Source organism: Acipenser ruthenus, chromosome 6 (genome assembly GCF_902713425.1).
Source record: "Acipenser ruthenus chromosome 6, fAciRut3.2 maternal haplotype, whole genome shotgun sequence".
In the NCBI taxonomy this organism is placed as follows: Eukaryota; Metazoa; Chordata; class Actinopteri; order Acipenseriformes; family Acipenseridae; genus Acipenser; species Acipenser ruthenus.
Window position 1 is genome coordinate 23,459,022 of NC_081194.1, and position 61,634 is coordinate 23,520,655.

At 39.6% G+C, this 61,634-nt stretch overlaps 3 protein-coding genes across 3 annotated transcripts in view; 1 reads left to right on the forward strand and 2 right to left on the reverse strand.

Annotated features, from left to right (window-relative positions):
• Positions 1-412: 412 nt before the first annotated feature.
• Positions 413-15,260, forward strand: LOC117410584 (plasminogen). The gene is made up of 19 exons (XM_034017244.3): positions 413-520; positions 1,438-1,573; positions 2,111-2,217; positions 3,785-3,899; positions 5,688-5,827; positions 6,043-6,163; positions 7,199-7,317; positions 7,652-7,814; positions 8,878-9,002; positions 9,387-9,540; positions 10,684-10,901; positions 11,142-11,290; positions 11,771-11,864; positions 12,102-12,216; positions 12,565-12,639; positions 13,561-13,701; positions 14,072-14,178; positions 14,543-14,688; positions 14,952-15,260. The coding sequence occupies exons 1-19, from the start codon at positions 472-474 to the stop codon at positions 15,114-15,116; spliced, it is 2,439 nt and encodes an 812-aa protein (XP_033873135.3). The 5' UTR covers positions 413-471; the 3' UTR covers positions 15,117-15,260.
• An 11,524-nt stretch (positions 15,261-26,784) lies between these two features.
• LOC117410870 (solute carrier family 22 member 2-like) lies at positions 26,785-36,386 on the reverse strand. Its single transcript, XM_034017775.3, has 11 exons — positions 35,921-36,386; positions 34,552-34,655; positions 33,754-33,908; positions 32,924-33,092; positions 32,480-32,594; positions 32,297-32,397; positions 31,298-31,512; positions 30,250-30,358; positions 29,342-29,454; positions 28,135-28,234; positions 26,785-27,881 (listed from the first exon to the last, which is right to left on the reverse strand). The coding sequence occupies exons 1-11, from the start codon at positions 36,332-36,334 to the stop codon at positions 27,800-27,802; spliced, it is 1,677 nt and encodes a 558-aa protein (XP_033873666.3). The 5' UTR covers positions 36,335-36,386; the 3' UTR covers positions 26,785-27,799.
• Positions 36,387-45,959: 9,573 nt separating this feature from the next.
• igf2r (insulin-like growth factor 2 receptor) overlaps positions 45,960-61,634 on the reverse strand; it is a 70,986-nt gene continuing 55,311 nt past the window's right edge. The window contains exons 40-48 of the mRNA XM_059025269.1: positions 54,579-54,813; positions 53,402-53,535; positions 52,948-53,065; positions 51,688-51,834; positions 51,191-51,375; positions 50,062-50,248; positions 48,724-48,870; positions 48,573-48,642; positions 45,960-48,010 (exon numbers count right to left, since the gene is read on the reverse strand). Of these exons, the coding sequence (XP_058881252.1) occupies positions 47,567-48,010; positions 48,573-48,642; positions 48,724-48,870; positions 50,062-50,248; positions 51,191-51,375; positions 51,688-51,834; positions 52,948-53,065; positions 53,402-53,535; positions 54,579-54,813 (1,667 nt within the window). The 3' untranslated portion in view covers positions 45,960-47,566. The remainder of the gene's footprint in view (positions 48,011-48,572; positions 48,643-48,723; positions 48,871-50,061; positions 50,249-51,190; positions 51,376-51,687; positions 51,835-52,947; positions 53,066-53,401; positions 53,536-54,578; positions 54,814-61,634) is intronic.

The following is a 61,634-nucleotide window of genomic DNA, read 5'->3' on the forward strand; positions in this document are numbered from 1 at the left end:
GTTTTTAAAAAAAAAATTTACTCAGTATTGCTAAAGCAGACTTTATGTGTGTAGTTAAAGCTGAACTCTCTTGTAAAAGATCTACAGTATTAAAAAAATACAATAAATAAACATGTTTGTTCCTGATGAAATTTGCATAGTTTTCAAAGCTTACTGTTAACCCTTTTCTTTTGTAATTTCAATCATGTGAGTAAAGTGAACAGAATGATATGTTAATGCTGAGAATAGTAAGTTTTTTATTTTTTACTTTGGTTATTTCCCTTTTAATGTTCTACGCATTTTTAACATAGAAGATAACAGTCAGCTTGACAGGAATCCCAGGTTTGATGAACAAATCGAGTTTGAACTTTTGTCTGCGTCCTTGCTAGGACAATGATTGACTATCAGTGGTGCCTTTTTGTTTGCCAACAAGGGCCAATAAAAGGTACAAACATCTAAGAGCTCCTAGATGTGCTGGATGTCAGTGCCAAAATGGTTACCTGCAAAGCAGCGTTTTTACTTTTCACTGTTTTCCATTCAGGTATGTACATTAAGATATTTTTTTGAAGAAAGCTGACGCATTGTGACCATTGTGAATACAATACATTGGGTTTTCATTCTAATAATTATATAGTGTAATCATTTATTTTGGTTATTGTTCTTATTATAACTTGGATACTGCCACAACTGATGGTATTTTATGTACCGGTATTTAACAATTTATGTAGGAAGCTGAATCTAATTAAGAAACTGCAACTACTGTAACATAGCAGAATTTAAATGGGGGGAAAAAACTACAATTGAAATGAAATTGTGTTTAATAATTCACAAACTATTTTTTTAAAACTGTACAATACACTTTCTTGAAAAGTTAAAGAAAATGGGGAGCTTTTCTACATTATGGTAACTGATCAAACTACAAAGTGACCCCAAAACAACTGTTTTTTGCTCATAATACGATTAAGATTTTTTTAAGGGAAAAGAAAAACAGATTGAAAGGAGAGTCTTAATAACATGGTTTCATTCATTAGTCATGCATCCACTGCTCTGTATTCTTTTTAGGAGGTTTGCTAGTTTTATTACTAATATCATGTGGTTAATACTGTCAGAGTTTCATAGGATTCCCTGAAATGGGATTACATTTGAATTGTGATTTCGCAATATCCTACCAGTACCAGTTAAAACAAACAACAACTGTGACAAATATAGGTGATTTGTTTTACTGTTTAAATTCTTGGACAAAGTTATCCAAATGCTTGTTATTTGATACTTTTAACAACAGATAGTAAAAATCAACATCATAATTAAAATGTAATCATTGGATAGATCTGCACTCAGCTTTTAATAGCAACATGTATGTTAGGTAGTTGCATCCTATTCAACATATTGTACTGTATACACTGTATAGGAAGAGATTCATTTTGTAATCATTACTTGTGTGTTTTCCTTTTTTTTTAGTGGCGGCCAGTATTTTGGAAGACTATATCAAAACTGAAGGAGCCTGTATATTGGCCGGTCGGAAAGAGTCTTACACAACAAAAACTAACCTAGAATGTGCAGAAAAATGCAATACTGAAACAAAGTTTACTTGCAGGTACAATTCATTTTTGTATTTATAGCATTGTATTTTTTGGATCAGTAATGTAAGTAGTCACATACTAACTTCAATAAGACCATGTCCACATTGAGTATCTACTCTAAAGTGTTAATCCATGCTCACTTGATTGTTTTTTCAATTCACACATTACCCACCAAGCTCAAAACACAGGGTGCATTAAGTAACTGAGCGGCTCAGAGCAAGAATTTTTCCGCTCACTCAGATCACTGATGAAATTTGCTCTGCAGCGCTCTGAGCTGCTCAGAGGGAGCAGAACTGAACATGCCGTTAAGTGGGTTCTTTCACTGAGATGCTCTGAGCAGCTCACTTATTTAACGCACCCACTGTGTCTTACTGTATGTGTATGGAGTCACAATTCCGGTGGCCCAGAAATTTAAATGTTATAGTTGTGGATGATAAATGGGCTTCATCAGAAATTTTGAAATTAAAAATAAAGTCTGTAGACTACGTAGAACAGCAATGCATCCATGTTGTACATCTTTTCTAACATTTAGTTTTTCTACCCATTATTAGGTCTTTCGCATACACTAACAAAGATCAGGAATGTATAACATATCTAGACAACAGAAAAACAACACAGGTGTTGCGAAAGGGGGACACAACCTTCTATGAGAAGAAAAGTAAGTGATGTACAAAGAATATAATGATATTTAAAAAGTGGATACGTGTATAATGTTATCTCTTAAAATTTCCATGCCTGGATAAGCTTTTTGCAACAGTTAGATTTTCCCCCTGTTCTGGTTCCAGATATTAAATTCCTCATAATTGTGGAATTCACAGTAAATTACGTCAAAAATGTCTATAACGTTAATGATTTATACATAACTGCGGCGGTCAGTAAGTTAATAAAATAAAAACATCATCCCATTATGGATTTAAGCAAGTGCAAAGGTGAAAGGCAACTGTGCTATGAGGAATTAAAATAAATAGAATGGTTTAAAACATACAAGAAAATGACTGTTTGAGAAAATAACAGCTAGTATTCACTGAAAATGTGCCTTTCCTTTTTTACTTGCTTCAAAACGGGGGTCAACGTTTATCATCAATTTTCTGGTACAATTTGCCAAATTGTATTTCAACATAGAGTAGCGTCTGGGCCAGCTAAAATTACCTGTAACAATGATCAAGAGAACTCAGAATCAGGGGGTCAAAAAACATCTGCAGAGGGAGACAGCTGGATTTGGTTAAATTCAGGAAATGCTCCAGCTCTGCTGTACACCCTATGGATTGTCAGGGTACAGTACATTGTCAGGGTACATTACATTTCCTGTTTCTGACAGGAAACCTTAAAAAAAATAGCAAACACTTTTTATTTTAAAGAACTATATTTAATCAAGAAATATATACAGAACTAACGACACATATACATAAATGTGTTTTTAAGGTGACTGTTTACATTTATGTTTCCATATACTGTTTCCGTTTTTTCTCATAATCAGAAAGCTCAGTAAGAAACAAAAAAAAACTTGTGAATGAACAAACAAACTAATTAACACATTTGGAGCCTCAATATTCAAGTAATTTTCTGTTTGAAACAAACCAGAAAATAATTTGTTTAAATTAGCTGAAAACCTGTGTACTATTAGTTATAACTGTAGATAGAGCAGGTGATGCTACAGTACTTTTAAATGTGATTGTAGCTGATTAAGTGTGATCATGTGCTGCTGCTGCCTTCCAAGAGCCCCGTGTTGATGTAAATCTCAATGGGTTAAAGAAGTGAAGTGAAGTACATATATATCTTCATTTTCTACCGTACTCTAAATACGATACTTCACTTTTATGGGCTCTGTCAGTTGTTAACCTTTTTTGGTATTTACTTTTTCAGCTAAACTTAAAGTTGACTAGTAAACAAACACAAGATAGGAGAGGTTATACACACTGTAAAAGGTTTAGACAAACAAGAGGAGGTTGAATCAGCCCCCGCCAGGTTATTACTTGTTTGCTGTGCTTTGGACAGTCAATTTCAGTACATTCCCAATGCTGGAATAATCAAGAAGACAAAGGCCAAAGTTTTTTGCAAGCACTGGTAAATATGACGCTCATATGAAATCAACTAAATTCAGTGGTTTCAGGCCAATCTGCCAATGTTATACCTTTAATTTACAGTTGGTATGATACATATTTGTATTATTAATATTTAGTTACACTTCCCTGTTCCCTTTTTAAGATATTTGTACCTTTTTTCAGTTTACCTGATAGAGTGCAAAGAAGGCAATGGAATGGGCTATAGAGGATTCTTATCCCACACTGCTTCAGGAAAAACCTGCCAACTGTGGACCTCCAGTTCCCCACATAACCCCAAGTATGTGTTTATTTTTTAATAATGTGCCTGTATCAAATTTAAGACACTCATAGTGTGCTGTTCATTTCACATGTTGCACAAAAAAAGCCAGTGAAGGGGTGGGGACAATTTCACCTTCTTGGTGAAAAGATGCAGAATGTGCAAGAAAGTTTCCATAACTTAGTATACTGCCAGACATCGTGTTTTAAAAGGAAAATGCATGTTTGCTAATCCATGTGTTTCTTTCAAACCTGAACATTTAAGACCAATATCATGAATGGATGTGCATGACGGGGAAAATGTACAGTGCCTTGCATAAGTATTCACCCACCTTGGACTTTTCCACATTTTGTAGTGTTACAACCTGGAATTAAAATGGATTTAATTAGGATTTTTTGTCACTGATCTACACAAAATAGTCCATAATGTCGAAGTGGGGAAAAAAATCTACATATTTTTCAAAATGATTTACAAATAAAAAACTGGAAAGTCTTGATTGCATAAGTATTCACCCCCTTTGCTGTGACACCCCTAAATAAGCTCTGGTGCAACCAATTGCCTTCAGAAGTCACATAATTAGTTGAATGGAGTCCACCTGTGTGCAATTAAAGTGTCACATGATCTCAGATTAAATACACCTGTTTCTGGAAGGCCCCAGAGTTTGTTAGAGAGCATATCTAAACAAACAGCATCATGAAGACCAAGGAGCTATCAAAACAAGTCCGGGATAAAGTTCTGGAGAAGCACCAATCAGGGTTGGGTTATAAAAAAAATATCCCAAACTTTGAACATCCCCCGGAGCACTGTTAAATCCATTATTAAAAAATGGAAAGATTATGGCACCACCGCGACTCTGCCTAGAGAAGGCCGTCCACCAAAACTCAGTGACCAGGTAAAGCGGGCATTAGTCAGAGAAGCAACCAAGAGGCCAAGGGTAACTCTGAAGGAGCTGGAGAGATCCACAGCTGAGATGGGAGAAACCATCCATGGGACAACTATAACCCGGACGCTCCACAAAGCTGGGCTTTATGGAAGAGTGGCGAGAAGAAAGCCATTGCTGAAAAAACCCCATATCAAATCCCGTTTGGATTTTTCCAAAAGGCATGAGGCCTTAGTGCAAAACGCTATGTGTGGCGCAAAGCCAACACTGCTCATCACCCTGAGAACACCATCCCCACGGTGAAGCATGGTGGTGGCAGCATCACGTTATGGGGATGCTTTTCATCGGCAGGGACTGGGAAATTGGTCAGGATTGAGGGCAAGATGGATGGAGCCAAATACAGGGAAATTCTAGAGGAAAACCAGCCAGAGGTCTTCTGAATATCTCCTTCTTTAGGCCCTCGTCTGGCTTCCGGATCCTTTCCTCATGCCAGGTTTTCCGGTTCTGTATATAAAAGATTCCACCTCTGCTGGTATTGTGGTTATTTCCCTTTTTTTGTGCGAGTCCTACGCGTTCCCATGGACCAACCCCGAGTGTTGCAACCAGAGCCCTTTTATGTAACTTGGAACACCCCCCAATTAGTGGAACACCAATCAGCGATTGATATTTAAATTGCCTGCTGATTCTGGAGTTTTCCAGCACATTCTCCTATTGCTGCCCCCAACAAAGATGGCGACCGCTCTTTTGGGACTTCCGCCCAAAAGCCGGAACGTCTGCGTCACGCCCTCTCTGTTGAAAGCCTCGAGGTTGGCTCACAGCCCCCTGGTGGTTGGGAGGTCGAATTTTAGCATAAGATCGCTTTACCTCGTCACACCCTCTTTATGTATCAGTTACACAAACCCAATAATAACGGTTATAATTTTTTACAGCATCACACCAACAACACATCCAAATGCAAATTTAGAGTCAAATTTCTGCAGAAATCCAGACAATGATCCCGAAGGACCATGGTGCTACACCACCGATCCAGAGTTGAGATGGGATCACTGCCTGATACAAGATTGCAATGGTATTGTTTTTCACACTGTTTTTTTTTCAGTCTTTGTCTGCTTTGCTATATCTGCTAATACTCTTTATGGTTTGATATCCAATTTACATTTTCTCTGCTACAACAGTTTCAAATTAAAGTTGCTGCATTATTTTTTTATTTATTTTAAATATAATTGAAAAGCATCTTTAACATACAGTGCTTCCTTAAAATTGACCTTCGTCATACCTTTACAGAGGAATGCATGCACTGCAGTGGAGAGGATTACCGGGGGAAAGCTGCGAAAACAGAAAGCGGCTATGTTTGCCAGCGCTGGGATTCTCAAACTCCACACAGCCATGGATATCTACCAGATATGTAAGTGTGAAGGAATGCAAACTGCCCACAAATTAAACGTATGTGTTCTTGGGACTGTGAATACTGCGCTATTGGCTCATGTATAAACATCTGGGTTGACTGTGACCACAAACTGGTATTTTTGTGAGAAAAAAACTACAAAGAAATACAGATTCCGTCAGTTATACAGTATATCTGTGTAAATATATTTAAAAATTACAGTTAAAAATTTCTGTTTAATAAACACACATTTTCCAAGACCATTGAGAATGTATTGAAATTGCACTGTCCAAATCAAAGCCAGTGATAACCAGTCATGTACATTTTGGTAGAAAGTTGTCTTTCCAAGTGGCTTGTTTCACAGTTTTGTAAAAGTCCTGATGTTCATTTAGCAGACGCCTTTATCCAAGGCAACTTACAGAGACTAGGGTGTGTGAACTATGCATCAGCTGCAGAGTCACTTACAATTACGTCTCACCTGAAAGACGGAGCACAAGGAGGTTAAGTGACTTGCTCAGGGTCACACAAGGAGTCAGTGGCTGAGGTGGGATTTGAACCGGGGACCTCTTGGTTACACGCCCTTTTCGTTAACCACTGGACCACACAGCCTCCTGATGTTCAACTGCAACGCAGTGGCACTACAATGGCAATGCAATGGTTCTGTGCTAAGGGGCAATGGTAGCACAAGCACAGCTACAGTTGTGTGTGAGTCATTGGTAAAATTTGATCACACTGACAACATTTTCATATTTTGACATACCAATGGTATCGCAATGGTATAAAGCAACACATACTGTACTGGCAATCTAATTTATCTTTGTTCAACTGTATCAGGACTATATATTCCACACCCATTGTGTTGTTATTGCAGGGTCTGCCAATGGTATCCCAATATATGTTCTTAACTTTTCTGTAAGAGCAGATGTTAGTGTTTATTGCTTAATTAAAGAATAAGTAAATACATTGCCATGGTCTCCTGCTAAACAGTAAATACATTAAAAATGGTAAGTCATGCTGAGGCTTTGATAAAAGGGTACTTTTTTGTTTCATTGTTAGATTGCCAGATAAATACCTAGAGGAGAACTATTGCCGGAACCCTGACGGAGAGCCTCGGCCCTGGTGCTTCACTACCAACCCTTTAAAACGCTGGGAGTCATGTTCCATCCCCCGCTGTGGTAATGAAGCCCTTCTCACACATTCCACTTCTATACCATTAACAAGCTGAATGTTGTTGGTGAACTATTATAACACATGTATTAAAGGAGCATAATGGATATATTACAGTCTAAATGGTTATTCACAGTTGACCTAGTCTCCGGCTATGACAGAAGAGTGTCTTCTCGTGAGCACTTCAGGTGGGCAAGAGAACCATAAAGCTCCTGAGCAGCTCTGCCCCTCAAGCAGTTCTGCTGGTGATTCAGCTGGTGCTTGTACATCTAGACAGTCCCATTGAGAACTCAAAAATAAACCAAAATTAAAAAAAAAACATAACAACGATGTCTTTTCTAGTTACTGAGCCTCCTACCATCACTCCGGAGATGACATGTGCAAGTGGAGATGGCAGTTCTTATCGAGGAACCATATCCGTGACAGAGACTGGAAAAATATGTCAGGCTTGGGATTCTCACACCCCACAAAAACATTCCAGAACTTCAGAGAACTACCCCTGCAAGTAAGCAGACTTGTCAAATGAACACTTTTCATAGCCTCTGATGTTGCCCAGCGAAACCATACTGTAGAAAAGGGCCAGCTTATGATGTGTTGCAGCAATGCACGTGTAATGAAGTCATTAACCAATGGCAAAATGGACATCTATAAATATTTAGGTAGACATTATAAAAATCATCATTTTTGATGGAAGTTATTTAACAGTCGTACAATCGGGTAACACTCGGGGCAGCAGTGTGGAGTAGTGGTTAGGGCTCGGGACTCTTGACCGGAGGGTTGTGGGTTCAATCCCTGGTGGGGTCATTGCTGTTGTACCCTTGTGCAAGGTACTTTACCTAGATTCCTCCAGTAAAAACCCAACTGTATAAATTGGCAATTGTATGTAAAAATAATGTGATATCTTGTAACAATTGTACGTCGCCCTGGATAAGGGCGTCTGCTAAGAAATAAATAAAAATAATAATAATAATAATAATATTCATGATAAAACCTGATCCTTTTGATTATACATTTTGATTCATGAGACAGTTCACACTGTAAATCATTAACGTCGTCATCATTCAGAGTTCTAATGTGAACATGGGAATACCTTGAGTGTGCTTATGAATATCCTGTGTATATTTCTAAAAAAAAATACAAGCAAGCTGAATCAAGAACGATTAGTTCTGTAGATTCTGCACATACTGAATAAGAATCAATGGCTTTCATCATTGTTCATAGAGTTCCCATGCTTGAAATAGAAGGTTGTATCTAAATGAAAGATAACTAACTCTTTAAAATCAAATCTCTAACTTATTGGCATGAGCAATCTTTTTACTAGTCCCCTTTTCATTATGATACAATGTTGGTTCATTAAGGTCATATGGCTTAATTGCTGCTAGACTGTTGGATACAAGTTGACAGTTAGTTCTGGAAGTGTTTAGGAACACAGGAAACAGCCATTTCGAATTTTAAAGCCTTCTTTAAAAAAAAAAAAAAAAAAACCTTAGCAGTTTGATTTAAAGGTTCATTTGAAGATGAACCAAGGAGATACTGTAATACAACAATATGTTGTGCTCTACTTCCAGAGGACTTGAAAAAAACTATTGCCGAAACCCTGACAATGAGAGAATGCCTTGGTGTTATACAACTGACCCGTCAACTCGATGGGAATACTGCAAAGTGCCAAGTTGTGGTGCTCAGTCTCAGACAGGTACAGACTATTTGCTTATTAAATTTTTTAACCGTGTTCACGGAGTACTGTAGTCGAATAACCAACAAGCTCTGGAAGTGGTTGTGCAGCTGGTTTACAACCATCCTCATAAGTGGACTTAACACAGGACTCAGATCAAGCTGCTCATCTGGTTAGCAACGTGGCAATAATTTGGAACAGTGTGATTTGTTTAGTTATTCTGTCTTTGGATTTGAAAAAATGTAAGCTAGATTCTAATGAGATTCTGTAAAAAAAAACTAAACAAAATCCCTCAGGAATGTGAATGCGAAAACGTTAATCAAGGCTAGAGCTTGCAGCTCTTGTTGTATAATGTAAATATATCTCTAAAAATACATAATTCCATGCATGGATTTTTTTTTTCAGAACCGGTTGTTCCTCCTGTTTTGGATTGCTACGTAAATAATGGGAAGACATATCGTGGCATAACATCGCAGACCATCAGTGGGAAGAAGTGTCAGTCCTGGAGCAGCATGAAACCCCACAGTCATAATAAGACCCCACAAAACTTCCCAGATGCGTATGTTCTTTCACTTACCAAATACAAACCTGTTAAATGTGACTGAAATTCAAAATTATGGCCCACAAATACACATAGGTTTACAGCAACTAAACATATACTGTACAGTTGGACAAACCAGTTATCCAGGACTATGAATGAGGTAGTTATTCACCTCTATTTGTCAAGTCTGAAACAACACTTCAAACTATAGGCACATCTGCCTTGTATACTGCAGTTATTTTATAGTTATCTATCATCCAGACCTTCAAACAGTCTCAGGCACAAATAATCTAGTAGAGTGTTTTCTTAGCCTGGCAGATGCTACCAATCTACTGAGTTAATAGGTTGTGTGTAGGGTGCCTCTTATTGCATAAGAGATGTCATCTCTTGCAGTTTGGGCGAGAGGTTCTGGCTGCTCAAAATGTACAAAATGAGTCTCTTTTACAATATAATTAATTAGTATTAACTTATCACACAAATGAAGATTGTACTCAGGAATGGCTTTAAAACACAAGTATTTTAATTTTTGTAATACATAGTCCAGAATTGACCGCCACAGTAGCTGAATGCGTGTAGGCCTACAGGTGGTGTGTCGCGGTGCTGTGGTAATTTTCTTAAAGGTGCCAGGTATGGGTATTTTTTTGTTTTATTTAGATTTTTGAATATTAGAATTAGGTGTGGTGTTCTATGCATGGCATGCCATCTGTACACAGGATAAGATGTACTGGAATCCTGACAAATACTGTACTTCACTGTGATGGTTGATTTCTGATAGGCGATTTATAATACACTTGCAAATGATTTATGCTGTAGATCTAATAATAGTTAGCAGGTGGGTTTTAGGGTATTTTGGATGAACGGTTTGGTGTAAAAACAAAACTGTGACTGTTTCGTTCACCCACCACCCAGACAAACGTTTTGGCACAATCACAACACTGCAGTAGCCATTAGTCAAAATAAATGATCTTGTAGTGAAACCTCACTTGGGCACTTAATAAATGACAAGGTTAATTGTTTTTTTTGTTTATTAGGACTTTTTCTAAAAGAGTTGCCTTTGAATTTGTGTTTCAGGCTGCTTTAATCTAAGACACTGTTACAGAGAGATTCTAAAGCTGTATAAACATAACCAAAACTTAGGGAAAACAAAATTGTGGTTAACAGGGATCTGAGGAGAAACTACTGCAGGAACCCTGATGATGACAGGGCACCCTGGTGCTACACCACCGAACCCAGTGTGCGATGGGAATACTGCAGCATTGACAAGTGCCCAATTGTGCCATCTAATGACGCCACCACCAACGCCAAGCCTCCTGTGCAAAAACCTACTTCTACTGTTGAGCCTTCAAAACCAGAAGTACCTCCACAAACTGATCCTAAAGGTGATAGCTTAAGTGTCTTTTCTCAACATCACATGTTTCATATGATTTTTTTATGATTCAATAATAATTCCTGCTTACATTCATTCACATTGCTCCTGGTAGAGAATGGAAAACAAGAAATGTACAGTATGTTTTAACGCATTCAAATGTCTTCATGAGGCATATTCATTAACATTGGTACTATTTTCATTAACTAATGCATTAAACAATCTATTGTACTCCAATATTATTCTACTTTAGACTGCATAGTTGGCAATGGAGAAGATTACAGAGGGACAATTTCAATTACAATGCTTGGGGTAACATGCCAGGAATGGGCCTCCAATATACCACACCATCATGACAGCTTCACTCCTCAGACCCACCCTGATAAGGGACTTGACTCAAATGTAAGTGTCTGAATCACAGCTGAACTTATCTAGAAAAAACAAAGCATAATAACAAGTATTCAGGATGCATGATCCGCTATGACTGTAAATTCAAAATTAGACGAAAAAATGATCTATCAACAGCATGTACAGGATATTATAGACTTAAACCATGGCATTGGATAGCTGGCAAGTGGTATTTAGACCTAGATGTCATTAGGTAATCAAATAAGATGTTAGTATCATGCTGATAGATAAATAAATAATAATTATCATGGTAAAGTATAACAACTGATCGATCACTGAGGCCTATTATTGAATTTTATACCAAATCGAATGGTTTGATGGACAGAGGTGTGTATTTTCTCTACAATACAACAGCATGATGGTCTGGAATCAGCAGATACAGTTTGTACATATATATATATATATATATATATATATATATATATATATATATATATATATATATATATATATATATATATATATATCTTTTAGTATTGCAGGAATCCAGATGGTGATGTAAACGGACCATGGTGCTACACGACGGATCCAGGCAAAAAATGGGACACTTGTCAAATCCTCAAGTGTGGTAAGGATATTTTGTATTATTACCCGCCTTTTTAAACATTACAAATTAGTAGAGACTCTCCAAGACATTAAATACATTTTTAAGGACAAAAGGCAGGACCTCCCCTCTACATTTATTAATATAGGTCTGTCAGATATATTTAAATAGATTACCCAGACTCTCTACATACTGAATGAAAAACAGGATAAATGCATCTGCGTCCACTAAATATATGCCTTTTCTTTCCATCATGAACAGAAGTCCTGGAGTGTGGATACTCTGCTGTGAAACCCAAAAGATGCTTTGGTAGAATTGTTGGCGGCTGTGTTTCCAAGCCATACTCGTGGCCCTGGCAGATTAGCCTTCGCACAAGGTGACATTTTTTCTATTAATATATGTGTTAATATATATGTAAGTACATATGTTGCAACTGATCCTATCTGAACATTCTTCAAAAAGATCTAGGTCTAACTTGTTATAGCTAATTAGAAAGCATGTAGTGATCTAATCTTTCTGATTAGATAATAAACCTGAGCCCCCTAGGTACTTATTAAAGAATTGTGCCAATGAGGCCGGTTGTAACTTAGGACAGGCATGCACACATTTATTAAAGCATACAGTTTTTAGGTTTGTTTGTTTTGTTTTCTTTCAAGATGATGGGAACCGCTGGTATAAACTGTTGTAAAACATCTTCATTTATATACTCGTTCTTTTGTTCCAGTTTCAAAGCACATTTCTGTGGAGGTACTCTGATAGATCCACAGTGGGTTCTAACTGCTGCCCACTGCCTGGAAAAGTAAGTGAACACAAGGAAAACCACCCAAATTGGATTCTGTTTCAAATACAGCTACAAAGATAAACTTGTTAAAGGTTCAACTTGTGCTTCAAGACAGTGTTCTACCGTACTTGTGCTTCAGTTAAAGAATATGCAATTTCCTATATCCTATTTTGAAGGCCCTTTTAATGTCTGATAAAAGATCATTGTAAAACTTTCTATCCATCCACTGTATCTACTATTATTTTGTATCTCAAATGTACCTACAATATCATGTTTTATAACAGTGGTATTTGATTGTCTTGCTTTCAGAGTTAGACAGCTAAAACTGAGACCAAAAAGTTTATTAAAATGAACACGTCTTACTCCAAATGAGTGAGACAGCATGTCTGGAAGCTGTTATTTGTTGCTTGTTAGTAGTTTAGTAGTTTAATAGTTTTATTTCAGTTTACAAAAAAAACTTGATAAATATGTCCCATTATATTTGCAAGCCAGTATCAAAATCCAATATTTGTTAGATTTACAGAAGAAAAAAAAATGTCAATACCGGGTTGACAGCACTTTTTAATAACTAAGAAAGAAAGAAAATGTATGAACAAAAAACACATTTATTAGACCAATGAATGACAAGCGAGCAAACACTTTACACAATGAGGCTCCGAGTAGAGCAGTCATTATCCCACAAGCAAATGCCCTCTAAAAGCTAACAGGACTTTTTGAAACCTAAATATAACATGAAAAAAACACATTAAAAAACGTCTTCATACACAAAACCATCTGTTCAGTTTATAATGTCATGAATATTGTCCGCAGCGATCATTACCTGTAGATAATTGAACCTTCAGGGACACCTAACTGTCCCTGTGGTCAGTTATCCAGCAGAAATGCCTGCTGCTTCGGACATTAATACTTAAATCAAATTAAACAAACTGTCTTTCACAGATCGTCAAGGCCTGCTGCATACAAGGTCTTCTTAGGAATCTTTACTGAAAAAGCAGATGAGCCGTCAAAACAAGAGAGAGATGTTGAAAAACTGGTTTTGGGACCAAGTGGAACAGATATTGCATTAATTAAGTTAAAAAGGTACTTGAATTTAAGTGCACATGTATTTTGCTAAACTGTGTGGTGCTTTTGCAATGTATCAGATTCTAACCCAGAAGGTCAAAAGCATGAAAGCTAGAGCATTAGGCAGCTGTACCACCTCACCCCCTGTATTGTTGGGTCTCCAAAACATTTATTAGTTAGAGTGTTGTAATGTAAAAACTGGTAAACGTTCAATTAATCACTACATGAATTACAGTAACCGGCTGGTGGAACTGGATATGTAATTTACGTTTTGATTCATGATAGCTACCATAGTTACCATAACCATTCTTAATAAAGAGATCCAGATTGAAAGCCATACTTAAAAAACAGAAAAAAACATTAACCATGTGCCTGTTTTGTGTTTTAGTCCTGCATTACTTAATGATAAGGTGCAGCCAGTCTGCTTGCCAGAGAAAAATTATGTTGTGCCGAGTGGAACAGAATGCTACGTGACTGGTTGGGGTGAAACAAAAGGTATAGTATTCTATAATTATTTTTTATTCTAATTGGAGTTTACATGAGTGAGTTTTGTATTCAGAGAACTGACCAACCATGGACACAGACTGAACAGGGATCACTAAGGGTATACAAATACATATTAAAACACAAATAGAATTTAAGCAGGTTTGCTTCTTTATTTTATGAAGCACAGCGGCCATACTTATTTTGACATTTCTTTTATACCGTGTACATGCAGCAGCTCAGCAATAAAATAAATAAATCGTAAACATGATAAATTGGATTCAGTGGTACGTTATAGTCCTACCTGTACAGTAAATTCAATATATATGTATATAAAACATATACTCTGTATTTTAACTGTTTTATTTATATGCAGGTACCGGAGGAGATGGTGTCCTTAAGGAGACCGGGTTTCCAGTCCTCGACAACAAAGTGTGCAATCGTCCGGAGTATCTCAATGGCAGGGTGAAAACACACGAAATGTGTGCTGGAAACATTGAAGGAGGCACAGACAGCTGTCAGGTATGGAACTGATTCAATTATTCTGTTTTCTTCACTGGTTCATGTAATCAGATTTATTTATATTCCCAGAAAGACTGCCACCTTATAGCTTGTAAACATCTCCATTTAGTTTATAACTTATTTTCGAAAATCTACAAACTATGCCACACCTGCAAGTCTAATAATGGAATACTTGTAGTTACTATGTTCGTGACAATGGGTTAAACCGATAGTAAATCTGGCAGGTAGTGGATTGACCTGCAAATTCACCTTTCCTCCCTCAGGGTGATAGCGGTGGTCCCCTGGTTTGTTATAAGGATAGGAGTTTTGTTATTCAAGGAGTGACTTCGTGGGGGCTCGGCTGTGCCAATGCCATGAAACCTGGAGTCTACGTTCGAGTGTCCAACTTTGTTGACTGGATTGAAAGAACCATGAGAATCTATCAGTGAGCAAGCAACTTTGTACTCTGCGCCTATAATGACCTTTTTAATTTTTTCTTTATAATTAATACTTTTCTTAATGTTTTGTAAATACAGCACTTTGAAACGGTTACGAACAAAGGAATAAATAAAGAAAAGATCCTTACTCTTTCATTCTGTTTGTTTGTTTGTTTGTTTCTACAAAAATACTACAATATGGTGCTATTATTCAGTAACCTACTTTATAACAGGGATAGTCAATAGGCAGACCATGGTCCAAATCCGGACCGACAGTACTTTTTAGAACGTACCGCAAAGTCATATGCTAATCTATGTTTTGATTGGATACACATTGGAAATGCTGTGGATTTCTAAGACAACATGGGCAGGATTTTCAAAAGTTTGTAAATAATAACTCAACAAATTGTTATGTAGCACTGGATTTTGCATTTTCAAGAGGTAGTTATGCCTATCTCGTTATTAAATAATCATGCTAACGTGACTTCCAAAATTTTGTTGATTTACAAAATAATGTTGATATCTTAACAAAAGCTTAATTTTGTTCTAAAATGAGAAACTTGGAGGTCATTTTTGACCCTAGTTTAACCTTTGAGCCGCATGTTCGGAATATTACCAAGTTGTCCTTTTTCCATCTAAAGAACATTGCTCGGCTGTGCCCTGTCTTGTCGCTGTCTGCTGCAGAAAAGCTTCTACATGCGTGTGTATCCTCCAGGCTTGACTATTGTAATGCCTTACTTATTGGGGTGTCAAAGAATACCCTTCAAAAGCTCCAATATGTTCAGAATTCTGCAGCTAGTGTGCAGACGAGGTCTCGCTCTGGTAGCCACATAACTCCCATACTGAAATCATTACACTAGTTACCAGTCAAATACCGCATTGACTACAAAGTACTGCTGTTGACTTTTAAAGCCAATTGGGGTATCTCTCCCTCTTACATTTCTGAGTTAGTTACCACCTACACTCCTAGTCGTGCTTTGTGGTCCTCCAATGCCGGCCTTATGGTTGTCCCCCTGACTAAACTGCGTAAAGTGGGTGACAGGGCTTTTTCCTCCTATGCTCCTAGGTTGTGGAACACACTTCCTTCTGAGATCTATGATTCTGAGTCTCTGTCTGTTTTTAAATCCCGCCTCAAAACTCATTTATTTAAATTGGCATTCTTATGACTTTTATTGTCATTGCATTTTTAATTCTAACTGTTTTTATATATTGTGTGTTTGTTTTATTTTTTTTCTGTTTTTCACTTTTGTTAAGCGCTTTGCGATATTTATTTATGAAAGGCGCTATATAAAATAAAGATTATTATTATAATATTATTATTATAACAAGCCGTGCTTCTTGCGACTATTTCTTTTGTTTGCGTGGGAATTTAAAAGCAAATCTGTGTTAATTGTCAGTTAATTTGCACTTGGAAAAGGAGGGTTTTAATTAACGAAAGAGTAGATAACTCACCTTGAAACAGAAATTTAACAGACCGCGTCTGTGACGCCGACGATACAGAGACTACCTAGATAATTCAATATTTGTAGTTCTGGAAATATTTTAGACTTTTATATACTTGTTGTTATGAATGAGATTTGTTCACTTGTTTTAACAATTTGTAACCTTAAGCCCGGAACACACTGCCATGCATCACAGGAGGGATGCATGGATGCATAAAGTACAGCGGCAATGGGGTACCAGAGAAAATGCATGATTATAGTAATTCACCAAACAATTAACTCTAAACAAATTGTGTATTGGGTTGGGGAGTTCTATCGTAATTTTAAAAGCTTAATAAATGTATAATGAAGTGTTACATACATGGTATACATGTTTAATAACTAACAACTACAAACACAAATGACACTTCAAACATATTTATTTATAGCCTACAATCGTACATACTAACATACATATAAAAGTAGATGTCAATATAAGAAAATAAATTCCAAACAATATACATAGATGGCTTACACCCCCCCACCCCCCCCATGCATTTTTTTTTTTCAAATCTGTGTCATTCAATTTTTACACCAGATAATCGTAAATCAGCATTTTATATGTGAAGTGTTCTAAATAAATGTACATTCTCCATGACAAAATGCACAATTTGAAATGAAGTTTACAAAATAGTTATTCCCGTTATTTTTTTTCAGGGGAGAAAACCGTCAGAGAATTATGGTTCCATTCTTTTTTTTTTTCATCTCATTAACATGCATTTTGATTAATGAGTAACCCTTATCTAGTTGTTAAGACAGGAAGTGCTGTACGTGACCTGCGACAATTAAGCTTTTTAACGGGAAATGCGTTCATTAACAACCTCATCAACTCAATTTCAAAGCATTAACGAATTGATTTAATTAACACATTTCATTTGAAAATCACTTGCTACTAAAGCTCTTGTTACTATACCACAAATTCTATACAATAACACTGGTTTTGAAAATCCTGCCCCATCGTTCTTATGAGAGTGTGGTACAATAGGGTACAGTAGGTGTCACTGTGATAGTAAGTAGCAGATACTGTGCACAGTGAGCACTATGAATTAAACAAAATGTACAACAGTATTAGCAACTACTGTATAATGAAGCATCAGCTATTAACTGCGACCACTATTGGGAGCAGCAGATTTATGTGCAAAGCAAAAATGCCTTAGTATTAAAATAACCTTCTGGTAAGAAGAACCAGCAAACGACATTCCTTTGATCACTCTTCAGTAATTCACAAATTGGATTCATTCACAGGAACAAATGCTTTCACCATTTCATTAGATGCAGTATTTCAAGATTTTGTTAGATAATGAATGAGCACTGTTTTTTTTTGTAATCAACCTAACACTAAATATTATTAACATTTTTTTAAATGTATTTAATAAGACCGAAAATGGAAATATAAACAGGGCAAAAAGAACTTAACTTGTCATAGTTAAGTTCTTCACTAGGCAATAAACACCGGAAAACACCATTTTCCTGTTAAAAACTAAAACCTACTACAAAAATAATAATAAATACATTTCCCAGTGCTGCTGGGCAATGTCCCGCCTTCCTGATTTGCATCTATCATTGATTCGTTCTGAATACTTTAAACCCGCCCCAACTACTGAAGGACAGCACATTCCTACATTCTATTGGAGACTCCGCTTGCGAGACTTAAAATGAGATTACAATCAGGAATGGAGGTTTGTTAGCAGGATTTAAAGCAGTATTACAGTTAAAATACGGAGCACTTAAAACGGAATTGTGGTGAAATGTACAAAAATACCTACACACAAAGGAAAAGGAAAGAAGGTACAACTTAAGTGTGCAAGTACTGTCAAGTTACTACGACTATAGATATTGACAGAAAAAAAGAACGCTCAAGCATTTTGGAAAGTAACCGAAAACACTAATTTCATACAGTATATCAAAAACAAAAGCCCCGAAAAGTCAAAATTATGGCTTTGTTGCTAGGACGGCAGGCTTATAACTTCCTTATTTTTGTGATCCTGCCTTTCAAACCTTCATAACCTTCAGACACGCAGAGTAATTTAAATTTGAAAACCTCAACCCGTCAAAATGACCTCCGTGGCTAGTGTGTTAAGGTGGTATACATGAATAAAATATTGTAACGACCCCTGGTCTTGAGGCTCAAAGCAGGAGACGGAGACGGGATTCAGGTGCTAAAACTACTTTATTAATTAAACAGGGTCCTTGTTTTGGTCAGGACCACACCACAAAAACAATAAATCCTTCCTCCTGTCTCTAAAAACTTGCTTACTTTCTCGCTCGCTCTATTCCACACACACAGGCTGCAGCTCTTTGTCTTGGTTAATGGCCACCAAGCTTCCGCCGAAGCTTATTGTCGCCACCTACTGTTTGTTTTGATTACACTATGTAACACAATTTTTGTTCCTGGGTAGTAAGTGTTATTTCCTAATTGCTTATGCCTCAAAAGTATAGAAAATGGCTATTATTCCCCACAAACTTTGCTTTTGTGACCAGGACAGTGATATTTTGAAATTTACCTATTTCCAATGAGAAAATGGGCGAATTTGTGTCTTTTCGTTTACAAAGTCAGAAAAAAACAACATATGAATCCAAATTAACATGTATTTATACTAAAGTAATACAAAAAAGATTTAGAAGTGAGTAGTTTTTCGAGATTTACGATTATACTGTAAATCACTTTCACGAATCAGCCCCCAAATGTAGTCTCCCATCATGTTCTCGTTATGCTGTCCTTGGTAGCGGCGTTCAAAGTCCAGTATATCCTGGTGGAAGCGCTCGCCTTGCTCCTCCGAGTACGCTCCCATGTTCTCCTTGAATTTATCAAGATGAGCATCAAGGATATGGACTTTGAGGGACATCCTACAGCCCATTGTGCCGTAGTTCTTCACCAGAGTCTCAACCAGCTCCACATAGTTTTCGGCCTTGTGATTGCCCAGGAAGCCCCGAACCACTGCGACAAAGCTGTTCCAAGCCGCTTTCTCCTTACTAGTGAGCTTCTTGGGGAATTCATTGCACTCCAGGATCTTCTTTATCTGTGGTCCGACGAAGACACCGGCTTTGACCTTTGCCTCAGACAGCTTAGGGAAGAAGTCTTGAAGGTACTTGAAGGCTGCCGACTCCTTATCTAGAGCTCTGACAAACTGTTTCATAAGGCCCAATTTGATGTGCAGTGGTGGCATCAGTGGCTCCCACTTGATGTTGTTCCTCCCCACAGAGAACTCGGTCCGCTGTGGCCAGTCCCGCCTGTGGTAGTGCGCCTTGGTGTCCCTGCTGTCCCAAAGGCAAAGATAGCAGGGAAACTTGGTAAAACTGCCTTGGAGACCCATCAGGAATGCCACCATTTTGAAGTCTCCTATGACCTTGATGCCATCTCAGAAAAATGCAGATATGTATCCACTTAGGCAGCTGGAACTAAACTGAACTGGTGGGCTTAAGGTCCCTGTATTTATACTACTATTTATATTACTGGAAAGTTCTAGAAGTTACTCCAAGTTTACTCAGCACTGAATCTATCTGGAATGTTCTGGAAAATAGGTAAATGTCAAAATATCACTGTCCTGGTCACAAAAGCAAAGTTTTTGGGGAATAATAGCCATTTTCTATACTTTGGAGGCATAAGCAATTAGGAAATAACACTTACTACCCAGGAACCAAAAAAAATTTAAAAATTGTTACACGGTGTTATCGTTATTGTGAGCCCTTTGATTGCTGATTTTCTTTTTAATGACTGGTTAAATTGCCTTGTTTTCCTAATGAATTTCCCTATTACCTGACCATACCCCTATCTATTCTATAACCATCCCCTATACCAGCCATGAAAAAATGAGTCTGAATATTCAAAGCCCTCAACTATTCCCCTACCTCTAATCTCACTTCCCTATATCTAGCACATTCAACCATCAGGTGTTCCACAGTTTAACCTCACATCTCATACATAACCCATTCTTATGCGCTCCAATTCTATATAAAATGTTCATTTAAAGTTGAATGTCCTATAAACAGCCTTATTAGGTTAACTTCCTCCTGTCTATTCCCTCCATACCATCCTTCCCGCAGACTGACTTTACTTTGTGATTTATATAATTTACGCCCTTTTTTCCCTATTCCATATATTCTGTCATTCATTCACTATACCAGTATTCTTTTCTATTTTATGATACTCCCTTAACCCATAATGAACATCCATACCCACATTCACTTTCTTCACTGCCATCTTTGCTAACCCATCCACCCTCTCATTCCCCTCTATTCCTTTATGTGTTGGAATCCACACAAAAACCACATACAATCCTAAACACACACATTCTGACACTAGATACAGAACCTCCTGTACTAAATCCCTGCTATCCCCTTTTCCTTCATTCCTAATTGCCTGTAGCCCTGATAACGAATCTGAAAAAATTACAGCCCTCTCTACTTTAACCTCTGTATCCATTGTAATGCCAAAATAATCCCTATTAGTTCAGCCGTTATGAGAGACACATTATCTGTAATACGTACACATTTTCCTACCTCAAATTCTGGAATGTAATAAGCTGCTCCAACCCTACCATTATCTGTATTTTTAGACCCATCTGTAAAAATCTTTAATAAATACATATCAATCACTGTGCTATGGTGTAAAAACCGACTCCAACAACTTGTTATTATTATTATTTATTTCTTAGCAGACGCCCTTATCCTGGGCGACTTGCAATTGTTACAAGATAACACTTTATACACAGTATACATTATTTCACATTATACAGATGTCACATTATTTTTTTACATACAATTACCCATTTTACAGCTGGGTTTTTACTGGAGCAATCTAGGTAAAGTACCTTGCTCAAGGGTACAGCAGCAGTGTCCCCCACCTGGGATTCAACCCACGACCCTCCAGTCAAGAGTCCAGGGCCCTAACCACTACTCCACACTGCTGCCCCACACTGCTTATGGTAAAACTAACAGGATGCTTTATTGTGTGTCATATCTTTTCAGCATAGTATCTCACTGCCGTAAAGCCAGCATGCACACTCACTAACGGCAACACAAACAATCCACGCACACGGGGGGGGGGGCGAAGGGCAAGGGCCTCTAGATGACATGGTCCGCATCCAACAGCGGCTCACACACACTACCAAAACTAGTATGGTCCCACCCCGGAACAATACATATACCGTGAATGCACAGGACCAGATGAAATAAAAGTGGGTCGCTACAATATATTGAACTTACATTCATGAAGAGATATTATTAAAAAATTTTTTCGAGTACTCAAGTAATAAATTAGTGCTTGAGTGACTATGATTATTTCGAGTACTCTAACCCACCCCCGAAACACAAAGTTCAGGCATTTGTCAACACACAGCATATGTACTCTAAACCTTTGACAAAAAAAATAAAATAAATAAATAACATTGAATCACAGGAAGTGAAAAGCTGAAGCTGGAAGTTTTAGTTAAAAACAAAAGTTGTCATGTCTGTCGCACCTATTAGTTACTCTTTGTAGACCTAATTTGGACCTTTAATTTAAACTAGGACGATTTTTTAAGACTCTATTGCAAAGATTTTTCACCTGTTCAATAACAAACCTGTGTGGATGCCTGACTGTGATCAGATCAGCTTGTTTAATATAATTCAGTTACCTTCTCATTAAATTCGCCTATGTCCAACCTAACATTTTGAACTGAATTAAGGTTTGTACAATCAGACCACAGCTCAAAGACAGACGTACAATATGGATTAAATAATTCCAGCAAAAAACTCATAATCAAAGAATGAGGTAACAATTGCTTTTTTTTTTTTTTTTTTTTTTTAAATAAACAGAAAAGCATTATATTCTGTATAGAGATGTTAAAGACTTTAGTCAGGTGACTGTTGTTTAATTTCAATATTCTATCCTGTGAGGGTCACATGTTGTGGCAAACATGCACACTTGTGGGTCACAGAACAAACAGTCCTTGGGGAGAAACTGCTGAGTTTTTTTAAAGGGGCCCTTTTTTTTAGTTTAATAACTAGCTTATTAACATATAGTATCAACCAATGTTGTCTGTTTTGTCAGTTAACTGTATTTCCAATATTTCACTTAAACTGGGTAATAATGCAGCACTGGTAATGTAATGGATTCTGGAATTTAATGCACTTAGGCAGGATACACACTGAAACGAAACAAACACACTTAAGTGGGGTAGACTGCAGTCAGTAAATGTACAGTAACCTATTTATGAACTAGTAAAAAAAGGCCAGCCTAAACTGTTCAGCATATCAGATCCCTACTATCAAATTCAAGTTCATCATATAACTGAAATGGGGTTACAGAACTAGTAATGTTTAGCAAATGAGATCATGTTTTATTCTACTAGCTTTTAACTAATTCATAAACAAGTAAAAAACAAACAAACAAATTTTAATATATATATATATATATATATATATATATATATATATATATATATATATATATATATATATATATAGTGACAGACAGACACAGTCAGGCACTGGATGGGCACTATGTCAGGACAGGGATTTTTCAAAGTCTGACCCAACACAAAATGGCACCCAGAGTCAAGTCACAAAATGGCCACCTTAGAAAAACTACATTCCCCATAATCCCTAACAGTTCCACCGGGAGGGGACCAACACACCTGATGAGAGTTCATGCAATGGGCTGCCTATATAAAGGGGCATCATCATCATCATCATCATCTTCAGCAACATGGACCAAGGGTCACAAATGGAGATTAGATAAAGGGGCATTCAGAACAGATAATAGGAGGCACTTTTTTTACACAGAGAATTGTGAGGGTCTGGAACCAACTCCCCAGTAATGCTGTTGAAGCTGACACCCTGGGATCCTTCAAGAAGCTGCTTGATGAGATTCTGGGATCAATAAGCTACTAACAACAAAACAAGCAAGATGGGCTGAATGGCTTCCTCTCGTTTGTAAACTTTCTTATGTACATCTTAATACTAAACAGTCCTCGTTGAGAATACTCTTGCCAAATCTACCAAAGATTGTTTTACTCTGTGGTTGTTGGAACTCTTTTCCTCCTCAGTCGGGATAAAGCTGCACTTTAAACTGAGTTTGTGTTCACGGTATAATTTGATTATTACGGTTTAAAGAATTGTATTTTGGTTCGCTTGGGGTTTGGTTATTTGAGTTTTACTTTACATGTTCACTTTGTTTTCTTTGTGTGTGTTAATTTATTTTTGTTTTGTTTTGAAGTTTACCTGATTGGTGTGTGGTCGGAGGGAGTCTCTAATAGAGCTAGTTCACGTTCTCGGTAACATTTGATGAGCTTAAATACACCTTTGTTAGCTAGTAAAGATGATTTTGTCTGGTACTTCATTCAATTATTCAATTGGATAATAAAAACTTTTAACTGCACTGCTGTCTCTGTTATCCTTCATTCAATTGAGGGGGATCTGAAGGTTTTGTTTTATCTTTTCAACCTCTAGCCGAGGTTACATTTCTCTTGCACTAAAGGTAAGCCCTCACACCATTTGTGTTTTCCCCAGTGTGATTATACATTTCACCAGTTTGTTGCCAGTTAGTTCATTAGTTAATGCACATTAGATGTTCTTTTTCACAAGTAACTGCTTTCCTTTTTTTCTTTTAGTTTACCCCTTCTGCATGGTTTACATGCTGGGAGAGGTGCCGGTGCTATTTGAAGCAAAAGTCTGTACTAATGCTTTGACTGTATTTTCCCCTAGTGGAGAGTTCATAGTACTGCAACTACCATTACCAGTAAAACCTTTATTTCTTTGATGGTTATCAGTGCTTTTAATTGTTTTCGGTTAATGGCTTTGGTCCATTTTTTTTAATAAAACCTTTAAATTGCATTCTTGTCTGTAGACTAATTTAATTGAGGGGGGTTCTGTTGTTGGGAACCTGGTAATATTTGTATATTATATGTATTGGGAATATAGGCTGTCTCTGTCTAGCCCTATAGAATAAAATCATTTTAGAGGGTGGCGTAGTCTAATAGCCAGTAGGGGGTGCAACAGTAATTCAATTTGCAGGCCCGCTACAATTTCTTTGTTTAATTTTGTTTTTCATTTTTTGCAGTTGCGTGTTACCTTACCGTCATTTTACCTTAATAAAACAGATTTAGGGACCAGACAACTCACACAAGGGCCAGAGCAGCACAGTTATAGGCGTACTGTTTAACCAGTCTGGGGTAACCCCTAAACAGCAACATTATTAGCTATGCACGAACACGCAAACAAAAAACACTCAGAGGTTTATACATCAACAGTTTATTGTTGGTCAGGATAAATGTGCTATGCTGCCTTTTACCACAGCATTCACTACACTCCAGTTACAGTGCACACGATGTGTTTTGCAGCACATGTTTGGCAATCATTTAATTAAATCGTAGCTAAACATTCCAGTTTCAGAGACATATATCAATAGCACACTACCAGCAATCCTTGCACAAAACAAAACAACAACAACTATGATTTTTACACAACTTGAACCCTTTTTATACGTCAATACTAAAAACATAAATCCAGTGGCTTTATATATATACAGTGCTTTGCAAAAGTATTCAGACCCCTGACCAATTCTCTCATATTACTGAATTACAAATGGTACATTGAAATTTCGTTCTGTTTGATATTTTATTTTAAAACACTGAAACAAAATCAATTATTGTAAGGTGACATTGCTTTTATGTTGGGACATATTTTTAAGAAAAATAAAAAACTGAAATATCTTGCTTGCATAAGTATTCAACCCCCACACATTAACATTTGGTAGAGCCACCTTTCGCTGCAATAACAGCTTTAAGTCTTTTGGGGTAAGTATGTACCAGCTTTGCACACAGTGTCGGAGTGATTTTGTACCATTCTTCTTGGCAGATATGCTCCAGGTTGTTCAGATTGGTTGGACGACGCTTGTGGACTGAAATTTTCAAAGTGACACAGATTCTCAATGGGATTGAGATCAGGACTTTGACTGGGCCACAGTAGGACATTCACCTTTTTGTTCTTGAGCCACTCCAATGTTGCTTTGGCCTTGTGCTTGGGATCATTGTCCTGCTGAAAGGTGAATTTCCTCCCAAGCTTCAGTTTTTTAGCGGACTGAAGCAGGTTCTCTTGCAGTATTTCCCTGTATTTTGCTCCATCCATTCTTCCTTCAATTTTAACAAGATGCCCAGTCCCTGCTGATGAGAAGCATCCCCACAGCATGATGCTGCCACCACCATACTTCACTGTAGGGATGGTGTGTCTTGAGGCAGGGGCAGTGTTAGGTTTGCGCCACACATAGCGCTTTGAGTTTTGGCCAGAAAGCTCTATCTTGGTCTCATCTGACCACAAAACCTTTTCCCACATTGCAGCTGGGTCACTCTCATGTTTTCTGGCAAACTCCAGACGTGCTTTCAGATGGTACTTTTTGAGTAACGGCTTCTTTCTTGCCACCCTCCCATACAGGCCAGTGTTATGCAGAGCTCTTGATATGATTGACTGGTGCACCAATGCTCCACTCCCAGCCGCTGAACTCTGTAGCTCCTTCAAAGTGATTGTTGGCCTCTCTGTGGCTTCTCTCACAAGTCTCCTTCTTGTTTGAGCGCTGAGTTTTGAGGGATGGCCTTTTCTTGGCAGTGCCTGGGTGGTGTGATGCAGCTTCCACTTCCTGATTATTGATCCAGCTGTGCTCACTGGGATATCCAAACACTTGGCTATTATTTTGTACCCTTTCCCTAATCTATGCATTTGTATTACTTTATCTCTAACTTCTGTAGAATGCTCTTTGGTCTTCATTTTCCTTCAGATTCACAGCCTGACCAATGACCCTTCAACAGTCGGGTTTATATCCAGAAAATGTGACAGCAACTTTAATGGTTCACAGGTGGAGGCCAATGGTAAGGTAATTGTGTCCTCGTTAGGGCAATTTCTTTCATCGGTGTAAACTGGGAGCTTCCACAGCACATGGGTTGAATACTTATGCAAGCAAGATATTTCAGCTTTTTATTTTTCTTAAAAATATTTCCCAACATAAAACCAATGTCACCTTACAATAATTGATTTTAAGTTTCATTGTTTTAAAATAAAATATCAAACAGAATGAAATTTCAATGTGCCATTCAGTAATATGAGTGAATTGGTCAGGGGTCTGAATACTTTTGCAAGGCACTGATATATATATATATATATATATATATATATTTCTTGTAGAACAACATCCCAAAGCATACAGCGATAATAAAACACTATAGGTTAAGAGCACATGTACTTTTAACAAACACTGTCATAAATGTTTTAATATTTGGTCACAACAGACCGCTGTTATTGCAAAAGAGGAGCAGCTAGCACTGTGTTTCCCATCTGTTATTTTATTTGGGCAAGTTTCTCCATACCGCAACACGCCACATTTACCGATGATTACTTTTTGGCAACACCAGAAATAACCGGTCACTTTTCTGATGGTATTAAAAATAAATGCCTGAATAAATACAGATTTTTTTTTTTTGGGTCATCTGTAAAAAAGAACAAAGTACCTAAAGATAACCACCAAAAGAACTGTGGAAAACAGAAGTCCCATTTCTTGCTACACACATCAGGGCATGTGGATACAAAAAAGCACTCTCAATTGTGTTTAAAAATATACTGATGCACAAAAGAAACGCAACACTCAAATTTAATCAAATATTTTAAACACAGATATCAAACAAAATCACAGAAAATGTGAACAAAAATACAGATCAAAGAATCATGATAAGTTTTCAGTATAAAACGTGACACACTGTCAAAATGAAAACATTAAAATTAAGATATCTGTAAATTAGAGATACAGGCTAATTTCATTATTATTATTTATTTATTTATTTATTTATTAGCAGACACCCTTATCCAGGGCGAGTTACAAACGTTACAAGATATCACTATATAATATGCACTATAATGAACACTTCTTATAACGAACCTCCGTTTTTAACGATCCCAACATTAAGAACGTTTTTTTTAAAATGAGTGCCACTGAATCTTCTCTTGTGTGAACATGTTATTCTCTCAGTGAAAACAAAGACCATGGTTGGCTATTTCAATGATAAGGCTAGTGCGAATCATGTCAGGCAACTGCATTGAAAAGCCCTAACAATATGAAGCAATCTACACTTTTGTATATCTTAAAGATTGTGACATATTTATACATTTGAAGATATCTTTAAATGATGATTTGGCTTGCCATAATTTACCACTATTAAACAATCATTAAATACAACTGATGCCCCAAGGTCAAACAGAAGTGCAGTCTTTATTAGTTGTGACATCTGAAGGCAACAATGTGACAAGCTGGTGATTTTTTGTTTCTTTAGTCCTGAAATAAAAACATAATAAAAAGACATTGTTAATAGGAGGCCAAAGTTTAGATTTTTTTTTTTCATACATTAATGGAAAAAGTAACTTTAAATATATTTGCTGAGATTAATGGGTTCATCAAAGTTGTGTATCGGTCCTGGAATTTTCCATTATAAAATAAAACATTAAAACAACTCTACAGCTGTTCAATGTAATTTCTTGACCCACATATGATGTTAGGTACATAATGGTTATGTAGAGAAAAAACATACCTTTTAGGGTTTTCAATATCGTCAATCGTCTCTGGCAATGGCATACCTTTGGTTTCAGGCAACAAAAGGACCAGTCCCCCAGCAATGAAGGCAAGAATTCCTGTGGTAAAAATAAATGAAGTTTCCTACACAGCAAAAGTCGACTGTCTGAACTTTGATTTAACATACGTCATCCGACTGCCCCCTAGTAACGTTGGTGCAATACTCTTTTGCCCAGAGAAAAAGCTCCAGTACAGTGCAATACAGTACATGATGTATATGTACAGAGTCTATACTGCAATTATTTCTGGAGGTTTTCTTACAGTATCATACTAATAATTCCAGTAGCGAACACAAATATATTTTAATTAGTTAGGATAATAAACGGTTCCCTGTACCATATATACAGTTGTAGTCAAACGTTTACATACCTCAATGGAAATTTATAATTTCTAGAAATTTCTCAAACAAATAATTATAGGAATGATCTTTTGTAGTTTTGCTTTTGTGGATGAGGAAAAAAAGGTTACAAGAAACAGATGTCTACAATTATTTATTTCAGCAATAATAATCCAAAAATGCTCATTCAAAAGTATTGATAACCTGACAAGGAAAATGAAATTAATAGCTACTTTAGTTAAAATAACATCTTTTAAACGATTATGATATTTGTCAATGAGCTTTTGGCATGATTCTTTAGTGATTTCTTTAGGAAATCTTCTTGTATCTTACCTCCAGCTTTATGACAATAGCTCTCTACTTTTTCCCATATTGACTTATTGGTAATGATAGCAATCATCCTATGCCTAACCCTTTTATACTCTCTAAGACTGTTCACCTACAATCCAACATTTTCTAGACATTTCTGGAATTAGGTTCTGCATTATCATATTGAAATTTCTAGCACCTTGTAGACAATATTATTATAGCATCAAAGGGTATGAATACTTAGCATTTTTGGAGTTTTGCAAAAATATTGCTTAAATAAATAATTGTAGACATCTGTTTATTGTAACATTTTTTTCCCCTCAACCACAAAAACAAAACTTTTGCTACAAAAGATTTTTCCTAAAGTTATTTGTTTTCAAGAAACTGGAGTATGTAAACTTTTGACTACAGCTGTATGTACAGTACAGATGATGGCAAGTGAGGGGCTTGTCATATGCTCTTTGATCAGAACAACAACATTGCATACGGATTTGAATTGATAGGACTTGGATATACGTACCAAAAACAACCAGCGGTAGCTCCAGCCATATAACTGCTAGCCTATAGAGAAGGAATGGGCAAACAATCCCTCCAATATCACAAAAGGTAGAGCACACAGAAACCGCAAGATTCCTGTCAGTGGGAGGAAAAAAACAGACACCGTTTTAAAAGGAAGATGAGTTTGAATGTAGATGAACCACAACATAAACTGAAGTAAAAGTTGCTCAGATTTCATTTCGCTCTCAGTGAAAGAAAAGATTTTTTAGATCTAAACATAGACCTGCTTCCTCTAATGACTGTCATTCTTTGCAGCCAATCAAATGCTTGAACCGGTGTGAAATAACCCGGAAGTGCAAGCTTCCTTGAAGGACAAACAAACTGAAAACTTTCTTTTACTTGGAGTGGTATGCAGATTCATTTATTTATTTATTTTTAAAATAATAATTCTTGCAAAACTGCAAATTGGAGACCTAGAAAAGCCAATGAAATCTCATGGCAGGTATGATTTATGAAATTGTCAGCTGAGATTTATTCCATTATTTTTATCTTAAAAATGCACAACCAATGCTGTGTTTCACACCAGAGCAGAAAGTGAACTATATTTGCCTTGTTATACAGAATGTATTTGTGAAATATTCTCTTTTTTATTAGATGCCTCTCAAGTGGGCTTGTTCATATCATAGTTACACACAGCAGAATGTGACTTGTATTTAACCTACATTGTATAAATGACATATACATCATATAAATAAAAAATAACCCCTTTATTATGCAGTCATGTAGTGAATAGCAATTCACAAATAAAACGGGAAAATACTTCAGTGTGTTGTATGTATATTTCATCAAAGTAAGGAACATTAACGTGGATTGTAGCATTTAGTGAGTTACAAAAATAAATAAAACAGTTTTGATCAGCACAACACATACCTCACAAATGTAGGGTACAATTCAGCGTTCACAAAACAAACCATCTCAAAAGCCATGGTAATACCCAGTCTGCCAATACAGGCGATCACAGTTTTAACCCAGTATGCATCTTAAAAACAAAGCAAAAAACCCAACAGTTACATTTAGAAGGCACAGTAAACAGTTATTGAAATGTTGATTCAATACGGAGACAAATTGCAAATATATATATTTTTTAAATTAGATGCTCAGAGCAATATGACTGCGAGAAAATGAATAGCTCTCTACGATGAAGGAATAAGAATGACCTATATTTTATAATGCATTTGTTTTAGGCTGACTGCATTTTACAAGCTTTCTGTCACCTCTGCCCCTAATGCCTCACCCTCTAACCAAAGACTAAAAATGATTGTTCAGTCCCCTCGTACTTCCCATCCAACCAGACAGGTTTCTACATTTAACACCTGCTAAAAACTGATGAGACATCCAGAGGCCTTCAAAAATACATTAGATGAAAAAACACTTTCTTTCACTGCAGGCTGAAACTGAAGCTGGGATTTCCTGCCTCAGAACTACCTCAAAACTTTAGTACTACACAGATAAAATAGCCAACTGAAGTTCACCACTGGTTGAATGGACAGCAAAATTAAAGAAAAAGAGCGTATGTGTTGTGTTTGGGGGCTTAATTCTCTACATAGGTACAGAATTATAGCAAACAGGCTAAATGGTTTGCCAAAAGCTTGTTTAGAATTCAGTACAGTACATATACACTGTAATTAAATAAGTACTTTAATTATCCAACCAAGTTAAATAAGACATTTCAAGCCAATTTAAAGACACAATATTTTTAGATATTTTCAAAAACGTTATAACTTATTAACCATATTTATATCCAATTGGAATAAATCCCTATGCCCAATGTGATTCATGACAGAATTGGTACGTGGCTGCTGCTCGGTTCTTGATTAGTTACGCAGGCTTCTCTCAATTATCTCATGAATCAGCAACAGGGTTTGCAATGGGTCTCATTCCCAGTAAATGCAACCAACCAAAATGTTGTTTAGCTTACATTCTGGTATAACAGCAGCTATTAAACAAGCAGCCCCCGAAACTACATTAGAAAGTGTGAAAGGAATGCGTCTTCCCATCCGTTCAATGGTCACTATAATGAGAAAAGCAGCTGGAAACTCGACAACTCCAGAGATAAGGAAGTCTATGTAGACATTTCCCCCCAGGATTCCGAGACGCATTATGAGGCCTTGGTAAACAACAGCGCTTGTGAACCTGAAAGGGAAATACAGGTAGAGTTAGTATTGTCAAAAAACATCTTTTATCTTGCTCTTAATTGTATTAATACTTGTACTGTGATTCTTGAAATGTATTTTTGTTTATGACTGTAAGTCGCCCTAGATAAGGGCGTCTGCTAATAAATAAATAATAATAATAATAACCTCAGTTTGTGCTGATTAATTCCATATATGACATGTACAAAAACCTTTACGGTTATAGAGTTATAAGCACAAATCTAACAAAATTGCAAAACTGGCGAAAATAGCGCTACCTTTAAAGGGTTAAATAAGCATTAAAACACTGTGAAAACATGATAAAGCATTGTTAAATAAGCATTAAAACATTGTATGGTCACCAGAGTTGGGGTCAATTCAATTTTTTCAATTCTATTTCCAATCCCAGTTCCCTTTTATACAATTCCGATTCCTATTCAGTTGTATGGCATAGTCTTTACTGAGGTTTATGACATAGGCTTTATCAGGTTACCTGACAAGTTCATTAAGTTGTATACAGTATTTGTTTGCTCAGTAAAGCCTTTGTTGTAAAATGATTGGAATAGGAATTTGAATTGATTAAATGGGAATTGGGATTAAAAAGGGAATTGGAATTTAAAAAAATGGAATTGACCCCAACTGATGGTCACTTTGACTCAAAATCAGGGCCAGAGATGCATTACATGACACTTCTAGTTTTATCCCTGCCCACTGGCACATCACAGCCTCAGTTTCTTAACAATAAAACCAGAGTAAAAATAAAAATATGAATTAAACTGTCTTACCAATTAAACATTAAAATGAAAGTGTGTTTTCTCATCTTGGGAGTTCTGACTAAGTCAAGAAAAGATGGGCTTAAAAGCTCTTCATTGTCATCTGTAAGAGTCTGTAAAATAGAACATATAAATAATAAAAGTTTGAACTGTTATGAATAATTTGCCACCCAAATTGATTATTGTGATCATTACCTCCACTTTTTTGGACAGTGTTTTCCCGTTCACTTTAGAGATTTCTTTAGCAAGTGCCACAGCTTCGCTAGTCCTATTTTGGGACAGAAGCCACCTTGGAGACTCTGGAATCCACCTAGAATAAAAATCTATTTACTGTTTTGCTACTTTAAAACACCCATACAAAGCAAGCTTAATTCCAGTTGTGTATCACATACATATCTAAACAAAACAAAAAATGGAGCTGAAGCTCTTGAGTCAACTTGAATTCATAGTTATAAAAATAACCCTACCTACCACTAATGACAGATAGAAGAGCACAGAGGTTTGCATCAATTTACTTTAGAGCCCAATGCTGTACATATATAAAAAAAATTTAGAAAAATTGGGAAAAACTGGGATATATTTGGGTTGGTAAAAAAGGCACCTTTGCAGCATTATAATACTTTAAAATGTATAGATTACCAGTAGTAGAGCAAGAAGAAGAAATAGGGGACAGTGATGGCCACTTGTAGCCAACGCCAGTTTGGAATGAGGTAAGCAATGAGTGGCAGAATGAGAATTCCAACACTGAAGAACATCTGGTAGATGACTCCTACTGTCCTCCTGTAGTCTACTCCAACCAATTCTGTGACTGAAGAAAGAATAGGTATAAGATATTTTATGAAATATCTGAGAAGAGTTACATGACATATTAGATTTATTGGTAGTCCATATCAACTTTCTAGAGGGCTCTGTGACACTAAAAGCCCAGCTTGGTATGTTAAACCTTACAGGAAGAAGAGATGAAAGAGGTCCCGTGGAATAGATCAAATATAATGCCCAGCCTTTGCTAGCAGGCTTTGTTGAGAAAGCAAGCCTGCCAGCTAAACTCTTACTTGAGCTGGTGTCTTCATAGAGAATATGAAATGGCGCTATTTTACGCTATTTTACAAATATATTGTTCTACTTCTCTCTGAGAATATGCCTCAGCACTTGTCTCAAAATGAACTGAGAATATAAAGGAGGTATTCTCAATTGACCTAACTAAAAAAAAAAAAAAAAAAAGGAAAACACCCGCATGCTGAAAATGCGCTGTGCCTCAAATGAAAGATTCATTTGTTAAAATGACAGCAGATCTGTATTTTGGGTTGTAAGATTTAGTATCTCCCACTCAGTAAGAGTCTTCAATTATAACAGTCTAGGAATGGCTGAAATCTGAATTGTATTTGTGTTACAGTTAAGAAGTTTCCTATCTTCTGTTTTGCTAAAGGACAGATTTTAAAGACCTTGGAATAATTCTAAAGTGTTCTTACGGAGCACATAGCCTGTCACCCAGCCACCTTTTATGGGAAGTCCAAACAGACCCCGGAATATGACCAGAGCGATGTAATTGGGCGAGATAGCCACAAGTATCCCAGTAATTGCATTTGCCAGTGTCGACGCTAGAAAACATAGCTTTCGGCCATACCTTAAAAACAAAACAACAACAAAAAGAAATACAAATAAATAAATAATGTATTAATAAAAAGATGATTGTATATAATGTACACTCACATGTGGTAATAGAAATGTGAAATGTTATAAATGTTATAAATGTTATTCTACAATGCAGTACTGCACTCTACAGTAGTAAGCTACCATTGGAATGTCTGATATATTATAAATGTTATTCTACAATGCAGTACTGCACTCTATAGTAGTAAGCTACCATTGGAATGTCTGATATATTATAAATGTTATTCTACAATGCAGTACTGCACTCTACAGTAGTAAGCTACCATTGGAATGTCTGATATATTATAAATGTAAAGTGGACATTGGTGGTCTAATATTTACTACCTTGGTTACCCATTTCTTTCTTTTCAATCTTTTAGTATTATATGTGTGCTTTGCTGGTGTATCACAACACTTTCATATTGTTTAATGGTGTCTTGTTGACAATGCCATTCCCAAACTTTATGGGGATTATTCCTTATACTGTAGGCTTCTTTTTAAACAGGTTGACCATAATCACAGGGTCAAACTTGTGAATATTTTGTTGAAACACAAGCTAGAAGGTTTAGGATAATGTGTGATTCATGGCCATTCAGAAATAAAATTGTTGACTTTACCTGTCTGCTACATAACCCATGACTATCGTTCCCACCAGAAAGCCAAGATTGAGTATTGACTGGAAGAGATCCACCATCCAGGCATCAGAACACACCAGATTAAACTAAAGTAGGGGACAAGGGAAAGGAAAAAATACAAAGAGGCCCGCGTTGTATACAAAATATATGGGCGGGGGCGGGGGCGGGGGCGGGGGCGGGGGCGGGGGCGGGGGCGGGGGCGGGGGGGGGGGGGGGGGGGGCGGGATCCAGCATTCCAGCATTAAATTTAAAGTAATCTGAATATAGTAGCTATTTGGCTGTCTTGTATGGTTTACATCGGTAACTATTAACTATAACTGACATATATACAGTAACATGTTTGTGTTAAGTAATAACTGCCAGACTACTTTGACAGAAACAAAAAATGAGGAATGTCGCATTGCAAAGAAATCTTGGAATATATCAATTACTGTATTTGTGAAGCAATTAGCTTTTCAAGGTTTAAGAATGCTGTGCTTGCTGGTAATTGGTTGCTTTAAGGTCAGAAGAACACAATGCACCAGATGTTGCCTTTTTTGTGTGCATGTGTTCTTACTTTTTTTTTTTTATGAATACAAAAACATTACAAGTTAAAAATTAACTTCAATGGTGAGTCAGTACCAAATCGTGTAATTTAAAGCAACAGATATTAATTATTTTATATTAATATAATTATTTGACCCATTCATGAACCTTTTATTTTCAACATTTCCGCAGCAATGTTTTTTTTTTTTTTCATTATGTTTATCCATTTGTAATAACTAAAATGGGATTTTGGTTTTGTGAACAGTGAAAGAAGTCACATGACTTTAATACTGCAGCAATTCTGTGTTAGATGTCAAGGTCACGGACATTTAAGATCTAGTTTTTATATAATCCTTCAAATACAAACTCACTACTTCTTATGGTTTCTAATATGGGACAATAACAGGTAGCAGTAGTGTTGTAGAGAATCGGTTGTGTATTAAAAGTGAAACCAATATCTCATGGCATTTTGTTTATCACCTGAAAACCAAAAAGTCACATACAGAGATCACAGGTAAAAGTGAAAGCTACCATTAGATTTTTCCGAAAGATTTTCCAAACTGAAAATATTACTTTGGCATTCCTCATACTTAAATTTCTCCATTGTTCCTGGCTTACACTCTTTAAACCACATGGCATTGGATTGTCAGGAGCCAATCAGGATGCAGGACATTTCCAAGCCGTTTTATAATAGGCTTGCACCAACATAAAATAAAAACAGCGTGTTCTCAGAAGCAATTCATCCAAAAGTCAAAGAGACAAATGTTTCTGTTAGTGTCTTCATCACAGCTCTGTCAGCCAAATAATGAAATAATAAAGATCTTACCTCAGTAACAAAGGAGCTCCTCTGTTTATAGTCAAATACCCAGCCATCTTGGCAGGTAGTCAGCAGTACATGGTTTCCATGGTTGAAGGTGAAATTTGGCTGAGGACTGCCACAGCTAATGGTGCTGTTCCAGTCTACATCATACCTCTGGCACTGACTGTATGCTGGACCAGTCGTTGTGTTAATTAGAGGAACTGTGTACTTCCTCTCCTCTTCCAGAGTCCAGCCACATTTACCCCGCAGATCTTCCACCGCTGGGTTCCGACACCAGTGTTCGGGTGTGAAGCCTTGAAAAACGATTCCCACGTAGACGCAAGCCCACGGCATGGACACCAGGCAAAACAACCCAAAGACACGCTTCTGAAACCTCCCAAACTCCCCGGCCTCCACCAGGATCTCATCGAAGTTTGTCATCTTTGCAGTGTCCAGTGGTTACTGTGTTGTTGTGCTGAGGTGGGCTGGCAGTTTTTACTGCAGCAGATGAGTTCAAAAGTCCATCAATTGCTGACTTGCGTTACAATACAATCAATTGCTAAACCATGCGTTACAATACAATCATGTCTCAGGTCACTCCAGAATTATATCAATAGATATCAAATTATTAGTAAGTAACATGACAAATAAACATAAATACCATAAATACTGTATGTTGATCAATAATTTATGAGGAACATTTGCAAAATCTGGCCAGTATGATTTATCAGTCATTTACATGGGATGTGAAAATTACTTAATGCGTGGGGTTATGCAAGTTAAAAGCTGTTACATAAGCGGACAATTTCTTTAATCTTTTTTTAAAGTAAATATTTGACAAGTTTGTTTAACCAGCGTTACAAATCAAGTTAGTAATCTGGAACTGCTGCTTTTTTGCAGCATAGTTTTCTGTTTCCCTTTGAAGAACTGGGCACCACATTTCGCTGTGGACTGTGCTACACAGTATACAAGATAAATTGCAATTTCCAGGGAACAATATCCACTCACTGATGAAGTCATGGTGCCCATCGATGAAGGCCCTACCGTCTGGATGTTGACCATGGCGTAAGTTAAGGTTAACTTCTTGATGGTAAGATTTTATCAAGTGGCCACTACACAGTGGTAGCCACATCCAGCTATTTACCTGTCTAAAGACTGTCACAGTGCAATAACACAAAAATGTTGCAGCTTTGCAAGCCTTCTTTTTCTGACTGTACTTTATAAATAAGCTGCACTTCATCAGTTCTGCCACCAGGTGGCAAAAGAGACAGAAACAGTAGGAAGCGCTGAGAACTAAAAGATAGTCGTGCATTTTGACAGGGCATTGCTAAACTGCACAATATTAATATAAATATGCATTTATACTACTGGTACAGTACTTGTACACTACCAACCACAGGCAAAAAACCCATGGCACCCCCCATCAATTTGATTAATCTTGTTGCATAATTGATTTATTAAAAATGTTAATAACTTCTAATTAGTCACAAAAACGTATTAATCATAGGCATCAATTGGATTTTTTAATTAATGTTATCAAGTACAAAAGTTAGTATGAAACATTTCAATAAACAAATGTCTGCATCTCAAAACTTAGCTCATAGTACAAATGCATGATTCAATACAACTAATAAGGATTCAATACAACTAATAAGCGAAAGCAACATTTTATGAACACACTTAATAATATCTCAAAAGCATGTCATTTTTTTAAATACTGAATTTTTACCATGGTTAGTATCAAATCTGTATTGACACACAGCTTAGCCCCTTTTCTAGATGGCCGACTTCCACCTAACCCTGGGAATAAACTGTCGTGCCATTTAGTCCAGGGTACTCTGTTCCCTTTACACAGCGCCCTCGCAGGTCGGGAGGGAGATCTAACACCAAGAATCATTCAATCTCTGTCACACGCATAAATTCTATCACCTTTAAATTTATATGGCGTAACAAAACCCATTACATAAGTCACAACAAGTAAAATATTATTCAGATGGCTGGATCAAAGCCATTGACTTCAAGTCCTTAATCAGGACCTTTAAGATGAACTGGTTAATGGCCTGTATATACAATAGTGATTCTATGTGGTTTCATATTCCAAATCATTTATTCAGAGAACTTGGAGGTTTGGAGTTCTTGCTTGAATGTGACTTCCCATTCCCATAGCCATAGCCTATTACAAACAGCCATTGCTATATAAGAAATTGGTCTTTTCTCACAATTTCACAACTCAATGCTATGGAATAATAGAGTGATCAAAATAAACAAAAAATCTGTGTTTAAAAATTAATGGTTTGATAGTTTTATATTTGTCAGAGATTTTCTGGATACTCTGTGTTTATATCTATCTTATGATTTTCTACAGAAATTCAACCTCATAATTACTCACAATCAATTTAATAAATGTATTAAAGCCATACCCAATGCTTTAGCACTCTTCATTAGAGTATTATGTTAATCCTACTTACCCAACCTTATTGATTAATGGTTTGCATTTTCTAACTAATACCAGGGAGAGAGGCAGATAGATAAGTTCCTGCTTTTTGTAATTGTAAATACTACATTTGGTGACATTGTAAGGTGGTGTTTGAATTGGCTGAGTTTGTGTGTGATTAGTACCAGGTGAGTGGCTAAATTGATTAGCAGTTGATTTTGCTATTTGATTGGTTTCCACACAGTTTAGTTGGTTCTTTTGCCAAGCAGGGGTAACAACATTTATTCAAGCAGCTTATTTTAGCGCCAGCACGAAGCGCCAGCCAACAGAAGAGCCTCAACAAAAGAGCCGGGAGTCTAGCTGTGGGAGTCCAGCGAGGGGAGGCCTGCGCTGAGACGCTGTTCGACTAGATCCGAACCTACCAGCGCTCTGGAAGAAGCCATCTACTAGTCAGGTCTGTATCCTCCACCCCACTGCTCCTACTGTGCCTTTTGTCTTGCTTGTCCTGCTATGACTGTCTCTCACATCCCTGTTCTGTCCTCCCGTCCTCGTCCTCTGCCCTCCCTCCGCTACTGCTCCTCCAACCCCTCTAACCTCATTTCTCTGCCTCTCCCCCCCTCCCGCACACTCTCTGGTGCACTCTGGAACTGTCACTCTTCTGCTAACAAAGCTGATTTCATCTCTGCCTTTGCCTCCCACCTCTCGCTCGATTTCCTTGCTCTCACTGAAACCTGGCTGTCCCCTGATAACACTGTTACTCCTGCTGCCCTGTCCTCTCTCTACGTCCTGTCCCATACCCCGCGTCTCACCGGACGGGGAGGTGGGACGGGTCTTCTCCTCTCTCCCTCCTTACTCTTTTCTGTCCCCTCTGATCTCACCTCCCTCTCTGTCACTACCTTTGAATTTCATGCAGTCCAACTAACCTCTCCCTGTCAACTCCTGCTCATTGTTTTGTACCGCCCCCCTGGGCCTCTCACTCACTTTCTGGATGAACTCGACTATCTACTCTCCTCCCTCCCCTCTCTGTCTACCCCGACTGTCCTGTTGGGTGACTTCAACATCCATCTCTCCAACCCCAGCCACTCTGCTGGATTCCTCCCTCTCCTTCACTCCTTCGACTTCTGTCTCTCTCCGTCCCCTCCTACCCACAAAGCTGGCCGTCAACTGGACCTCACCTTCTCCAGGGCCTGCTGCCCCTCCAACCTCTCTGTCACCCCCCTGGACCTCTCTGATCACTATTTCATCTCTTTTTCTCTGTCTCTCCCCCCTCTCCCTGCTCCTCCTACCCCCACTGTCACCTCTCGCCGTAACCTCCGCTCTCTCTCCCCCTCTGTCCTTGCCTCCACTGCTCTCTCTCACCTCCCTCCTATCGACTCCTTTTCACAACTCTCCGTAGACTCTGCTACCTCCACCCTCTTCTCCTCACTCACCTCCTCCCTCGACTCCCTCTGTCCCCTCACCTCCCGACCCGCTCGCCCCTCCCCTCCCCATCCCTGGCTCTCCTCTGTGCTCCGCTCGGCAAGAATCACACTGCGATCTGCTGAAAAGAAATGGAAGAGAACCAAACTCCCTGCTGCCCTAGACCTTTACCGCACTCTTCTCTCCTCCTTCTCCTCTACTCTCTCCTCTGCTAAATGTGCTTATTTCCAATCTGTAATCCAAGCCTCCACTAACAACCCACGTAAACTATTCTCTACCTTCTCCTCCCTCCTAAACCCTCCCCCCCCTCCTCCTCCCTCCTCTATCTCCCCTGACGACTTTGCCTCCTTCTTCTCTTCTAAAATCTCAGATATCCGCAAACTCTTTAACACCTCTCCCTCCCCCGCACCCCCTCCTGCTCCAACCCCTACACCCACTACATCCCCTACTAACTCGCCCTCCCTCTCCACCTTCTTGCCCCTCTCAGACTCTGACCTCTCCTCCCTGCTCCAGGGTCACAAACCCACCACGTGTGCCTTGGACCCCCTCCCCACTCACCTCTTTCAAGCTGCTGCTCCTGCTCTACTCCCCTTCATCTCCTCCCTCCTCAACACCTCTCTACTTTCTGGCATCTTCCCCTCTGCCTTCAAAAAAGCCTCGATCACTCCCCTCCTCAAAAAACCTACCCTCGACCCCACCTCCCTCCAGAGCTACCGTCCTGTCTCCCTCCTACCCTTCCTCTCCAAAACCCTCGAGCGGACTGTACACCGCCAGCTCTCTGCTTTCCTGTCCAACCACTCTCTGCTTGACCCTCTCCAATCTGGCTTCCGCTCTGCTCACTCCACTGAAACCGCCCTTCTCTCTGTCACCAACTCACTTAAGTGTGCCCGAGCTGCCTCTCTCTCCTCTGTCCTAATTCTCCTCGACCTCTCTGCTGCCTTTGACACTGTTGATCACTCTATTCTACTATCATCTCTTGCTGACCTGGGGATCTCTGGCACTGCTCTGGCCTGGTTCTCCTCCTACCTCTCCAACCGCACTTACCAGGTAACCTGGCGTGGAGCAACCTCCACACCTCACCCTCTCTTGACTGGAGTCCCCCAAGGGTCAGTCTTGGGTCCTCTCCTGTTCTCTCTCTACACCCGCTCCCTGGGCCCCCTCATCGCATCCTATGGTTTCTCATACCATTTCTATGCTGATGATGCTCAGATTTTCCTCTCCTTCCCCACCTCTGACTCCACCATCTCCTCCCGTATCTCTACCTGTCTGTCTGCTATTTCCTCCTGGATGCACTCGCATCACCTCAAACTCAACCTCTCTAAATCTGACCTCCTTTTCTTTCCCTCCTCCTCCCCCTCCTCTGATCTCTCTATCTCTGTTCCTCTGGAATCTACCACACTCTCTCCCTCTTCCTCAGCTAAAAACCTTGGAGTCACCCTGGACCCCTGCCTCTCTTATTCCCAGCACATCTCCACTCTGGCACGCACTTGCAGATTCTTCCTGAGCAACATCCGAAGAATCCGACCCTTCCTCACCAACTATGCTACCCAGCTCCTGGTCCAGGCCCTGGTACTCTCCCGCCTAGACTACTGCAACTCCCTCCTGGCTGGCCTCCCTGCGTCCGCCACCCGTCCGCTCCAGCTCATCCAGAACTCTGCTGCTCGCCTGGTGTTCTCTCTACCTCGCTTCGCCCACGCTACTCCACTACTCCGCTCGCTCCACTGGCTCCCGATCACCGCTCGCATCCAGTTCAAGACTCTTGTACTAGCCTACAGATGCCTTGATCAGACTGCACCCAGCTACCTCCAGACCCTCATCTCTCCCTACACCCCCACTCGATCTCTCCGCTCCGCCTGCACTAGAAGACTGGCTCTACCTCCGCTACGCTCCCCTGCCTCCCGAGCCCGCTCCTTCTCCACCCTTGCTCCGCAGTGGTGGAACGACCTTCCTACAGATGTCAGGACTGCCCAGTCCCTGACCACATTCCGGCGCCTCCTTAAGACTCACCTCTTCAAACAGCACCTGTAGAACTCCTCTGTTGTATCCTGGGACACTTCCACCCTTCATTTAAATATGCTTTATTTTGCTCTTATCTGCCCCCTATTTTACTGCATTTAATCCTGTACCTCAGAATATTGTAATCTCCCAAGTGTTTAATCTGTAGTATTTTGTACTTAATCATATCCTGATGTAACTATCACTACTTAATCATATCCTGATGTAACTTTCACTATTATCTGCTGTATTATTGAATTGTGGTTTGTCACACTTGAGAATTATTGTATTTCTTGTTCTTATTGTATGACTTATATTGTAACACTTGAATGTATTTGTATTTGCTTGCGATTGTAAGTCGCCCTGGATAAGGGCGTCTGCTAAGAAATAAATAAATAATAATAATAAATGTAATAACAAATGTCTTTGTGATGCTCTAAATATGGCCATATTTAATGATTTCAAATCAAAGTACAAGCATGACAGCACGGATCAGTTAAGACTTAGAAAATCAAGAGCCTTCTATTTAACCTGTCCAATTCCACCAAAAGCTAAAGAAACTCACATTAAAATCATTCGTTCTATATATCCATCCAGTGAATTTCTTCATAAAAAATCTAGTTTTGAAAATAACTCTGTGTATTTTGTCTATCTAATATTGAATCTTTAGAACACATTTTATTCCTGTACTCATGCTAAACAGTTTTAGAATGGAATTCATACTTGGTTGTCTACATAAATTTCAGAACTACCAAATTTGATGTATGATGACATTATATGGTATTTTAATGCAACCTGTAATAGTGACATTTTATTTATTACAAATCTTATTATTTTGTTAGCAAAATTTTTTATTCACAAATATAAATGAGGAGGCTTGAAGACTTCGGTCATAGCCTTTACTCATGGTCAATTCTAAACTACCATGTAAGTCACATGATTTGATAATGTATCAGCCCCTGGTAATGCCAATTGTATTTCTTGTTCTTTGTTCTCAAGTTCCTTTCCAATATGTCCCTCATCTGTAATTTCTTAATTGTTAAAAAAAGGGAAAGGAAAATAAAACAATTAAAACAATAAAAAAGTGTCACATCTGCCAGCAGAGCAATCGCATGACCTTAATGACCTCTTGCCAGAGCGCTCGCTCTGTGTCCTGCCTCCAGATAGACAATCTGTTAGCTCTGATTTGCGAATTTGTTACGGTTTATTTTTCTAATCCCAGTAGATTAGACGGAGCCTATATATTTTTTATATTTAGTCATTAAATGTGGGCTCAGAAAAAAAGAAAATTGACTCAAAGCTGGGCCTGGGTGCAGTTGCATCCCCCTCCCCCTCGACGCCCGCACTGGGTCAAACTATATATTTTGCCCTTCCACCTTTTTCATTTGCTATATATTATATATACAGTGCCTTGCAAAAGTATTCAGACCCCTGATTAATTCTCTCATATTACTGAATTACAAATGGTACATTGAAATTTCGTTCTGTTTGATATTTTATTTTAAAACACTGAAACTCAAAATCAATTATTGTAAGGTGACGTTGGTTTTATGTTGGGAAATATTTTTAAGAAAAATAAAAAACTGAAATATCTTGCTTGCATAAGTATTCAACCCCTGTGCTGTGGAAGCTCCCAGTTTACACCAATGAAAGAAATTGCCCTAATGAGGACACAATTACCTTACCATTGGCCTCCACCTGTGAACCCTTAAAGTTGCTGTCACATTTTCTGGATATAAACCCCACTGTTGAAGGGTCATTGGTCAGGCTGTGAATCTGAAGGAAAATGAAGACCAAAGAGCATTCTACAGAAGTTAGAGATAAAGTAATACAAATGCATAGATTAGGGAAAGGGTACAAAATAATAGCCAAGTGTTTGGATATCCCAGTGAGCACAGCTGGATCAATAATCAGAAAGTGGAAGCTGCATCACACCACCCAGGCACTGCCAAGAAAAGGCCATCCCTCAAAACTCAGCGCTCAAACAAGAAGGAGACTTGTGAGAGAAGCCACAGAGAGGCCAACAATCACTTTGAAGGAGCTACAGAGTTCAGTGGCTGTGAGTGGAGTAATGGTGCACCAGTCAACCATATCAAGAGCTCTGCATAACACTGGCCTGTATGGGAGGATGGCAAGAAAGAAGCCGTTACTCAAAAAGTACCATCTGAAAGCACGTCTGGAGTTTGCCAGAAAGCATGAGAGTGACCCAGCTGCGACGTGGGAAAAGGTTTTGTGGTCAGATGAGACCAAGATAGAGCTTTCTGGCCAAAACTCAAAGCGCTATGTGTGGTGAAAACCTAACACTGCCCATGCCTCAAGACACAACATCCCTACAGTGAAGTATGGTGGTGGCAGCATCATGCTGTGGGGATGCTTCTCATCAGCAGGGACTGGGCATCTTGTTAAAATTGAAGGAAGAATGGATGGAGCAAAATACAGGGAAATACTGCAAGAGAACCTGCTTCAGTCCGCTAAAAAACTGAAGCTTGGGAGGAAATTCACCTTTCAGCAGGACAATGATCCCAAGCACAAGGCCAAAGCAACATTGGAGTGGCGCAAGAACAAAAAGGTGAATGTCCTACAGTGGCCCAGTCAAAGTCCTGATCTCAATCCCATTGAGGATCTGTGGCACTATTTGAAAATTGCGGTCCACAAGCATCGTCCAACCAACCTGAACAATCTGGAGCAAATCTGCCAAGAATGGGCCAAAATCACTCCGACACTGTGTGCAAAGCTGGTACATACTTACCCCAAAAGACTTAAAGCTGTTATTGCAGCGAAAGGTGGCTTTACCAAATATTAATGTGTGGGGGTTGAATACTTATGCAAGCAAGATATTTCAGTTTTTTATTTTTCTAAAAAATATTTCCCAACATAAAACCAATGTCACCTTACAATAATTGATTTTGAGTTTCAGTGTTTTAAAATAAAATATCAAACAGAACGAAATTTCAATGTAACATTTGTAATTCAGTAATATGAGATAATTGGTCAGGGGTCTGAATACTTTTGCAAAGCACTGTGTGTGTATATATATATATATATATATATATATATATATATATATATATATATATATATATATATATATATATATATATATATAAACAAACGTGGAGTGAAGGATGAGCCCTATAATCTGGAGGTCGCGAGTTCGAGTCCAGGCTATTCCTTTGCCGACCAAGGACGGGAACTCCCATGGAGCGGTGCTCAATTGCCTGAGCGCCGCCCAGGGGGAGAGAGGGGTAGGTCGGCCAGGGTGTCCTCGGCTCACCGCGCACCAGCGACCCCTGTAGTCTGGCCGGGAGCCTGCGGGCTTGCCTGTAAGCTGCGTTGTCCTCCGAAGCTGTAGCTCTGGGTGGCTGAATGGTGAGTCCGCAGTGTGTAAAAAAGCGGTTGGCTGACGGCACACGAAAATCTTCGTGTTTCCCACCAAAATCTTATTTATTTTTTTTTTAACTTAGATTAAGCAGTAGTAAATATATTACATAGTGACATTTCAAAATAACATAAACCTGATTTCAATTAAATTTACACAAATTGATGACATTTTTTCAGTAACATGGAATGAAAGAGCAGGTTTTACGTCATGAAGCACACGTATAGAAGGGAGTAGGTGAAAGCCAGGCCAAGACATAACAAAAGGGACACTAAAAAGTTATGCAAAATGTCTTAAAATCTCTAGTCTAGCCATTAAAAATAATCAGTTAGATTATACTTGTTTGTCTACATTCATTTTTTAATAAAGAGGATAGCCTACATGCAATGTAACTTAAATCAATATAAGCTTGGTGCTTTTTCACAAGCTTCTAGCATGTGACATCTGCTGGTGAAACACTATTTCAGTAATTGCATTGACTTCAGTTTTACCACGCCATATTTTGACATTTTTATGGCTGATTTTGGCTACCACTGTATTAGCTTTTTTTACATGTAAAACATGTTCCCTTCTGCTAAGAAATGGACATAGTCCTGAGAGGTTTAACTGACATTGTCAGTGAATTGAAGAGTCAGACAAGCAGCTGGTCGCACCGCGAGTAGTTCATGGAGTCTGGGGTGAGTCGTCTTAAATCATATTCTGAGTCTATAGTAGCACAGCTTTCAGATAAGCACCAGAAATTAGGTGCAAATCAATGATGAGCTGCACTACAAGGAAGAGTGGAGAGGACACTGAAAAGTTTACAAAACTGGAAAACAAACACACACAGTCAGAGATGGTGGTTTTCTCAAATCTTTTTTTGATTTATTTGAATTGACAACTTTATCATTATAAATTACAACTTTTCTTCCACAATGAAAGTAAAACAGCATTTCCACATTCTTTTTATTGAAATAATGCAACACCTTATCTTACACCCAATAAAGTGATTTTTAAATAGCAAACAAAAAAAGAACATACAAATACATGTATAATAATAATAATAATAATAATAATAAAATAAAAAAAAAAACAATTACCTTCCAAAGGACTAAAGAAAAATACAACTGAAAAAGTATTCAGAAAAGTCACATCATCTGTACCTACAGAACCGTCCCAAACCGCCTTGCTTTGGAAGATCGATTATAAACATATTGTAGCAGGGATCACCTGATGCAGGAAGGAGCCGGAATATGGATACTGATACCAGCAAACAATTGGTACAGGTGTATGGCATTAATTATCAGTCATGGCGAATATGCCAGAGTGAAAGCAAATACTGTAGAGACATTTTTTATAGTACAGAGTGAACATTGAATAAAGTACCTACACAGGTACTTTACTTATTATGTACGAAACACTATATTCCTCAAATGTCTTAACCTTTTTGCAACCTGGTACAAATCTAAACCACCAGCACTGCACATTTTCCAATAAAAAAAATATTTTCTTGAGTGTAGCTGAATGGGTGTTTCAAAAAAACCTACTGTAGGATTCTACCAGCCTTCAGCTAGTACCATCAGTTTTAAATAAACCAAAAACATGGTGGTTCTTCCAGGGTAATCTAAAAATACATGACCAACTTAGAACCATATACGCAGTGTAACACCATGTAAGCATAGGATGCCCCAAAGACCATATACACCCCTCTGTTGTCTTCAAAATAACATAAGCATGCTAGGTCTACAAGGTAAAAAAGCTAAACAAATTGAATGACAGGAACTGTGGCAAAAGCCAAACTAACGATAAAAGGGCCCCTTTTAAGTCCAGTGTAGATATGTGTTGAATTAATGGAGCTACATTTATTCTATCTGTTGATACAAGTAATATATTAGATCAGTCATTCATATAAATCAAAAAAGCTAATTCATAAGAAAAATCAGTAACTCAGGCACTGTGTTTGCTGTGCACCAGCCATGACATTAGCAGACATGAAAAAGGGGTGACAGAACAACTGATTCCTTGGTAAATATTGGCATGTGTCAACTCCCCCTGCTTCAGAGTACCGTTCCTGTGATCTTCTGGCAAAGTCTTCATCTTCAATAAATACAGCAATTCAAGCACTTTTTTTTTTTTTTCGCATTTCAAAAACGGAACACACAGCAGGCTTTCTTTGCACAAATTAATATAGACCGACCACAGTTAAGAGTCCGTTCTGTTTGCAAAATACAGACAGACGAGAGGGATTTACTGAAATAATCAAATCTTTTTGTTTTTACTCTAAAAAACGTAAAGTACTGTGGTAGTAGAAAAAAAAAAATTAAAATGCAAAAAATAATCAAAAACAAAATTGGCATGTTATAGAAACATTTCGTCAGGGCAGACTGGGTGACCCAGGCAGGCAGGCAGGCGCTCAGTGGGTAGATGTCCCATCTCCTTGCTGGCAGTCAGGCACATCGAATCAGAATCAAACCTTCAGCAAGTCTTCATCGCTGTCATCGGGGAAGGAAGTTGCATTCATCAGGTCCGACTTCTTCTTACTCTGTGGTGGCGGATTCTCTCTCCGCTTGGGTCTGACCTTCCGCTCCTTGTCCTCCCCCAGGAGTCCCACCAAGTCTTCATCACTCTCATCCACGAAGGGCCTCCTCGTCATGGCCTTCTTGTGCTGGGAGGCTTGTGACTGCTGTGGATGTGGACGGCCGGAGTGGACCCGGACGTCAGGGACTGACAGCACCTCATCCTCGCTGTCTTGCTCGTCCAAGTGGAAAGAACTAAAGGCGTCCGAGCTGACCGCCTTGGTGGTGATGTGTCCGTTTTCCTGATTCTCTTTGGACGGCCTGGAATTGGGCTCTGCTATCTCCTCCATCAGCCATTCTGTCTCATCCTGTCCTCCGTCCTCATCTGTGTTCACCTGGGAAAGGGAGACAAACAGATACAAATCTATTCATTTGGACTGCAAAAAGGCACAAGATTTCAGAATGTTTTTGATATGATAAACAAAGTGTAATCCGCAACTTCAAAAACACTTAAATCAAAACTTATAGGAAACTTAATTAGACGAGCAAGCTTCATCGATGTGGAAAAAAGAAAGTCAACACATGTTACTATGGTGAAGCCAGCTTAAGATAATTTTGGTTAAGATCAAATCCTGGTTTTGAAATTAAACTTCATTATATTTCTCCTGGTTTTGATCAAATGAAGCCCGAGATCAATATTTTTCATTCAAAAGTCTGACAATATGACTTGTAGTGCCTTACTACTATACTATATTAATTTCAGAAGATCGATTTTGGTAAACTACAGTAGATTATACATTTTTGGGAATTATGTGGTTTTGTTGCCTCATACATTACAGTAAACAATCAATTAGCATCTGAACAGCTTTGCCAGTTAAATCTTACAGTTGGCTTGTCTGTATTTATAACTGAAAGTTCAGATTTATACACATTAATACATGAGAAGTGCTCTCATACCTTTGAGTATTTGTAGGAGACATTCCCTCCTCTTCTGCAGCAGGCAGTAACTTTTTGTATCACAATTTCCCTGCAAAAAAAGAAAATAGAAAATAAAAACACAAATAATCCAAGCAAATCCCAATTAAAATAAATGAATCCATTAGCCTACCTCCTTTCTCGTTTGTAGAGCAGTAAAGTGAGCAGACAGACTGTGAGTACCACTAGTAGCACACTCAGTACCGCTCCAACTGCTTGACTCCGGCCAGACAAGCCCATGTGCTCACCGTCTCCACCACTGGACTTATTTCCATCTAATCTGAGTAAAATAAAGAGCAAGGCACAGCCAGAATTAGACACCTTAAATACATTTACAATACCCATACAAATGTATCACATTGTACCTGCTTACAGGATCAGTGCACATCCTGTAGGGTTAAAGATGAACGAAGAAAGGATTAATATTATTGATATAAACTGAATTTACCAGACATTAAAGTTGCAAAATAGATGTTGTCTGTGTAACAACAAAACAACTTAATAAAGAATACAGAAAAAAGGGGTTTACGAAAAGGGACCAAGCTGCGGTTTGACATGTAAGTTGAAAAGAAGCGAGAGTATGTCTAAACCAGGTGCACTTTAGTTGAACTCAAGAAAAGCGCCCCACTTACTAGTGGAAATACTACAATTTAGCATGTTAATAATAACCAGCTGGCAACATGCAAAGCTTATAGCTCACAGCTTCATGAAGGTATATACATTTAGGCACAGGAGAGAGACTTTGAGACAAGCGCCAAGTCCTCTCGTGACCTTGACAGTGTGTGCTGACGCACTCCCAGGGAGAGATATGGGTTTAACCCTTTGCGGTCCTATGTCGGACCTGGTCCGACATTGCAATTATTCCTATCAGGTCCAATGTTGGACCCTGTCCGACATAATCAAAAATACGCAAAAAACGGAAAAAGCCGAGAAAACCATTCAATGGCCGAGTGGGAGCGACAGGAGCGGAGACGAGACGAACAAAAAAATGGAGATGTTATAGTAATAAAATAATGACTTGGATCGCATTATTGAGGCGTTTGGTGATAAAACGAGTGATCAGGAGATGATCGATCGGTATGTACGACTATTATTATTATAATAATATTATTAATAATAATAATAATAGTAATAATAATAATAATAATAATAATAATAATAATAATAATAATAATAATAATTATTATTTATTTATTAGCATATGTGAAAGCTATAGCGAACGAAAGGGTAGGGCGGGGCTGGAGATGCCTAGTGAGTGCTTTGTTGATATGCAGGGCCTTTTAAACCCGTTTGACTGTGGAAAAAAAATACTTTTAAACAGTGCGTCTAAAATTAAGCGTGTGAAAATAAATTGGACCTGACCCGCCTGACATGCACTTAATAAATGGACTGCAAAGGGTTAGAAGGAAAAGAAATACAAAAAACGTTACAGAATGCCCTCTAATAGCCTGGAGGAGGCCTTCCTACTTACTGAAGATCACAAACTGCCTCTGTGTGCCAAATGAAGAGGTACTGGCAGTCGTCGGTCTCGTGGAGGAATTTTGGGATACCCACTCCATCTGATGGGTTGCAGTGGAACAGTATGGTAGAGGATACTTTCTTGGATTTGTCTCGACCACAAGGAGAGTCAGAGGGAATCAGCACATCCAGATTATCATCTAAAAAAGGTTGAAGACATTTTCTTGGAACAGGTACAGGCAACAGCTGTCAGAAAGAACTACATTTGGTTTTGGCCAAAGTGGACATAACAGGTGGCCTTTTATTAATGCCAGTGACTTATTATGATCGAATATTGATGGATTATAATACTGCAGTGGTTTAAGGCTTAAAATCAACTCCACTGCTGTTTTTGAACTTGGGTAATTTACTAAGAAAGGGCAGACATTTGCTGCCATATTACCACACTCGCACTCCATTTATGCTAAATATTGTGGCATCACTGCCCAGCCGCTCAAGAGCATTCTACGCCAAAATGTTAATTCAGTTTTTGATGAATGCAAAAATAGTGCATGTGTTGCTCATTTAACCCCACTAAGAGCCCTTGTGCTTCATATATCTTTTTACTCCTCAATACTATAGATGATACATATCCTAATAACCAATCACTTCTTTAAGTGCAGGGGTACCCCTAATATTATACATTCACAACCAAAGCAGAATGACTGGGTAGGACAGTTCATTATACCACAAAAAATATATATCTCTGCTATGGTGCCTGCCACAGGAAACAAAAGCCCCACCCCCAATTCTTTATTTACCCCAATATTTGTGGTACACAAAACACATATTTGTATGAAGTTTTAACCCTTTAAGTTTTTGTTTTGTTTTTATAAGACTGTATTCCACAGTTAAAATAAGTTAATACAAAATGTATTTGCCTACGTATTGTGTGTTAATGCTCATCTTGCAGTGTTTGTATAAAGTATAATCAATAGCCTCCTGTTTAAAACCTTACTAAAACACAGGGGTCATTTAAGTCAACACAGGCTGAGGCTGTTGCTGTTGTGGTGTGCTTGACGAAAGCTTCTTATCTTTTTGCATCTAGTTGTTTAATTCAAATGAGTAAATGCGAGTAATTTCCAGAAGCTTAAAGTGATTACCTTTAACAAAGTATTTGGCTTCACTTGAAGATCCAATATGTCGGTTGTAAACCCCATTGATTTTCACTTGGCAGATATTGGCTCCGATGCATGCTTTGATTGAAGAGCGTGTAATTCCCGAGAGCTGGATTTCATAGACATACTTGTCTCCATTTGGCCTGATATCACCGGACGCATTGTATAATCTAAAAGGAAAACATGCCTTTAGAACCAGAACGTTATCAGACAAGCATTAATTTGTAATTTTAAACACTCAATCAGAAACTTGGAGGAAAGTTTATATTGAAGCCATCTGTGCAAGTACATGTTATTGCAGAGTTATCAAAAAACTAAAAAAGAGTTATCAAAAAAGTAACTACAAAAAAGACTTGGTGACTTCAGCAGGGCTGGCTTTTTTCAAGTCTGTGCAATGCTGGTTGCCTTTTATCTATAAGCATTGAGGCTGCAGGGACTCTACAATGACCCCGAGATGTACACTTTTGAGTTTGTTTCCTTACCCGAAAAAGATATTCCCAAGATTTAAGTTTACCCCCGTCGCTGGGATTGCGATGGTCCCATTTACCATTCTGACCTCCTGTGGCTTCACAGCACATGCTGCTCGTGTTTTCCATAACAGCCAGAACTCGCAATTCTCCTCATCAACCCTATCAACCAGGGAAGAAGGAAGAGATGAAGGAAGCCAAGAAGGAACCGAGAATGTTTTTAAGTGGCATATTGGGCTACTGCACTACTTTTTGACCTGGGTGTGAATCAAGTGAAATTAGTTGGTTGGTGTCAATATCGAATCAACAATAGTCACTTGCACCTTTGCAGGCACTCTCAAAAAGAGAGGCCACGGATTGAATGGGCATGGAGACTGAAAGTGCTTCCTCACCCTCTAAGAGGATGGTCCATCCTAAGGAGCATGTTTGTTGGGTAATGTGTGGAAGCTCATAGTGCTACAATTTGCACTATCCATGTCCTGTAGGTATATGAAGCCAATATCTCAAAGTTAGGTCTTTTATTACCAAGCAACAACAAATTCCCAACATGGTGGCCATCTCAAGTCACGTCAAAGTGAAGTGTGCCATTAGATTTTCCAACGCATTGAAAATTGAAGGCCTAAATGGCTAATGAGATATTAGTAGCAGTAGGTGCGGCAGGCTGACAAACTCATACAAGCTCCTCCTTACAGGGATGCATAACTAAGCTGGTGGAAGGTTTTCTAAATGGACAGGTCTCACGCAGTATGCTTTGCCAAAAGCAAGGGAAACATATTGCCCTATTTCTTGGACAAGTTTCACAATTTCACAATATTTACCAATAATCAAATATAGAAAGGAATGCACAGATAAATCCAAATTCAAATGATATATATTTTCTAATTTGTGCCATCTAGGAGTAAACAACAAGCCAAATAATATTGTGTAAACATTGTTGATTACTGGTTACTTTTCACATTCTGTTTAATTGGCAATGTTGGGATTAAAATCCCTCACCAGACCACATAAAACTAAGGAATACTCCAAAACAGGTGCCGAGATGCATACATTAAGAGACAAATCCTATATGATCAGGTGAATCCCCAGTCCTTTAACTATCAAATGGAAACTTATTTTTAAAAGCACTGGGAATATAAGGCATTCACAAGCACTTACTTTAGATCGCTTAGAAATACATTTTGATGAATGTAAACCAAACAAATATTTAGGCAGTAATACATGCAAACATAATTAATGGGTCAGGACAAGCCTACAAGTAAAGACAAGGATACTCACTTAACAAGAGAGGGTGTTCCAAATGTAGTTGCACATTCCAGCTGTACAATAGTTTTAGCCTGAATACCTTTCCCACACGCATCATAACCTTTGGAATAGTTCACATATATCTTCTCATCTGTTGGGATACCAGACATATGGGCATCATTTTATTAAGGGACACACACTGATCATAGAGCCTTTATAGAAGAGGACAAACATCTACAAAAGACTTTAAAGCAAACATTTAAATCAACTGGCAAAAAGAGAACTATTCCCTCCCAAAGTATACAGGCCAAGTGGTTCGATCCTCAGGATTGTGCCACCTCATTTGGGCATTGTGTCTAAATACCTAAAATGAATATGTCTGACGAACAGATATGCTGTTGTTATACGCAAGGTAGCATTCTATACTAGTGAAAAAAGCAATCTCATAATAAGCAATACACATTTCATAATATTAAACAGAGCATACCATGAACATATATCTGCTGGGTATAGACTAGCCCCAAAGTTTGGGTTCTACCATTTGTCTTTCGGCAGATAGAAGCACTTTCAGGGCAGTCTGTAAGATCGCCGTGCACTCCCTGGCAAAGATTCACGTAATACCTAAAATGTAAAACAATTTTTTTAGGGTTACTGCTTTTTCAAAATAGGGCCATAACAACAAACAAACAAAATAATTAAACATACAAACTCTACATTGTTTGTATTACAAGTACAAAATCTTCTATAATTTTTTCATCTCAAATTCCAGGAGTCACATGATAGCCAGAAGCAGAGCTACAACTAATGAACTCTTGGTTCCACTGGTAGGTTGTAGACAGTGCATAGTTAACACATACAACTATTTTTGTGCAAACCATAGTAAATGCATAGCAAAGTGTAATAAAGCATATTGAAAGCATGATAAAGCCTATGTATGTACTGTAAAGAACAGTGAGGTATGGTAAAGCTTATTAAAAAAAGTGGGCAAACGAGGAAAAGCGATTTAAAAAACAAAAACAAACATAACAAGTGTTCTGGCTTTTCTGTTCCATACAACATCATGGATTGTCATTGCTGTGTTACCTGTTTGACAATGAGGGCAATAATCCTTACACTATCAGTGCACCAGAGTGGCCATTTTGAAAAGAGCTTTGAAACAAACTTAAAGTTATAAGCGTAAAAAACTGTCAGGATGTTAACAATGAAAAGAAATTACAGGTATGTTAAACAGTTGTAGCAACACGTGGGGCCGTGTAATGCTATATTTTTCGGAACCCCGCTACTTACTCTAAGAAATATCAGTAAAACTTTGAAGAACTGCTTCTTCAAAGTTGTATGTTTGCACTCAAAATTGATTCTGATCTGCAGTACAATTTGGATTTGTATAATCATGTTGTATTCATGTGGTTCAAGGACTTAAAATTGAAGGCAGTAGTATTAAATCAGCACATATTTAACAGCTGGTGTAACTATGGAAACACGATGGTGATTATGTTTGTTTGTTAATAAAAAATTACTTATTTGAAGTTAAGGACACCTTCACCTAATGATTGTTTCAAAACACAATAGTTTATGTGTAGCTTGAAACGTTTGTTTTGATGATGTACTGTCACTGTTTAGAACTTGGAGATACTTGTACTAGAGCCAAAGAAAACCAGACTTACGAATCCGAATTGTGACTAAATTTCCACGATCCGGTTAGTGATGACAGAATGCGCAGGTCATAGGTCTTATGTTTATACACCACTTTGCACTCCATCTTCTTGGGCGGGCAGACCAGATTGGTCTTCCATTCAAACGTGGCGGCACATCCCATGGTTTCACTCAGCAGCTGTGGGTTTCCATTACGCACAGTCTGGTCACACTTGAAAATGATAGTGGATCTCCTCTTTCCTGTTACTAGAGAATACAGACAAAATACACAATATTGAAATCTCTCTCTCTCTCTCTGGAGTTAGAGTTCTAACTAAACTTTCTTTATTCTTAACTAACCCACTGGATGGCTAAGCTGTTTAACAATTCACAAGGTTCACACAGTACCTTTTCTTTTAGACCACATAAGTCTGCTCCACACATGGTTTTTCCTCCTTCAGCCCTGTGTATAGGGCTTCCCCTGCCTTTATCCAGGCTTAATCAGCCTCAGGTGCTTCTCCTTAAAATGGAGCCAGATGATTCCCCTCTGGCTCCTGTAACCCCGTGGCATTCTGGGGAATGTTGTCCTGCAGCACCCTCCTGGACTACATCTTTTCTCCTCCCCCTACTCTGCCACACATCCTCCCCCTTGTGCGTAGCACACTCGGCCATACCAAGGCCACCTCCCCCGCCTCTCTCTCTCAAACCACACCCCACCCCTTTAAAACACAACCAGCCCTCTTTAATTCCAACATTGTCTCTCTTTTTTTTCCTTATGTGGGGGTGGATTAAGGGGTGGGTTGTCCCACACTGTGGCACATCCACAAAGGGACTGAGAACCGGCGACAGGGGACCCGACCGACATGGATGGGGCAGCTGGAGCGCAGGTGGGTGACCGGAAGGCTGCAACTGCAGGCAGAAGTGCTGATCCTAGTGACAATGCAACAACGACTGACACAGGGAGAGCATAATTAAAGCTAGGGAGAGCAATTGTGCCTGTTGGTGCAATGACCTGGGAATCAGACCCAGCGACAACAGGTCCAGACACAAGGGTCAGGTATCTGGGAGTTTAGGTCGAAGGACCTGCCGTGTAGGTGTTAGAATGTCCGATTTTGGAGGCGGTAATATCTGCACACGTAGCCATTTTTGTTTAGCAGGAACCAGGAATATTCTTATGAATGAAAGAGACCAGGGTACAGTGGTACCTTGGGGGAACCGCGTGTTGTCTTACATTTATATATACACACACACAGTTGTAGTCAAAAGTTTACATACCCCAGTGGAAATTTATGATTTCTAGAAATTTCTCAAACAAATAAATTACAGGAAAATGTTTTTGTAGAAAAAGTTTTGCTTTTGTGGATGAGGAAAAAAAGTTACAAGAAATAGAGATCTACAATTATTTATTTCAGCAATTTTTGGGCAAAACTCCTAAAATGCTAATTCAAAAGTATTCATACCTCGACAAGGAAAATTAAGTTAATAGCTAGTTGAGGTATCTTTAGCAATAATAACCTATTTTAAACAATTAGGATATTTGTCAATGAGCTTTTGGCATGATTCTTTAGTGATTTTTGACAATTTTTCAACGCAAAATTCTTCCAGTTCATTCAAATTCCGAGGACTTCTTTGTGCACAGCCTTCAACTCATACCAAAGACTCTCAAATGGATTTAGATCAGGACTTTGACTAGGCCATTCCAGAACCTTGATTTTATTCTTCTTTAACCATTCTGAAGTAGATTTTGATGTGTGCTTTGGATTGTCGTCGTGCTGGAACGCCCAGTTCCGCTTTAAACCTAGTTTTGTAGCGGAGGGTTTCAGATGATTGGCCAGTATCTTTTGGTATGCTATGGAATACATTTTACCATGTATTGAAACTAAAAATTTCTTGTGCCATTAGAGGAAAAACAGCCCCATAGAAGGATATTACCACCTCCACCTTTGTACGCCTCACCAGACTTTCTCCAAACAAAGACTATCCGCGTGACCAAATAGCTCTATTTTTGTTTCATCGCTTCACAAAACCTTTGACCAGAACTCATAGCCATCATTAAAATGCCATTTTGCAAACTTCAAGCAATTGTCCTTGTGACGTTTTCCTAAGAGTAGCTTTTTCCTTGGCCTGTGACCACTGAGACCTTCACCATGCAATACCTTGACCTATGGTTGAAATGGAAACCCCAGTCCCACTTGCAGCCAATTCATTTTAAATATCTTTGGCAGTCAATCTCGGATTGTTATTAACCTTCCTCACAATTATTCTACTTATTCTTGGTGAAAGAACCTTCTTTCTTCCAGACCGAGGGAGCGTTGTGACAGTACCATGAGTCTTGTACTTCTGGATAATAGAAACAATAGTTGAAACTGGGATACTCACATGCTTGGAAATCATCTTGTCTCCTTCTCCAGCTTTATGACAATAAATATTTTTCTGCCTGAGGGTCTTCAGACAGCTCTTTACTGTTCCCCATATTGACATATTGGTAATGACAGCAATCATCCTATGCCTAACCCTTTTATACCCTCTGTAACAGGGGAGATCTGGACTGACTGTCTGGCACATCCGTATTACTGCAGGTAGAGGGCAGCAGTCTCGTAGGATCCGCCTGTCGGTCATGGCGATGACACAGAGAGGTGGGGAAGAGTGTGTGTGTGCTTTCCCTCTCTCTGAGTGGCTGAGGGGCGGGCCTTGGGAGACTGCTCGGCCCATAAGAACTGGTTTGGTGATGCACTCGGGTGGCCGGGTTGGGGAAAGTACAGTGTCGCTGGCGGAAGAGGCCAGCGTGAAATAAGGAGCAGGCGAGCCCGACTGAGGGGACAGCCTTCTGTAAAAATAATTTTTAAAAAAAATAAAAGAAATAATTACGTACCCGAGGGGACGTGTATAGATATACGGGGAACCCTGGCCATCCCCAGTGTATAAGCTCAGTGTAGGACGGAGACCCGTGCTGACCGGCTTAGCGGCAGTGGGGGCACTGCATAAGCAGCACTTTTGTTTGTAGTTTTATTACTGTGTTTTATTTTCCCTTTTCCTTTCGCCTTCTGTTTTCATTATTATCTTTGAGCACTTGAAGGTGCACGGACTGGGATACCTGTGTTGGTAACCCCGTGGTCCTGGTTTACTGTCGGCAGTATCCAGACCACGGACAACAGCGCCCTCTGCGGGCTAAAGTAAACAAAACAAGCAATAAGAAGAACAAATAAATCTGGGCACCTGTGCGGTGTTTCCAAATAAAATCTTCTGTCTCCTGTGTCAGTGAATACCCTCACCCTTCCACACGTGGTGTCAGAAGTGGGATTCACTGGCACTGCCCAATTCAAGCAGTGCAATAGCAAAGGGAGTCAGAATGGACCCGCAGCAATTCGCCGCAATAATGGACCTCCTGCGCCAAACCCTGACGGAGATAGGGCAGGGGAGTGTACGAGCTGCTGCGCCCGACCCAATGCTACAGCGGCCAACAAAAATGACGGCAGAGGATCGGCCGGACGCTTACCTGGAGGTGTTCGAGGGGATGGCGATTTCTGCCGGATGGGCCCGAGAGCATTGGGCTAGCTACCTCCTGCCCCAGTTGACGGGGGAGGCGCAGGCAGCGGCGAGCACCCTGGATCCGGTGGCAAGGATGGAGTACCCCACGTTAAAAACTGCCATCCTCAACCGTGTGGGTGCTACTCCAGAGGGCTACCGCCGCAGATTCCGGGAGGAGAGCTTTTCTGCGGGGGAACACCCCAGGGCCATTGAGCACCGGTTGCAGGATTACGCCCGGGGATGGTTGAACCCGGGAGCCACCACCACTGCCAGGCTGGTGGAGGTAGTGGTGGTCGAGCGGTTCCTGCAGTGCTTGGCCCCGGAACAGCGGGTGTGGGTGCAACGGCAGGCACCCGCCACCCTAGAGTTGGCGATCCAACTGGCCGAGCAGTACCAGGCAGCGGAACCAACGCCCGCTAAGCTGCCTGGAAACCGCGCTACACCGGCATCACCCCCTCTACTGGCCCCAGGGAGGGTGAAGGGACTGGGGGGGAGGGGTAGCAAGGTCTTTGGACGGAGTGTGGCGGTGGGAGATCCCGGCCCGAGAACTGGGGCAGAGTGGGGTCACCCACGGGCTGCTGCGGTGTTGGACCGGGGTCTCGCGCGGCCACCCTACCGTCGATCCCCTTTGATGGGTCCTGTGTTTCGACCTCCTGCTGAAGCTTCCTGTCGAGAAACCAGTTCACTGATGTGTGGAACAAGCTGGGAGGTGAGCCACATCGACCGGGATTGCCCTGCTATGGGATGTGACCTCATCTGACCAGGTAAGACTGTTCCATTCCATCAGTCACTCCAGCAGACGGGTTTTGTGATTCCTGTGTCAGTGGATGATACACAAACCCAGGCTCTCTTAGATTCAGGGTGTAGTCAGTCCCTGATACAAGAGAGCTTAATCTCACCGGGGCATAAGCAAATAACGGGACAGGTGCATATAAAATGTATTCATGGGGATGTGCGCACTTATCCCAAAATGTATGTCAATCTGAAAATTGGCCAGCAGGTGACGCGAGTGCAATTGGGGTTGTGTCCTCGATTGCCGGTACCGGTAGTTCTGGGACGGGACTGCGAGCAGTTTAAAAATTGGTTGGCTGCTGTGACGGCCCCGTCCTCCTTATTGGCTAAGAAAGAGGAAGTAATTGGCGAGATCTTTCCCTTTCGTGACCCGGATTGCTATTGCCACAGATTTAGACCCCGCAAAACTAAACGGGAACGCCGGGCCGCTAAGAATGAGGGCTGGCAATGGAGGGAGTCCGAGAAGTTTCAGGTGGGGGCGATTGGTGAAGAGACTGGGAGGGAGGCCGCGGAGTCAGCGCAGGGGTCTGGCTCTGCTGCCTCCACTCAGGACCGACCTGATCCCGAGTTGGAAGCCATGGGAGCTGATTTTTTAGCTCGTTCCCGTGACTTCCGACTCGAGCAAGGGCGTGACGACGTGCTGAGCAGGCTCTTTGATCAAGCAGCGGTGGTTAATGGTCGTGTGGTCGAGCCCAGACGCGCCGCCACGTACCCTCACTTTGAAATTAATCGAGATCTTTTGTACCGTGTTGAAAAATTACCCCAGACGGGGGAAGTGCGTCACCAGTTGCTCATTCCTCAGCCCTTTAAGGAGGATTTGTTGCAGCTTGCTCACGCTATTCCCCTGTCTGGTCATTTGGGACGGGACAAGACTAAAGCTAGGCTCGTGACACGGTTCTATTGGCTGGGGCTGGATGGTGACGTCAGACGTTTTTGCGAACGCTGTGGGGAGTGTCAGAAAGCTAGCCCTAGAGCCGTCCCGCGAGCCCCACTGGTGCCATTGCCCCTAGTGGAAGCTCCGTTTGAGCGTATTGGAGTAGATATAGTGGGACCGCTAGAAAGGAGTGCGGCGGGATACACACACCTATTGGTCATTTTGGATTATGCTACGCGTTATCCAGAGGCCATTCCCCTCCGATCTGCGTCTGCTAAATCTGTGGCCAACGAGCTTGTGAAAGTTTTCTCCCGGGTGGGGATCCCCAAGGAAATACTGACCGACCAAGGCACCAACTTTATGTCCCGGCTAGTCCGCGGAACATGTAAACTTTTGGGGATTAAGACCATTAGGACCTCGGTTTTTCACCCTCAGACCGATGGTCTTGTGGAGCGTTTTAATAAAACCCTCAAAAACATGTTGCGCAGATTTATTAGTAGTGACGTGCGTTACTGGGACCAGCTGATTCCGCCCCTTCTCTTTGCTATCAGAGAGGTACCCCAGGCTTCCACGGGTTTTTCGCCATTCGAGTTGCTGTATGGTCGGAGACCCCGGGGTGTGCTCGATCTGGTCAGAGAGATGTGGGAGGAACAGCAGGACAATTCGACCAATACTGTCCGGTATGTGTTGGACCTGCGCAAACGTCTTGAGTCTGTGGGAAAATGGGCGCATGACAATTTGCAGCAGGCTCAGCACAGACAGGAGACCCAATATAACAGGGGGGCCCGGTTGCGCACGTTTCAGCCGGGGGATAAGGTGCTTCTATTATTACCCAGCTCTGAGTCCAAACTTCTGGCGAAGTGGCAAGGACCGTTTGAGGTTACACGCCGGGTTGGGACGGTGGATTATGAGATCTGCCAGCCGGAGCGACGGAGAGAAAAGCACATTTACCATGTAAACCTGCTGAAGCCTTGGTTACAGCAGGAGGCTTTGTTAGCGGCGCCAGCAGATGACGTCACCGACCTGGGACCTGATCTTTCTGTGTTGGCGAAACAAGGGTCGGTACAGATTGCAGATAATCTGACACCAACACAGAAATGTCAGGCGCGGGCGTTGGTGGCGGAATTTCCTGATGTGTTTTCTCCCGTCCCGGGGCAGACTCGAGTAGCCCATCATCACATTGAGACTGAGCCGGGGGCGCTAGTTCGCCAGAGGCCGTACCGCATACCTGAGCGCAAAAGGCAGGTAGTAAAGGCGGAGATTGACGAGATGCTCAGACTGGGGGTAATAGAGGAGTCCCAAAGTGACTGGAACAGTCCGATTGTTTTAGTGGATAAGCCGGACGGGTCAACTCGATTTTGCATTGACTTCAGGCGAGTTAATGAAAAATCGAAGTTTGACGCTTATCCCATGCCCCGGGTAGATGAATTGCTGGAGCGTCTGGGCACGGCTCATTTTATGACGACACTGGATTTAACAAAGGGGTACTGGCAGATACCCCTGACCCCAGAGTCCAGAGAGAGGACAGCGTTTTCGACTCCCTTCGGGTTGTACCAATTTAGGACCATGCCCTTTGGGTTGCACGGAGCACCAGCCACTTTCCAGCGGATGATGGATCGCATTTTGCGGCCCCATCAGCAGTACGCCGCTGCTTACATAGATGACGTGGTTATCCACAGTGAGGATTGGCCGAGTCATCTGTGTAAGGTAGCGGCGGTAGTGCAATCCTTGCGGGAGGCTGGGCTCACTGCTAACCCAAAGAAATGTGCCATTGGGAAGAGCGAGTCGGAGTATTTGGGGTATCGAGTAGGGAGCGGCCAGATCAGACCGCTGATTGCTAAGGTGAAAGCCTTGGCTGACTGGCCGGTCCCTACAACCAAAATCCAGGTGCGCT

What these genes read in the sequence shown, in the direction of transcription:
- LOC117410584 (XM_034017244.3), top strand. Translation starts at nt 472, where the DNA reads ATGGTTACCTGCAAAGCAGCGTTTTTACTTTTCACTGTTTTCCATTCA. An exon ending in TTGTCAAATCCTCAAGTGTG is followed by an intron (nt 11,865 to 12,101) that starts GTAAGGATATTT and finishes CATCATGAACAG; the next exon opens with AAGTCCTGGAGTGTGGATAC. An exon ending in GCTGCCCACTGCCTGGAAAA is followed by an intron (nt 12,640 to 13,560) that starts GTAAGTGAACAC and finishes TGTCTTTCACAG; the next exon opens with ATCGTCAAGGCCTGCTGCAT.
- LOC117410870 (XM_034017775.3), bottom strand. Translation starts at nt 36,334, where the DNA reads ATGACAAACTTCGATGAGATCCTGGTGGAGGCCGGGGAGTTTGGGAGG. An exon ending in TTCTTCTTGCTCTACTACTG is followed by an intron (nt 32,595 to 32,923) that starts GTAATCTATACA and finishes TTTTTATTCTAG; the next exon opens with GTGGATTCCAGAGTCTCCAA. An exon ending in TTCATTTTAATGTTTAATTG is followed by an intron (nt 31,513 to 32,296) that starts GTAAGACAGTTT and finishes TTTCCCTTTCAG; the next exon opens with GTTCACAAGCGCTGTTGTTT.